This window comes from Rhinolophus sinicus, linkage group LG01 (genome assembly GCF_036562045.2).
Source record: "Rhinolophus sinicus isolate RSC01 linkage group LG01, ASM3656204v1, whole genome shotgun sequence".
Taxonomy (NCBI): domain Eukaryota; kingdom Metazoa; phylum Chordata; class Mammalia; order Chiroptera; family Rhinolophidae; genus Rhinolophus; species Rhinolophus sinicus.
The window spans coordinates 10,028,807-10,100,176 of record NC_133751.1 but is presented as its reverse complement, the minus strand read 5'-3'; the positions used below and the strand labels follow the sequence as shown (position 1 = coordinate 10,100,176).

General features: G+C 43.7%; 2 protein-coding genes and 1 long non-coding RNA gene across 4 annotated transcripts; 2 read left to right on the top strand and 1 right to left on the bottom strand.

Annotated features, from left to right (window-relative positions):
* Positions 1 to 4,548: 4,548 nt before the first annotated feature.
* On the bottom strand, positions 4,549 to 8,258 carry LOC141571615 (uncharacterized). The gene is made up of 3 exons (XR_012496528.1): positions 8,033 to 8,258; positions 7,273 to 7,530; positions 4,549 to 5,919 (listed from the first exon to the last, which is right to left on the bottom strand). It is a non-coding gene; the product is annotated as an uncharacterized LOC141571615 (long non-coding RNA).
* Positions 8,259 to 17,380: 9,122 nt separating this feature from the next.
* Positions 17,381 to 41,942, top strand: IFNAR2 (interferon alpha and beta receptor subunit 2). The gene is made up of 9 exons (XM_019730207.2): positions 17,381 to 17,718; positions 23,833 to 23,921; positions 24,938 to 24,979; positions 26,760 to 26,874; positions 28,200 to 28,378; positions 30,421 to 30,581; positions 34,191 to 34,362; positions 37,498 to 37,628; positions 41,118 to 41,942. Exons 2-9 carry the CDS (start codon positions 23,867 to 23,869, stop codon positions 41,805 to 41,807), a joined length of 1,545 nt encoding a protein of 514 aa, XP_019585766.2. The 5' UTR covers positions 17,381 to 17,718; positions 23,833 to 23,866; the 3' UTR covers positions 41,808 to 41,942.
* A 2,195-nt stretch (positions 41,943 to 44,137) lies between these two features.
* On the top strand, positions 44,138 to 67,895 carry IL10RB (interleukin 10 receptor subunit beta). Of its 2 annotated transcripts, XM_019730208.2 has the most exons (7): positions 44,141 to 44,321; positions 45,710 to 45,833; positions 49,208 to 49,365; positions 52,659 to 52,825; positions 56,250 to 56,397; positions 61,487 to 61,647; positions 67,190 to 67,895. In XM_019730208.2, the coding sequence occupies exons 1-7, from the start codon at positions 44,273 to 44,275 to the stop codon at positions 67,361 to 67,363; spliced, it is 981 nt and encodes a 326-aa protein (XP_019585767.1). In that variant the 5' UTR covers positions 44,141 to 44,272; the 3' UTR covers positions 67,364 to 67,895. The 2 variants fall into 2 exon arrangements, with proteins under 2 accessions (XP_074182036.1, XP_019585767.1); XM_074325935.1 differs by lacking the exons at positions 61,487 to 61,647; positions 67,190 to 67,895 and adding an exon at positions 61,258 to 61,469 and having other exon boundaries at positions 44,138 to 44,321.
* Positions 67,896 to 71,370: the final 3,475 nt, after the last annotated feature.

The window sequence follows — 71,370 nt, the reverse complement described above, 5'->3', positions numbered from 1 at the left end:
CAAGTATAATGAGTAAAAATATAAATAGTTTAAAGAGGACATACATATGGCAAATAGACATGAAAAAATGCTCAAAATCACTAATCATCAGAGAAAAGCAAATAGAAACCACAATGAGATATCACCTGACCCCAGTCAGAATGGCTATCATCAACAAGACAAATAGTAACAAGTGTTGGAGAGGCTGTGGAGAAAAAGGAACCCTCATACAGTGTTGGTGGGAATGCAGACTGGTGCAGCCGCTATGGAAGGCAGTGTGGAGGTTCCTCAAAAAATTACGAATAGAATTACCATATGACCCAGCAATCCCTCTCCTGGGTATCTACCCAAAAAATCTGAAAACATTTATACATAAAGACATGTGTGCTCCAATGTTCATTGCAGCTTTATTTACGGTGGCCAAGAAATGGAAACAACCAAAATGTCCTTCGATAGATGAATGGATAAAGAAGTTGTGGTATATATACACAATGGAATACCATTCGGTGGTAAGAAAAGATGAAATAGGACCATTGGTGACAACATGGATGGATCTTGAGAGTATAATGCTACGCGAAATAAGTCAGACAGAAAAAGCAGAGAACCATATGATTTCACTGATATGTGGTATATAAACCCAAAACAACAAAAGAACAAGACAAACAAATGAGAAACAAAAACTCATAGACACAGACAATAGTTTAGTGGTTACCAGAGGGTAAGGGGGTGGGGGGTCAGAGATGAGGGTAAGGGGGATCAAATATATGGTGATGGAAGGAGAACTGACTCTGGGTGGTGAACACACAATGGGATTTATAGATGATGTAATACAGAATTGTACACCTGAAATCTATGTAATTTTACTAACAATTGTCACCCCAATAAACTTTTAAAAATATATATAAAAATAGTTGAAGTAAGGAACACTTTGATGGGAATAAATAGCAGACTGGATTCAACTTGAGGACAAATGGGTGAATTGGAAATCCAGATTGAGGAAATTCTTTAAAAGGGGGACAAAAAAAATAGAAAATATTAAAGAAAAACAAAGAAATATGAGTGATTTATGTACAAGTGCTAATATCCAGATAATGAGACACAGAAAGACAGAGGAATAAAACGAGGAAATAGTTAAAGACATAACAGAGTTAGATTTCCTAGAACTAAAAAAAAAAAAGGAAAATGAAATACCTCAGAATGAAAGGACCTATAGAATGAGAAAGAGGAAAAATAAGGGGGTGGGGAAATCACACCTAGATACCTTATAAAAAGATATGGAACTATCAAAAACAAAGAACATTCTGAAAGTTTCCAGAGGAAAAGAGTTATTTCATGAGGAATGAAAACCAGATTGATAGCATTTTCCCTCACAGCAATAATGGATGCATGAGGATGCAATTGAAAGGGTGGTTGGGTCAAGCCCCTTTCTTAAGATCCTCTGGTTTGGGACCTGAATGACATCTGCAAAATCCCATCACAGTGCGACCTAGATTAGTGTTTGATTATATAACATGTGTGGATACCAGCGTCCAGGAGTCTCAAGACCATCTCAGCTGGGTGGCCATCATAGAATTGTGCTTTCCACGGTGCTCTAGTCACATGATAAATGTTACATAACAGTCAAATGACATGAATTATAGCCACCTGAAACAATATTGATGAACTTTAGCAATTTAATATCATATGGAAAAATATAGTTCCCAAAGACACTAAATGTTAAACAACTAAAATTTGAAAAGTACTGTTAAGGGATCCATATAGATGTAACAAAATGATATAAAAAAGAAAGCAAGGAGATTATGGACTGGATTCTGGATGCCCCAGTTTGGGGGAGGTAGGGAGATAGGACGCTGTAGAATTAGATATAGGTTATTTTTAGGACCTAGATTTGGGGGAGAGAGGTGCAAAGGGTAAGTAGGCTTATAAATGTTATTATATTATTTAAAACAAGAAATTTATACAGTGTTGTATGTCAATTCTAACTAAATAAAACTGGAAAAATAAATACTAAAAAATAAATAATTTGATGCAGGACAAGTATGGAACAATGCTGAGAGAATGTCATGGAGTAAGGATTATGATTATTCCTTTTCTATGCACCAGAGATCTAATTAAAAATGAAAAAGGAACAAAAAAAATACTTGTTAAATGAAAGAATATATTATGGAATTTAAAAATGTGTTCTCTCTAGGGCAGTGGAGGCACCAAAAAGGCAATGACTTATTTCCTCAGGGCAAACATCACCCTGGAAAGGTTCCACAATGTCAATAGAAATTACCATGTGTTCTTAGAAAAGCCTAGTCTGAAAATATTTGGGAAGATCAGAATCCACTTTCACCCACTGACTTCAGGCTGTCCCTTCCTGTTTTCTGTTTCCTCCACCTTCCCGCTGTCACTGGCTCCTTTGCACCAGGTTTTAAACACACTTAAGCCTTTCCCATTTTGGGGGAGAAAAAAGGCAAGAATGAAGCAGGACCTCTCTTGTCCCCAAACTCCCCTCCGAAAGCAACACCAACTCCCTCCCACACTTCCCCACCAACACTTGCTGCAAATAAGTCCTCTACAATTTCAGTCTCAGTTCACAGGCCCTGGCCACCTGGCTTTCACCACCCCCATTGCATAAAACTTCCGCTCCACCAAAGTCCCCACTGAGGACTGCTCTGCGCTTAATTGATCTGACATTTTGTCACCTTTTGACTCCCATCAACCACTTCCTCCTCAAACTCTTTCTCCTTGGCAGATGCAACAGCCCTCTGGTTTTGCTGTCCTCTCTCTGATCGCTCCTTTCCTGCCTCCTCTGCAGGTTCACCTTCCTTTGCTGTTCCATAACTGTAGAGGTTGCCTGCTGCTCTGTCCTCACATCCTGGGCCTGGCTGTCGTCTCCATGGAGCAGATGACCGGCACTCAGCACATCAGTTGCCATTTATACACTGCTGCTCTCCAAATCCTTTCTTACAGTGGAAATCATCCTTGCTCTGGGCACAGAGAACCAACTGCCTGCTGGAAATTTCTTCACCACCCCCGCACCTCTCTGTGCCCGAAAATGAGCTCATCGTTTTCTCTACCCCCAACATCTGCTCCTTCCTTGGTGTATATATAGGACGTTTGTCAGGGTTCTCCAGAGAAACAGAACCCATGGGATGTGCACATGTACAGAGAGAGAGATTTATTTTAAGGAACTAGTTCGCATGATTATGGAGACTGACAGGCTGGAGATCTAGGAAAGAGATGTGGCAGCTTGAGTCTGAAGGCAGCGTTCAGGCAGAATTCCTTCTTTCTCAAGAGAATGCAGTCTTCTCTCTGCAGGCCTTCAAATGACTGGAAGCCTACCCATAAAAGAGGGTGACCTCCTTTACCCAAAGTCTACTAATTGAAATATTAATCTAAAAAATACCCTCACAGCAACAGCCGGAGTGGGATTTAACCCCAAACTGGATACGATGGCCTAGCCACGTTGACACATGAAATTAACCATCTTAGAAAATGGTACCACCACCTAACAGATGCCAAATACAGGATCCTGGGAGTTTGCCTTGCGTCCTTATGTAACCGTAACTCCACACAGCCAAACTGGCACCAGGTCCTATTTATTCATCTTCCTAAATATCCCTCACCCCCCCACCATGTCCTCACCCCAGGCCTCCACCACATCTGAGTGGTTGCTGCAATCCACACTTCTAGTCTCACCTTCAAATCTTCCCCAGCTGCAGCCAGGAGACGACTGACTCACCTGCTAATGTCCTGCTCTAGACCCACCACGAAAGCCACAAGTATCATGCAGTCTGATACAGACATGGTCTCTCATGAATGAAGTTGTTGACCTGTGATTTTCCAAAATGGAGAAGAATTGGGGGTAAAGTTCTGAACAAAACAAAGTACAATCTTCCTTCAGTGTACACAGTAGATGACATTCCTAGAAAATTCAGTTATATTAAAACCATGCCGTCTAAGCCTGCTCGGGCTGCTATAACTAAACAGCACAGACCAAGTAGCTTAAACAATAGATGTTTATTTCTCTTTGTCCTGGAGATTGGAAGTTCAAGATCAATGTGCTGGCCAGTTCGGTTCCTGGTAAGAGTCTCTTTGTCTTTTAAGGGTACTAATTCCATCATGAGGGGTCCACTGCATTTGTCTTGGGGTTTGTTACAGCTTTCCCTCTGGGCGAGACTGGGGGATCTTTGAGGACTGCTATAGCCAAGGCATTACTGCACCCCAGCAATGCACCAGGACCTAGGATTGTGTCCAGGTGCCTTGATGGTTCCTTGCCAGCCTCATATGAGCTACCTGCTCTCTGCAGCTACTTCCCTAGAAAAGCAGGGTCTCCTGGGAAGCCACCCGCTCCCCTTGTGCATAGTTCTCTCAGCAGATGGCCACAGCCATTGGGAGACTCAAGGTACATAAGAAAACAGCGAGGTTTGAGGATTTTTAAAAATAAATCTACATTTCCATAGTAACTTACTAGATGGGAGTCAATAATATATGTGGAAAATTAATTCCTTGACATACTTTAAAGTCTCGAGAGAATTTAGGAATCATTTGGTCTGTCATCGTAAGAAACATCCAAACCTATAGAGAATTTTTATGAGTTTATTTGAGCCAAAACTGAGGACGTATGCTGGGGAGCAAGATCTGAAATGCTCCGGAGAATAACGGTTTCGCGGTTTCTTTTATGCATTTGAAATTAAGGAGGGAATGTAGGGAAGACGACAGGAAGGTGGGAGAAAGCAAGGCAGGGGTCGGATTACAGGATAGTTAGGAGTGCGTTCTCTCACGCTTTCGAAGCAGGGGTCTGAAAGGGCTGTTGTGTATTATTAGAAGGCGACGCCTGCAAGGGGGCGTTACAAAGATGTGTTAACCTAGAAACAGTGGCCAGGACTCACTTAAGGCAAAGGTAAGCCTTTTAGCATAGAAGTTGTATGCCCGGGGCGTGACTCCCCATCATGACCTGCCCCGTTAGGAATTTATATCAGATCACCCTGTGAGGTTTCTTTCCGTAGAACCCTTTATCATCCACAGGGCTTGCTCTAGATGAGGAAGCTGGTTCAAATCCCTCACTTCCTTTTCTCTTTCCCTTCAAGCCCTGGTTGCTTCCATTTCTTAAGCAAGCTTGGGGGACGATCTGGGCTGGTAAGTAGACTTCCCCATAAGAAGTCTGCTAGGATGAAGGTATAGGTAGAGCTACTCCCTAGAGGATAATGCTGGCTTTAGAAGAGCGGGTAAAAGGAAGGAAATGAGCAATTTGAGAGTCAGGTGAGAAAAGAGGTCATGTGCATGTGGCTTAGGCCCCGATTTGTGGTTGATGGCAACTGCCTCTTTAGCATACAGGACCAGAAGGTACCAAAGAAGACATGCCTTGAACTGTTAGTACAAATACCCCGCAGCTGAGCTGGCAGAAGCAGCCCCCTGCTACCCCATTTCCTCTTTCTGCAGCTGCAGAAAGAAAGAGGCTAAATGTGGTCAAACTATGGTTGAGCGTTCCTTAGTCAGAGACTCAGAGGAGGAAGAGGGCCCCACTGTCCTCTCACATGCAAGTTTGAGGGAGAACTCGTGGCTTCTCGTGGGCACAGCCATCTAGAACCTCAGTCAGGACCTGCCAAGAGGAAGCTAACGCTGAGCATTAGGCCTCCGAGGTCAGCTTGACCGATGAGATGTTCAAGCCAGAGTGGAGACCACATCCAGTTCTCCAGACTCCTCATCTGGCTTTCTTTCCACTGACCCTTCAGAAGAGTAGAATGGTGGAGGGGTACAGATGTTATCGAGGGAACGATCATACTGGCACCAGTACTCTCCAGCCCAGAGAATGCCATCACTGGGTCACCTCCTGTGATGAAGTCTTTGATACACAAGGGTTTTCCATATCCGGTTGTTCTTCCTCCACAGAACTCCCTCATGACCCTTCTGCTCACCTTATTCTCGATAGATGTGTTTGCCACATACTTCCTGCAAAAAGTAGAAGCTGTCAGACATTCGCTTACCTTCCGCCTTCAAATCTACCCACTTTTTCTGCCTTCCTTTCTCCTATTACGGAGAACAAAAGGTCCCTGCTCCCACAGACCAGCCCCTCCTGTGTTCCTGGATCCCCTCTCCCATCTCAATGACTTCCTTCATGCCTTTATCTCCTCTCTTTCCCACTATCAATTTGTCACTATGGGATCACTGTCACTAGACTAAAAGCAGGCATGATAATCTCCCATCTTAAAAAATACCCACCCTTTAAAACAACGCGATACCGCCACACATCTATTAGAACAGCTAAAATCCAAAACACTGACAACACCAAATGCTGGTGAGAATATGCAGCAGTAGGAACGCTCATTCATTGCTGGTGGGAAAGCAGAATGGTCCAGCCACTGTGGAAGACAGCTTGGCAGCTTCTTACAAAACGAAAACACTCTTACAATATGACCCAGTGATTGCACTCCTTGATATTTACCCAAATGATCTGAAACCACGTCCACACAAAAACCTGTACACAAATGTCAATAACAGCATTATTAATAACTGCCAAAATTTGGAAGTAACCAAGATGTCCTTCAGTAGGTGATGGGTAAACAAACTGTGGTGCCTCCACGCAATGTCCAGCACTAAAAAGAAAGGAGCCATGAAAAGACGCGGAAGAAACTTTAAATGAATATTGCAAGTGAAAGAAGCCAATCTGGAAAGGCTACATACTGCATGACTTCAACAGTATGTCATGCTGGGAAAGAGCAAAACCATGGAGACAGTGAAAAGGTCAGTGGTTGCCAGGGGTTGAGGGGAAGAAGGAAAGATGAATAGGCCAGCACAGAGGACTTTTAGGGCAGTGAAACTATTCTGTATGATACTGTAACGGCGAATACATATCATGATACATTTGTTAAAACTCATAGAATGTACAACACAAAGAGTGAACCCCAATGTGAAGTAGGGACTTGAGTTAATAACGTATCACTATTGGCTCATTAATTGTAATGTACCTCACTAATGAAAGATGTTAATAAGGGAAACTGGGGGAAAGAAGTAATATGGGAACTCTGTACTTTCCACTCAATTTTCCTGTAAATCTAAAACTGCTTTAAAAATAAAATCTATTCATTAAAAAAAATAAAAATATCCATTCTTGTCCCACGTAGCCCCCCCTGGCTCCCACCCCATTTCTCTGCTCACTTCCACAACCAAACTTCTCCAAAGTTGCTTTCTCTCCTTTCTAACCTCCTATCTTTTGTACCTAACCTCTCTGTAGTAGTTTCCCATTACTGCTAAGAAATTATCACAATCATAGTGGCTTCAAACAGCACAAATTTATTTTCTTACAGTCTTGGAGGTCAGGAGTCCTAAAATCAGGGTGAGGGCAGGGTTGCATTCCTCTGGAGACTGTAGGGAAAATCCATTTCCTTGCCTTTCCTAGCTTCTGAAGACCACTTGCATTCACTGGGTCATCATGGCTCCTATCCCCATCTTCAAGGACAGCAGTGTAGCATCTTCCAATGTCTGGCTTCTCCTTCTGTCCAATCTTCTGTCTCTCTTGACTCTGACCTTCCTTCCTCCCTCTTATATGGGCCTTGGGATTACCTTGGAGAAAAATCCAGGGTAATCTGTCCATTTTAAGATTCTTAATCACATCTGCAAAGTCCCTTTTACCATCTAAGGTAACCAGGCCCCTCAGAGGACAGAGCTAGGGGGAAAATACACACACACACACACACACACACACACACACACATATGCATGTATATCTGTATTTAATTCTATCTCTCCTTCTACTCGTATGTATCTAACTATCCTTGCTATATGTAGAAAACCATGCGTTCACTTCAACACTTTCAATTCCAATCCAATACCACAGCATTGGTTCCAATTTTCCAATTTCTTCCTTTCAAAACTGATAACTTCCTTCTCCAACAAGGAGAACCCTAGCTCCCATTATCCTTAATGATTGATATTATGATTCTTCCTCCTGTGTGTAACAAGCCTCCCATCTCCCCTGCTACCCTCATCCCAGCATGGATGTTCTCCTCACCCCACCTGGCGCCCAACCCCACACTCCAGGCAGTCCTGAGAATCCCTTCCTTACCCGTCTCAGGCCTTGGTGCCTCACACTGCCCCAGCCCCAAGTGTAGCTATAAGCCTCCCTTCCTGACCTGCTCTGACCCCCCTCAGACCAGGTTGCTCCCATGATGTTCCCTTCATCCTGTTCAGATTCTGACACCCTTAATGGGTTTCCACGGCTCCCTCATCCCCCACTGGCATGGCCCCTGTCTTGCTGTCCTCTACCTAGCAGCTTTAGGACTCTCTCTCTGCCTGAGCTCAACAGGCCTCTCAAGCATAGCACTACAAAACAGAATGTTGGGTTTCCGTCCTCCACCCCTTAGACCGTTTTTCTCTTTCGGTCTTTCTCATGTTGTTTCCTGATACCACCAGCTCAAGCATGACTTTCAGTGCTTCCCACAAATTTTAATAAGTTGTATTTTCATTCAGTTGGAATGTTTTTTTAATTCCTCCTGTGACTTCTTCTTTGATCCGTGCATTATTTAAAAGTGTGTTGTTTAATCTCCAAATATTTGGGGAAATTTTTCTAGCTATCTTTCTATTATCGATTTCTAGTTTAATTCGACTGTGACTTGACAGCATACTTTGTGTGATTGCTATTCTTTCGAATTTGTTAAGGTGTGTTTGTTAAGGTACAGAATGTGGTCTATTTTGGTGAATGTTCCCTGTGAGAGAACAATGTGTGTTCTGCTGTTGTTGGATGAAGTGTTCTACAAATACCATTTACATCCAGTTGATTGATGGTGTTGGTCAGCTTGACTACATCTTACTGTTTTCTGCCTGCTGGGTCTGTCAATTACTGATACAGCCTCCAGCTATAATGATGGATTTGTCTATTTCTCCTTGTAGTTCTATCAATTTTTACCTCACATATTTTGACACTTTCTCGTTGGGCACATACACATTAAGGATTGTTATGTTTTCTTGGGGAATTGACCCCTTTATCATCATGTGATATTATCACTGATAATTTTCTTTGTTCTGAAATCTGCTTGACTGATACTAGTACTGCTACTCCAGCTTTCTTTTGATTAATGTTAGCATACCATATAGTTTTCCACCTCTTCACATTTAATCTGTGTCTTATATAGAGTGGGTTTCTTGTCCACAACATATAGTTGGGTCCATTTCTTTAATCCACTCTGTCAGTCTCTGGCTTTTAATTGGCATATTTAGACCATTCACACTTAAATTGACCACTGATATAGTTGGATTAATAGCTAATAGATTTATAACTGTTTTCCAGTTATTGCATTTTTTTCTTTTTTCTTTTTCTTAATCATCTCTTTCTGCCTTTTCTGGTTTTAATTGAGCATTTTGCATTTTCTCTCCTCTGTTAGTATATCAATTATACTTCTTTATAACACATCTTTAGTGATTACCCTAGAGCTTTTGTTAACCTAAAAATAAAAGACCTTTCAAAGCAAGAGGGAAAAAGTGTTTATTTGAGATAAAAAAACAACACCAAAAAAAAAACAAAAAACAAAGCTTTTCAGGAAATACTGGCAGAAATGCAAATATTGTTTCTAAGATTAGGAGACAAAAGCAAGGGGTATTTATGAGAAAGGGAAGGGGAACAATTACATCAAAACAAGGAAGGAACTTCTATTGGTGCAGATAACTAACATAATGACACTGATTCTAAACAATGTTTTTCATTTTCAGTTTGGTAGTCATAATATCTGCTTTTTTTTTGTTATCCTTAGGAACAGTTCTTTGGGACATAATGTTGCTTTTGGCCCAGTCCAAAGGTTATTTTGCCCTGTTCTAACATCCCAAAGGTTTGAGGCATAAGATGGGCAAGGCAGTTCCGCTGGGATTGCAACTCCAACTCCATTTCCCATTTATATTATTGTTTACATTTTCAGTATGCATTTACAACTAATCTAAATCCATTTTCAAGTAACACTATACCAATTCATGAGTAGTGCATGTACCTTGTAACAGAGAATGTCAATTCCTCCCTCCCATTGCTTATAAAATTACTATTATGTATTTCATTTATCGCAAGCTATCATCACCTCAAACAATGCTGCTATTATTATTTTGAACAGTAATCAATTAGACCAATTTAAAATAAAGAAATAAAAGATTTTATTTTACCTTCATTTTTTCCTTCTCTAACATTCTTCCTTTATGTAGATCCACGTTTCTGACCTATATTATTTTTTCTTTCTGAGGAACTTCTCTTAACATGTTTTCTTTCTGAAGAACTTCTTTTTAGCATTCCTTGCAAGAAAGGTCTACTGGTGACAAATTCCTTCAGATTTTGTTTGCCTGAGAAAGTCTTTATTTCTCCTTTACTTTTGAAGAATAATTTTACTGGATATAGAATTCTAGGTGCTGGGGTTTTATTATTTCACTCCACTCTCTTCTTGCTTGCATGGTTTCTGAGGAGAAGTCAAATGTAATTCTTATCCTTGTTCCTCTTCAGGTGAAATGTTTCTTTCTTCTGGATTCTTTTGTTTTTAATTTTTCAATTACAGTTGGCATTCAACTTTTTTGACATTTATTAGTTTCAGGTTTACATCACAGTGGTTAGACATTTTATAACTTACAAGGTGATGCCCCCAATAAGCCTAGTACCCACCTGATACCATAAAAGTTATTACAATACTATTGACTGTATTCCCTATGCCGTACTTTACATCCCCATGACTCTTTTGTAACTGCCAATCTGTACTTCTTAATCTCTTCACTTTTTTCACCCAGCCCACCAACCCCCCTTCCTTCTGGCAAACATCAATTTGTGTTATGTTTCTATGAGTTTGTTTCTGTTTTGTTCATTCATTTATTTTGTTTCATAAATTCCACATATAGGCGAAATCATATGGTGTTTGTCTCTCTCTGTCTGACTTATTTCATTTAGCATAATACCCTTTAGGTCCATTCATGTTGTCACAAATGGCAAGATTTCATTCTTTTTTATGGCCAAGTAATATTCCATTGCATATACTCGTATGTACCACATCTTCTTTTTGCATTTGTCTATCGGTGGACACTTAGGTTGCTTCCATGTCTTGGCTATTGTAAATAATGTTGTTTCTGATGGTAGAGCAAAGGTGTAATGACCACCATAATGAGAAGATATTTTCAGACCAAAAGAACAAAGTAGGCAACTCTGTAGAATACAACAGAATTTGTTATCGGGTAATTTATTTATGGGAAGATTGAGTTGGAATGGAAGCAATGACCCAGCAGTCTGCACAGATTATTCTTCACCAACAGACCCCTGTTCCAGTACTTTTTAAACTAGTATAACTCATGTACTAATGATTGACAAGACAAAGGGACAAAGAATACAGTAGTGTAAGGGCCCACTTGTGATCGATGATTGTTTATAATCGACACTGTCACCAGTTCGATATTGATCTCAGTTGTCATACCATTCCAACTATTACTAACAAAATTATTTATGATGACATATTAAGGAACACAGTTAATCACCAACTGGAAAGCTTTGATGTGCTTGCTAAGGACAGTAAGGTTGGTCAAAGGTCACAGCACAAAATTTAAAAATGAGATGAAATTCAAGACACAGAGATGAAGTGGGTTTTTTCCACATCTACATCTATACATGCTGCAATGAACATAGGGATGCATATATCTTTTTGAATTAGTGTTTTGGATTTCTTCAGATAAATATCCAGAAGTAGGATTGCAGGATAATATGATAGTTCTATTTTTGATTTTTTGAGGAACTTCCATACTGTTTTCCATAGTGGCTGCACCAATTTGCAATCCTACTAACAATGCAAAAGGGTTCCCTTTTTTCCACAACCTCGCCAACACTTGTTTGTTGATATATTCATGATGGCCATTCTGACAGGTGTGAGGTGATATCTCATTGTGGTTTTAATTGCATCTCTCTGATGATTAGTGACATTGAACATCTTTTCATATATCTACGGTCATCTGTATCTCCTCTTTGGAAAAATGTCTATTCAGGTCCTCTGCCCATTTTTAATCAGATGTGTGTGCGTGTGTGTGTGTGTGTGTGCGTGTGCATGTGTGTGTGTGTGTGTGTGTGTGTGCGTGTTTATCTCCTCTTTGGAAAAATGCCTGTTCAGGTCCTCTGCCCATTTTTAATCAGGTGTGTGTGTGTGTGCGTGTGTGCGTGTGTGTGCGTGTGCGTGCGTGTCTGCGCGCATGTGTGTTAAGTTGTATGAGTTCTTTATATATTTTGGATATTAACCCCTTATCAGATGTACCATTGACGAATATCTTTTCCCATTCACTAGGTTGTCTTTTTGTTTTGTTGATGATATCCTTTGCAGCGCAAAGACTTTTTGGTTCAATGTAGTCCCATTTGTTTTTTCTTTTGTTTCCCTTGCCTGAGGAGACATACGCAAAAAAATATTACTAAGAGCAATGTCAAAGAGTTTACTGCCTATGTTTCTTCCAGGAGTTTTATAGTTTTGGGTCTCATATTTAAGTCTTTAATCCATTTTTAGTTTATTCTTGTATATGGAGTAAGAAGATGGTCAAGTTTCATTTTTTTGCATGTATCTGTCCTATTTTCCCAACACCATTTATTGAAGAGACTGTCTTTGCCCCATTGTATATTCTTGCCTCCTTTGTCATAGATTAATTGACCATATATGTGTGGGTTTATTGCTGGGCTCTCTATTTTGTTCCATTTATGTGTCTGTTTTTATGCCAGTACCATGCTGTCTTAAGTACTATAACCTCGTAGTATAGTTTGATATCAGGTAGCGTGATACCTCCAACTTTGTTCTTCTTTCTCAGGATCATTTTGGCTAGTCAAGGTTCTTTTATGGTTCCATATAAATTTAAGGATTATTTGTTCTAGTTCTGTGGAAAAAGCCATTGGTATTTAGATAGGGATTGTATTGAATCTATAGTTGCTTTAGGTGGTGTGGACATTTTAACAAAACTTATCCTTCCTATCCATGAGCACAGCATATGCTTCCACTTATTTATATCTTCTTCAATTTCTTTCTTTAATATCTTATAATTTTCTGAGCACTGGTGTCTTACCTTCTTGGTTAAATTTATTCCTAGGTATTTTTTAAATGCAATTTTAAATGGGATAGTTTTCTTAATTTCTCTTTCTGATACTTTGTTCTTTGAGATTCTTTCCAGGTTTTTTGGGCTTTGGTTTTCTGTAGTTTGAATATGAAATCCAAGCTGTAGATTTTTGGTATTTATTCTTCTTAGTATTCCTTAAGCTTCCTGGATCCGTGTGTGGTGTCTGTCATTAATTTTAGAAAATTCTCAGCCGTTCTTACTTCAAATATTTCTTCTGCTTTTTTCTCTTTCTTATCATTCTAATATTCTTATTTGTATATGTTATACCTTTTTTTAGTTGTCCCACAGTTCTTGGATATTCTGTTTCTTTTTTCTCCCCACATTATTTTTTCTCTTTGTTTTTTACTCTGGAAATTTTCTATTGATATATCTTCACACTCACTGATTCTTTCCTTGGCTGTGTCCAGTCTACTAATGAGCCCATCAAAAGTATTCTTCATTTCTGTTATAATGTGTTTTCTTCTAACATTTCTTTTTAACTATTTCTTAGAATGTTCATCTCTCTGCTTACATTACTCATCTGTTCTTTCTTGTTGTCCACTATTCCGTTAGACTTGAGAAATGATTTTTCCTCCTGACACCAGTCAATTCTCACACCAAGTTGATGTCCTAGAATTCAATTCAATTCTGATACTACCAAGAATTAGCATCAGACTTCATAGGTTTAGTGGTTTAGTTCAACAAGACTACCCCCACTTCAGACACTCAGTCTCAAGTACTGGCTCCCATGCTTTACCACAGGTTACCCACACTTCTCTAGGAGTTGGCTACAAAGTCAAGGGTACCCATGACCTCCCCTTCAGGTTTGATCATTTGTTAGGATGAGGAAAGTGTTTTACTATCACTGGTTTATTATAAAGGACACAACTCAAGAACAGCCAAACGGAAGAGATGTGTGGATGAAAGAACATCTAAACAGGTATTTTTATAAAAATTTATTTGAACCAAACAGAGGAAATGCCTGGAAGCAAGAGCTGAACAAACTGAGAAAAATGCTTCTCAGAATGACAGTTTGCTGCTTCTTTTATGCATTTGAAATTAAGAAGGGAATTTTAAAAATTACATGAAGGTGGGAGAAAGCAAGGCAGGGATTGGGTTACAGGATAATTAATAAGATTAGGTGCTCTCTTGAGGGTGGTATGATTATTTCAAAGGTGTGTTAATCTAGTTGCATAAGAACAATGGACAGGACTTGCTTAAGGCAAAGATAAACCTTTCACTAAAGAAGTTGTATGCCAGGGTGGCGGGTTTGCTCAGTGATTAGAGTGCAGTGCTCATAAGGTTGCCTGTTCAATTCCCACATGGGCCAGTGAGCTGTGTCCCGCCCCCACCCTCCTCAGCCACACCTGGATTGAAAACAACTTGACATGGAGCTCATGGGTCCTGGAAAAACACATTGTTCCCCAATATTCCACAATAAAAATTTAAAAAAAAAAAGAGAGAGAGAAGTTGTATTTCTTGGGCATAACTACCCACCATGACCTGACTAATTAGGAATTTATGATGAGATCATCCTGTGAGGTTACTTTTCCCTGCCCACAGATACATCGGCCCAGAAGCTCTCCAAACCTTGTCATTTAGAGATTTCTATGGAGGTTTCATCACAAAGGCATGGTTGATTATTAACTCAATCTCCAGCCCAGTTTTCATCCCCAGAGGTTGAAGGTAGTGATGTTGCGGGGGGAGGGGGGGGGGGAGCTGAAAATTCCAGACTTCCTTGATTACAAGACTTGGTCTTTCTGGTGACCTCTCCCTATCCTGAAGCTACCTAGGTGCCTACCAAGTGTCACCTCTTTAGAACAACAAATGCTCCTATCACTCCCTATGATTCATGACATTACGAGGGATTTGGCACCTCATGTGTCAGGAACTGTGGACAAAGACCAAATATCTTTCTATGATATTACAGAAGCCTTACCATGTTAATCATAGTGATTTCAAATTCCTGGTTTGATAATTCCAAATTCTCTGCCACATCTTAGACTTGTTCTCAAGCTTACCCTGTTTCTTCAGATTTTGTCTTTTCCTGCCTTTTAGGACACCTTGTATTTTTTGTTGAAAGCCAGACATGATATATGAAGTACAATGCTTATTTGGCTAAGGGTTAGGCTGTGTTTAATGTTTGCTGTTCCTATATGTGTCAGAGGCTTTGATTTCATCTAGTGTCCTCATTTTCCTCTCTCTGTTATCTTCGCATTTTCCTAGAGACTCCCTCTTAAATAGAATGATTATCTGTTATTATACTGGAGTCCTGTGGATGTCCTGGTAAGGAATAGTGGAGAGGAAACATTCTATAATGTGATGATGAAATCTCAGGATTTGTTTTTCTTTTAATGGGCCTGAGACTCTGAGCTGTGACCTTTGGAGAAGTTTCTTAGCCACACACACACCCTTTGTTTTCCTCCTCTCACAACAGACAGGGAGGCTACAGGGACTGAATTATCTATTAATACTTTCTGTGGAGCTAAATCAGATAAGGCTCAGGCAGAATAATTCTCCTTGAAGGCGGGCTTTTGTTACAGAACACTCTGCGGTGTACTTCAAAATACTTATTTTTTCCTTTCTCTTGGACAAACATGAGGCGAATTTTCCATGGTGGGGCACTTGGGAGTAATGCTCAAGGAGGATCCCACTAAAACTGGGCTTCCAGATTTTTAACTCTCAAGCTAGTCCATGCTCAGCCTCCAACAATTAGTCAAGTAGTTTAAATCTTCCTAGGATTTCAGAAACTTCTATTCCGCATACACTGATTCTCTGCATTTGTCTGTCTCTCTGGTTTTCGGGACTGCAATTTACCCTGCGACTTCAATTCATGGATGAATCTAAGAAGAGTTGTTGATTTTCAGTTGGTTCAGCTTTTCTCCTGTTGTGAGTGACAACTTCTAAATTCTTTACTGCTTAAAGCAGCAGACTGCATTTGTTTTTAAACATCTTTTTCTTGATTATATAAGTAAAACTATTTGCTTAGAAAATTTGGAAAGTAAAACAATAAAAATCACCTATAGCAGCCTAGTTTGCAATTAACCATAGTTGACATTTTGATGTATTTCCGTTTGTTATCTATATATGCTTATATAAAAGAAGTACATGGAATTTTGTTTTGGCTTTCCCCCAAAGTCAGAGACTATTTCTGCAGCTTCTCAACACTGCTACCGAACATATTTTCAACCTTGAATGTCTTTTGTGAGGACCAGGACCCTGGGATGGGTTCCCTCAAAGTCTTAAGGGGCTGGTGGGAATTCTGCTCCTCTTGCAGTCTGAGGGTAACATGGTAAGCAGACTGACCTCCGCTTATTTCACCTCTGTGCCTATAATACAGAGGGAGATCAGCAAATGGCAGTGGACTTGGATGTAACTGTTTGTTTGTTTTTTCATCTACAAAAAGTATGAAACATCTTCCTGCTCCCTTTCCTCAGAGGCCACAAAGCTGAACGTGAAACTGAATAATCTAGGTGGTTCCTGTGTTTTTTTCCTTCTCCTTCAAAAGGACTTTAACGTTTCCATTTTAGTAGCTTTAATGTTGAAAATACACATACATTTTGGGGCGGTGGGATGGCTCAGTTGGTTCGAGCGTGAGCTCTGCCAGTTGGATTCCCACATGGGCCAGTGAGCCGCTCTCCACAACTGGATTGAAGACAAGGAGCCCCCGCGCTGAGCTGCCCGACAAGGTTGAGGGTTCAATTCCAGCCCTCCACAACTAGATTGAAGGAAAAGTTGGAGCTGATGGGCCCTAGAAAAACACACTGTTTCCCAATATTCCCCAATAAAAAAAAATTTTTTTAAAAGTTTTTAAATAATAAAAGAATAAGCAATCTCACTTCAGGGAAATGTCAAAAACTGTTAATAAGGAGAAACTAATTAAAAAACATACGCATACATTTTACTGAAAGCTACCTCATATTCTATTTTGGAAACTGACAGATTATAAACAATAGGTAAACAAAATAATGAGGGACTAATCTGTCTTTCCCGTCCACCTACCCCAAACACGTTAATGAGTGGGGATCCGGGCAGTAGGAACATGGAGGCAAGACGCGAAGAGGAGGAGGGAACCAATACTTACCGTATTTACAAAGGCCTGCTTGAGCCTGGAACTAAACCAAGCCTTTACAACTCAAGGGCAGCTATTTTTATTCCTGTTTTATTGATTGGAAAACTATGATCGGAGCGGTTTATATAACTACCAAGTGGGAAAGCCAGGAAACAATCCATTCATTTCATTCATTCAACGCATTTTTATTGAGTGGAGGTGGGGGTTGGTAAGGGGCGGACTCAATAAACGTCAGTAAATTACAAGATCCGCTATCCCCGCCCCCAGCCCGCCCCGGCCCTCGCGCAGGTCCCGGAGAGCGGAGGGAAGCCTGCACTCGGGGCGCCCTTCCGCGCTGGGGACTTTCCCCGCCACGACCGGAGGACTACTGCGGGTCGACCCCGTAAGCCCTCCGGAGCGGCGCCTGCAGGCCACCCTCTGGCCGCTCCTCCCACTTTCGCTCCGTGCGGACTTCGGCCGGTTCCCGCCCGAGGTGGTCGCCGCCAGCAGCGCGTATCCTGGCCGCGAGCGCCGAACCGGCTTACGAAAGGGTGACGGTGGAGCCTGACTCCAGAGGCGGGGACCGAGGCTAGCGCCCCGGAGCGGAGGGGCAACGCGAAGCTGCCAAGGTAACCCGGGGAAGGCGGGGATGGGGCTGGGAGCGGGGATCGCTAGGGCGGCTGACTGCCGGGCAAACGCCGCGTCCCTGCAGCTGCTTCCCGGAATCCGGCTCCAGCCTCCTGAGCCTCCCGGGGACTCCTTCCTCTCCCGCCTGGCTTTGCAGCCCCGCCCCCCTTAAGAATCCTCCCTCCACGGCCTCTTCCATTCATAGTCCCACCTGGGAGCCCCTTTCTTCGCACCCAGCCCTGCACATGGTCTCCCCCATTCCCCGCCTCCCCCCACCAGCAAGGATGCCCGGGACACCCGGGCATCTGCCGCTGCAGAATGTGAACCGTTGTGAGTTCGAGCGTTAAATTCCTGGTGTCCCACTCCGCCTGCAAAAATGGGTTGCCCGCTCGGGCCTCTGGTTGGGACTTGGGCCGGTCCTCCAAGAGAACACCCGGAATTAACCATCCTTTCCCGTGCGGGAGAGGGTCACAGGGGCACCCGGGGCTGGAGTGTCCTACGTCCTTCCAGATCCATCGCTTGGAAGCTGGAGTGGGTAACGGGGCATCAACACCGAGACAGAGGAGTGGACCCCACTCCGGGGTCGCGAGGTAGTGAGAAACGTGCGAATCGACATTTGCGTTGCGACCCGGAGCAAATTAACCATTTAAAGTCGAGTCTGTCCATCAAACGACTTATGTGTCTAGCGATGGCTGTACTGGGAAACTCTAGATACCTGGCCTCCTTTTTTTCTTTTAATATTTCTTTGGTTTCCTCGTTTTTGTTTGGCAAGAGGTCTTAGAAACCGGTCTGACATGCCTGACGGTCAGATCTGAGCGGGACGAGGTGGGAGGGACAGAGGCAGGTGCTGGGAAGTCCTGAAGTTCGTCCTCCCTCCCCCCTGGTGTCATGCTACACAGGCCGACAGCTGTCCCACACCTTGGCAAGGTGTCTAAGTACCACCCACCTACCCACACATACACATTTGCTGTTTAGGTTTAGGGAGTAAAAGGACAGAGCGAGGCCTTATGAAAATCTGCTCTAAAGAAAACATCTGGTAAACTTTCATAGCAATATGCAGTATACTTGATGAGATTTGACCTGTTAGTCCCAGGAAATGACTTGAATTATTTTTTTATAGATTTTATTGGGGAATATTGGGGAACAGTGTTTCTCCAAGGCCCATCAGCTCCAAGTTGTCCTTCAATCTAGTTGTGGAGGGCGCAGCTCACATGTTGGAATCAAACAGGCAACCCCGCTGCCCAAAGCTGGGGCTCTAACCGACTGAGCCATCCGGCCCCCCCAAACTTTGAAGTTCACAAGTTGTTCACAAGTTGTTTTTCAATTTTAAATGATCAAAAATCTACACGGCTCTTTTATTCTTACCCATTTTCCCTCTAAAGTTTCTAATGTATTTATTTAAAAGCTAATCTGCCCAAAATTTGGTTCCTATAATTTGACAAATGGTAATTTGTCTAAAAAAAAAAAAAAATTGGGAGAACCATGGCACCAGAGTTACTGTCTTGAAAGTGAAACTTTTATTAAAATATATATCCCATCCCTCCCACTTGCACACCCACAGCCATACTGGACTCATTTTCCTATTAAATTTATAAACCTTCAAACTATGAAGAGTCAACAGCATATCTGTATTCTTTAACTATCAGCCATTATATTCTGCCAAAACTAAAATGCTATTGAGTATAAGATGTACTTTTATTTTATGTCACCAAGTAAGAAAAAACACTGTCAGTTAACACTATGTTGTGCAACTATAGGAAGCATTCTGATTGCAAAATGGAACAATGATCTGTGGGCCAAAAGAAAATGCCATTTTCCAGGCAAAAGTACCACTAAAGGTACTAAAACATAAAGCTTTTTCTTTTCTTCCTTAGTCTGTCTCAACTTGCTGTTTTTAAATGTGCTATTTAATGTCATTCTAAGTTTTAAAAAAACTGTTTTTAATTATTTGCATGAATTTGACTAATCTATATTTTACAAAGTCAGATCTAACTGCAAATATAAGAACAATTAATTCGCATGGAGAGTCATCAAATGACACATCTTGGGAAGGTGCCTCCAACCAGCCAGAAGAAGCAAAGTGAAGGCAGGCTCAGGAAGGTAGCCAGGAGGAAGAGAGGGTCCCCTCCCCCACACCCCCCTACACACACACACACACACACACACACACACACACACTCAAGGAGCACTCACACACAGGGAAACTCAGGGCCAGGGCAGCTCCTACACATACCTGGGGCCCCTTGCACTGGTGACTCTAGGCACGCATGCACTCAGGCCTGAAGGGTGCTGGGAGCTACCTCCTGCTAGCTGCCCCACACCCCAGCCTGGGATGGGCTCTGGGGAAGTCAAGTCTCCCCTTCCCGAGGACCTACGATCCCAAGCCACAGCATACTGACAAAGTCCCAGGGTCTTTAAACTCTGCTCCTGGATCAAAGCTGACCTAGATACGCACCCCCAGCAGACTGGCATTTCCTGGCTGAAGCGGGACACTGCCGGCCCTGGGCAAGGATGGCTTCCATCCTGCCAGGCTCCCACCCTCCCTGCACACCCACCAGGAAGGCATCAGTGCATCATGGGACTCTCCAACAATGATCCAGCTGCCACCCCACTCAAAGAACATTGACAGTCATGGATCTAGAAGGAGGCCAGGTAGGGCCTGGGACCCTCACACTGCAGGGGAGAGGGTAGCAAGAGCAAGCTTGAGCTGAGGCTCCAAGCCCAGTGCATCAGTCTTCCCAAACAAATGACCAGTTTGGAGATAAAGTTGTTAAGAATTTCTCAACAGCCACAGAAGAGCAGTAAACCAAATGAGGGACCCTTCTGTGGGCAGGGCTCTGGGAACTAAAGCTGGCCCTGGCTACAGAGATGACAGTAACAAGAGCGAGGCTTTAGGAAGGCTGATCTATTTGTAGTCAGGGAGAGTTGTAAAGAGCTTCATTAAAATTCCAAGCAGGATGCCAAGACAAGAAGATAGATTTTCTGAGCAAGCTGGAGTCTAGTTAGTTCCCAGATACCTGGTTGAAAGCGGAGTGTGAGTCACCAGCCACTAAAAAGGGGAGGAGTGTTCCCTGGCCCTGAGCCAGAGAGCGGACTTCTAATTGTGAGCTTTTGTGTGTGTGTGTGTCTGTGTGTCTGTGTGTCTGTGTGTGTGTCTCGGCTGCTGAAGGGACTGCGTGTTCTGCAGATGCAGAAGGAAGATATACCACTATCAAACAAAAACAGACCGGAGGGCACAGAACAGACGTTCAAGTGTAAGGGAGTCACCCCCAATGTGGCAGCCTGCAATCTAGGGGTGCCCAGCCTCTAAGGAATATCTCCAACCATGCAAGCCCTCTGCTGAGTAGTGACGGGAAATGACTTCACATATCACAGACACATCTCTAGGTATTCTAAATGGGTGCAGTGTTGTGGGCTAAGTTGTGGGCACAGATACCCTGATCTCTCATGGTCCATGAAGTCTGCAGCTGGAATGGCAGTGTTGACTTGGAATCTCTTGTATTTCTCTAGGAGAACACCCTGTGTGGGACCTGTTACCGTGATAGTCAAGAGGACTTCTAAATTTGTTTTTAGCTTGAACTCAAGTGTGCTATGTTGTGGTCATTTTTCATTTTGACTTGGGGCTTGATGCTGCCCCAGTGTTTGGGGACAGGAACACCCAGAATCTATAGAGCCCCGTTGCTTAGATGGAAATAAAAGTTCTGAGTCAGGAAAGGAACAAGAGTGACTGGGGGGGCTCCTTAAAATTCTTGAATTTCTCTCTCACTTTGGAGTGAGGAAGGCTTTCTAACTGTGACTCAAAATGCAGACACTAAGAAAAGAAGTACTTTCTTTTTCTAAAATTAAAGTTTATTGGGGTGACAATTGTTAGTAAAGTTACATAGATTTCAGGTGTACAATTCTGTATTACATCATCTATAAATCCCATTATGTGTTCACCACCCAGAGTCAGTTCTCCTTCCATCACCATATATTTGATTCCCTTTACCCTCATTACCACCCTCCTCCCCCCAAAAGAAATACTTTCAATCTGAAAACAAAACTCAGAAACTGCTGTAAAACTCAGGAACTGCTGTGTGGTTAAAAAAAAAAAAAAGCAGCACAAGCAAATCAAAGGGCAACTGCCAAGAGGAGGGGAAAAAAGAGGTGACCTGTTGCAAAGGGTCCGTTTTCCTCCTACTTAAAAAGCTCCTGCAAACCAGTAAGAAGAAAAAGCAACAACTCCATAGAAAAATGGGCAAAGATACAGAGTTAACAAGAAAAGAAATACAAACAGCTCTTACAGATATGAAAAGATGCTCCATCTCAGAATGAGAGAAATACAACTGAATATTAGTCTGAAAACAATTTTTCATTGATGAGTTTATTTCCTAAAAATCCAAGAGCCTGATGATAACCTCTCTGAAGAGACTGTGGGAAGGCAAAAAGTTCTCACACCTTGCAGGGGATTGTGTAAATTGGTACAGCCACAAGGGCGGGACTGTGGCCTTTTCTATCAAAGTTACAAATGCATAGCCCCTTTGTCCTGGGTCTCTTATGTCTCCCCCTCCAGACACAGCCTCCTCCTTCCCCACCCTTTACTTTGCCCTGGGATCCTGTCTTCTGTAGGTACAACCACCAGCATCTTTGTTCTCTGACTTCTGGTTGGGTTTAACCAACGTGGAGCCCCTAGAGAAGGGAGGAAAGATAGTGATGGATGAGTTGTTTATCCCTCAGCCCCCACTCTGCACAGTCACCTTGGGCTGGCTGTGTCTGGCTTACATCTTAGATCCTCACACAGGAGTCTCTCCTTCCAAAGAGAGAAGGTTTCTCTTCCTTCTCTCCCGTTTTGGCACCTTCCGTTTGCGCCTCAAGCCCAAGGAGGTAACAGCTCCCTCTGTTGGTAGCTCCAGGTACTACACTCTTCCTTATGCCTACGGATATCCTGCTCTCACGTTGGATTAAAAACTTTCTCAGGGCGGATGGGTGGCTCAGTTGGTTAGAGCACAAACTCTGGGTAACGGGGCTGCCGGTTCGATTCCCACATGGGTCAGCGAGCTGTGCCCTCCGAAACTAGAATAAAGTCAATGAGCTGCCACTGAGCTCCCAGATGGCCAGTTGGTTGGAGCGTGGGCTCTCAACCACAAGGTTGCTGATTCCACTCCTCAACTCCCTCAAGGGATGGTGAGCTGCACCCCCTGCAACTGGCAACTGGACCTGGAGCTGAGCTGCGCCCTCCACAACTAAGATTGAAAGGACAACAACTTGACTTGGAAAAGTTCTGGAAGTACACACTGTTCCCCAATAAAGTCCTGTTAAGGAAAAAAAGATTTTTTAAAGAGAAAAACATCCTACTTGAATGAGCTGTTTCCTGCTGGGACCCTGACTGATATGCCCTTTTGCCTAGCAGTCCTACTTCTGGAAATCTCCCCTTCATTTAGACTTGCCCATGTGTGGCGTGATGCATGTCCAAGATAATTAATTGCAGAAAAAAATTGAGAACAACTCAAATAGCCATTATAGGGACTGATTATATAAATGATGCATGTCTGTAGAATAGACAACACAACTAATTATCTTTGGTACTGATGTAGAAAGAGCTCCTAAATATATTTTTAAGTGGAAAAAGCAGGGGGGAAATGACATAGATTTGTTTTTGCTTATGCATAAAGATAGTCTGAAGAACTTACCAAAAAAAATAAATAAATAAAAGTAGTTTTCTAAAGGAAGCAACACTCTTCACTATTTACTTTTTTGTATTTTCTCTCTTTTTTCTTTCTTTTTATTTTTACTTTTCTGTATGTTTAAAATTTTGGAACCAAAGGACTATGTTACCTGTTCAAGAGTTAGATTTTAAATTTCTTCCTGTCCGTGTAGGGAATTGTTCCCAGAAGCTGAGATCAGGCTGCTCTTGTACATGCAAGTAAATGGTCTAGTTCCCAGAAGGGCAGGGGAAGCCTGGGAGCAGGAGTTTCCTGCTAGTCTTTCATTGTCTTGTGTACAATCGTTCTTTTTTTTTTTTTTTTTTTAATTTATTGGGGTGTCAATTGTTAGTAAAATTACATAGATTTCAGGTTACAATCGTTCTTAATTAGACACTGCAGCATTTTGATCACCTAATATTGATTTCCTTTCAGATGTGAAAGTAAAGAAAGGACTTATCAAACAAAGATGCTTTTGAGCCAGAATGCCTCTGCAATGAGACCACTTAATGTGTATCTCGTGGGTAAGTGCTGCTTTTTATCACAGCTCTTGTGGAAGCAAGGCTGTGAAGTCATCACCATCAGGAGCCCTGTTGAGGACTGAGGCTCAGGCTGCTCCAGGTTACGGGCCAGATAAGTAGTCTGTGCTTATGGGTTTCTGCCCTATTGTTATTTTTAAGGAAACAAACAATAAACAAGAATGACTTAAGGCTCAATAATGATGGGGAATATCCTTGTATGTAATTTGAAGAGTAATTTCTCTTAATACCCTCCTTCTAATCCAGGATGGAATTGATCGGTCTACTCCTATATTTGGAAAGAGGCCAAACCCTTTATCTCCTACCGGTGTCACTAGACTGAAAAGTCATCCCTGAACTTTGGTTTCCACACTTTCATTTGTTATCAACTTTTCCCTGTGGCCCTATTCATGCCTTTTCTCTACCTTTCTATTGATTTCTATTTCAGTATCATTGTGTCATTTGTCTCATAGTTTATGAGTATGGGATCCCTGAATGGGACACTTCTCCCCTGAGCATGACGCCCCACGCATTGCAGTGTGTAAATAATGTCATTGGCCTCCACCCATGAAAAATGCCAGTAACCCCTCCTCCCAACTCATTGTGACATCCAAAAAAACAAATGAGAAGCCCAATTCCCATCACCAACACCTTTCACAACACCCTTGATAAATATCTTTACCTTTAAAGTGTATTAACTAGCAACACGCTTATTCATATTCTGATTACTTTTCCAGACAGATAATTGCTCCCTAGGACCCGCCTTCAGCCAACCCTTGTTATTAGGTCAGTTCCCAGGCAGATCTTGTTTTGGATCCACTCAGGACTAAATCCTTGTGTCACGTGACCAATGTCACCTCTCTAAGAACCACTAAGTTCAGCTTTTTTTTTTGTTTGCCCAAGAGCGTCTCAATCCAACATTAATAGATGTGTGTAAAAGAATGCCAGAGCCAGAGCAACAATTCTAAATTGAGCCCAGAGGAAGCGTTAGTGTTTTTCTAACATGTTTTTCTTCTTCCTAGCCTACATCAGCCTCGTGTTTGGTGCGTTACAGGCTTTTCCTGGTAAGAGGTTTTTCTTAGCTTGACTACATTTTGTGTAAGGGTCAGAGTGTTGGGGTGACCGTTCAGAAGCCTAAAATGTGGGAAATTTGATTTCTGATCCCAGGTCTGTTACTATAGGCAGGAAGAATAGGGCTGCGAGGGAGGGGGAAGAAAAGGAAGGAAGAGGCGAGGATAGCAGTTAAGGAAAAAGCCCACACAGTCTGGCCAGAACTGGATTTTTGCGGTGTGGGGTGGGCTGGAGGGAGAATCTGCCATCATCTTGCCCTTTGGCATGAACTTTAGATGATTGTATAGATTATAAAGCTATTAACATGGCAGCCAAGAAAAATCTCCACCCCCTGGGTTGCCATGACAGTTCTGAGAGAGCCACATAAGGACAAAAATGCCCCCTCCTGAATGGAGGGAGGGGTCAGCAAGGACCCACCTAAAAACATCTACCTCGCCGCCCTTAAGTCCTAAATATTCCACCCTTTTATTTTTTATGTAATAAATCGCCAGACCTCTCTTTTCTTTGGTGTGGCTGCTCTTCTCTGAGCCTGCCCTTTCTCCCGCCATCCTGAGAGCAGTACGGTCCTTTTCTAATAAATCTACTGCTCGCTTGACTTACTCGGTGTGTCCTGGAATTCTTTCCTGTGACCAACACCAAGAGCCCATTTTCTGCTGCAGATCCATTGCCCATTTTGTTTAAATCCTTTTTCTCAAATACTTTCTTTGTAAAAGGAGCCAAAATTAGCCAATTCTGGTTTTCACATTTGTCTCACAAAACTATTATAAGAACAATAGAGATCATTGTAAAACCCCTTAAAAGAATGTTCAGTTTAAAACCTCTTAATAGAAGAATGAGGAGACATAGAATATGCCAAACAAAAATGACCCAGAAATAATTTCCCTATAATTTGCACTCTTCTACTGTTATCCAATATCTGGTACCAGATAAAGGAAAATAATTTTTTAACTAAACGTCTTGCCCATATACCTAAATCTGTCCACAGAACTTCACTATGCATTAAATATGTGTCCTTCCTTGTGATGAGCTGGGGAATGAAGAGTTGGCAACCAGGAAGCAGAGGCCCAGGCCGTAACCTATTATGGTTAGGAAACTTAGATGATCTTAAAAACTTGAACCATGTAAGGCGGGATTTGACAAACGGAGCTTTAGAGCCTCATTCACTGCAGCCACTTCCCAGCGTTAGCATTGTATAACTCAACTTCTCAATTTCATGGTCTGTAGAATGGGTCTGACAATAGCAACTACGTTAGCACTGCTGTGGACGGTTCGTGCCTGAAAAGGTATGGCCACTTTATCTCTCCCTCCCCTCTGCAATGGGGAGTGACTTGAGTGGGGAATTTGCAGGCGGAAAGGCTTGCTGTGGGCTGAGCTTAGGAAGGATTGTAGGGGGAGTTGGAAGTTGAGTGGAGAGAATGGGTTGGCGCAGAATATCCTGGATCATTTTGATCCCATGAGCTACTGAGAGTCACTGATAATTGCATGAGTTCAAATTCCGTTTACACAGTACTGACTTCCTGTTTCCCATCGTGGCCTGCCCTACGTTGTATTGCTCATTGATTAATTGTACAGTTATATTAGTTCATTTCTCATGTCTAGTAGAAGCGTTTGCTTCCTGTGTTTCCAAGAACCCCGACCTCTGCAGAGGGCTTTGCTGGAAGTGTGGGCTCCAGATCCCTGAGGGCGGTCTGGAGTGTGGCCAAGATACAACCATGGATTCTGGATTTCAGTGTTTCCTTTTTTTTTTCCTCCTGTTTTCTTTATATTTTTCAGAGGACTTCTGCATTTTCAGGATGACATTAAGAAATTTCCGGGTAATTTTATCATGGGAATTAGAAAATCATTCCATTGTACCAACTCACTATACACTGTGGTACACAATCATGAGGTTAGTTTGATGGTTCATTTTTCTCTTGCTATATATATTTCTATTATGTGGGAGTGGGGTAGAGGTGATTTTACTTGTGACAGTCAGTCTTTCTCTGTCTCTCTCGCTCTCGCTCTCCCTGCCCCCCCATTCAGAGCTTTAAAAGTCCAAAGACAACACACAAATCCACTTTTAATTAAATTGAATAACAATCCAAAACTATTTTTGATAAAGCTTATATTTATAACCAAAGTCAATTTCTAAGGTCCAAGCCTCAGAAGCAAAATTGTTATTGTGTCTGGTTTTCACAATTATTTCTCTGATTTAGTAAGTCTGAATGTGTAAAACCAGTATGTTTTCTGAGGACGGGAGTCTGAGGTCTGGTGACCATATGGATGGTTTATGTTCACTTTTCTTTGCTCAGGGAGGCATGTGCACATCAGAAAGTGGCCTGGCCCAGACGAGGGAAGGCTCAGGTCCAAAGTCTGACTTGGTCACTAACCTGCTGTGACTCTGGGCACAGAGTTCAGTCTTTTCTGAGCTAATCCTTCTACTTAGGGGTTGCCACAAGGATGAATGACACAACCGATGAAGCCTTTTGTGGCTCTCTTCTTCCCGTGTGCGACAGTCCCCTTCATAAGTCATTGCTTTGATCCAGTAGCCCCTCAGAGTGTCTTGTTGTTCATTGTTAATTTGGCTTACAGCTGTTCCTATTGCTGACTGACCCAGTAGAGGGCCTTTGGTGAGTTTCTCCTTGGTCCCTGCTGAGACTTAAGTTTCTCTCTGCACTAGGCAGTCACATGGATCGCCCACCTACCTTTCTGAAGCCCATGTTGTCCCTGTGTCGCACAGGCTGACTTAGGACTGGGCCGTGTGGTCCTCAGCAGGAGACAGAGGGGCCCTCAGGGAGGGCAATTATGATTGTCCTGCAGGGGAGAGGAGATCTGGGGCCTCTACCATGAAAGCCTGAGGTTTGCACATTCATGCATCCAGCAAATATTTACCGAGCACCGACTGCATGCCAGGAGGTCCAACTGTGAACCCAAGGGCCTGCCCCACTGGTGCAGACATTCTGAAAGTTGGCGCAGATGTCAATAAACAATGATAACATAATGAGGCAGGTTGTTGTAAATGGTATATATAGACAGGGAAAGGGGTGGGGGGAAAAGGGGGTGTGCGGGGCAGGATAGGAGTTCCATTTTGTAGGAGGTGCTTAGGCCAAACGACTGGATACATTGTTATTTGAGCAGAATCAGGAAGGACTGAGAACGTGGGACATGGAGTTAACAGATTCTTATCCCATAAGTGCTCATGTTTTCCTTTTACCATTTCTTTTCCTTTTGAAGTAGGCCAGAGGATATGAAGGTTGTGAAGGACTGTACAGAGGTCACGGGATCATTTTGTGACCTAACCGATGTGTGGGAAAGCATGCCTGAGACGTATGTCCCCAGAGTTGTCGCATTCCGGGGGAACACAACCCTGGTCAGTTGTACGAGCAGGGAGAGCATCTTCCCAGCAATAAAGAGTGAGTGGATCTCTGCTTATCACCTTCAGTCTTGCCATCGAGATCATCATTATTTTCTTTGCCGTGAAATAGGCAGGCCTGCAGAGGTGTTTTGGACTCTGGGCTAGGTTCACTTCCTGGCCCTCTGGCTTCCTAGCTCTGTAACCATAGTTACTTTGTTTCTCTGAACCTCAGTTTTCTTGTCCAGAAAGTGGAATGATGGTTAGTTAATGCCTGCAGAAGGCAGTCAGTAGTAGCTGCTACTTACTGGTTTGTTTTACAGTGTAACAGAAAGTGGGGAGCAGGCCAAAGGTTTCCTTAACACTACAACCCCTCCCCCAGATCATAACCCAGTAGCTGTTTTACATGTGAAGGCCCAGGTGTGCATGCACGTGGGGCCCAGACTTAGAGAAGACTGGAGCCCAAATGGGTTTGCCCTTTTTCTCTATGACTGGGGTCAGCTTCCTATGGCACTTGGGTTAACCACTCCAGGGCAGTTGTCACTGGCCCTCAGCCAGACTCCGTCATTTTTTCAGTGTCCTAATATGCATCTGGTTTCCAAGAGAAAGATTCGGTTTCAGCGTCCTGTGAAAGGCTGTGTGGGTGTGTACTGCCACCTACAAAGTGATAATGACAGCTAATCCCAATTTAGCAAACACCTAGATACTTATGAGATTCACTGGAATTGTTTGTGTGTTTCTGAGTGCGTATAAATAGACATATCTGTGTGTGTCCACATAGAAAAGAAAGAAAAGCACAATATATATAGATCATGGTATTCAGACCTTTAAAGAAAGTATATTAAAATAATGAGATACCATTTTTCAAGACTCAAAATGGCAGATATTAAAAATATGCAAATACCCAGGTTTAGAGGAAATCTAGGGAGTGTACTTTGGCACAGTCTTTCTGAAGGTAATTGGCAGCATGTATTAAAAACCTTAACACGTGTCTGTTCTAATCCAGAATTTCTCTTTACTGATTTGTCCTAAAGAAATTAAGGACAAATACAAAGATTTAGCTCCAAGAACACTCAAGAATACACAGATTCTACTCAGAAAAATTAGAGTCAATCTAAAAGTTCAAAACAGTGAGTCAGTTAAATCATGGTACCTCCATCAGCAGAATAGAATTAGCCATGAAAACTTATGATGAAGCTCAGGGACCAGCTGACTTCCTGTAAAGGGGCCAGAGGGAAACAACCCCTTATGCTTTATGGGCCACCGATGGTCTCTGTCACATAGTCTTCATTTGTTTACAACCCCTTCAAAAATAAAAACCATTCTGAACTTGGAGGCCATTCAAAATCTCCAGCTGTAGTTTGCCAGCCCTTGATGTAGATAAATATGTATTAATGTGTTTATGAAATAAGTGAAAATATATTCTATGCAAAGCAATATGGGTAAGAATGATTTAATTTTAGTTTAGGTATATGTGTGTGTGTGTGTGTGTATACATTTATATGTATATATACATATGTGTGTGTGTGTATATATGTACATTTATATGTATATATACATATGTGTGTATACATTTATATGTATATATACATATGTGTGTGTGTACGTACATTTATATGTATATATACATATGTGTGTGTGTATATACGTACATATATATACATATATACATATACACACACACACTAGTTCAAGTTATATATGTCTAAATATATCTTCACACATACAGCATGGACAAAACATGATTAACTACATTCAGGAACAATTGCCTATCTGTTTTCTGATATTTCTACAATGGTTATGTACTATTATAATATGGACAGAAGTCATTTTTTGTGTTTAGAATACAGCCTGAAAATTGGGAAAGTAAGTACTGACTTCCATCCCAAAATCTATCCTCCATTTCTTGTGGTAATATTAAGCAAATGACTTCATTTTTATTGTTCCCAGTTTTTCACAGGTAAAACCATAGCCCATGCCTCAGCTCGGGCCGTAGGCAGATTGAAAGAAAGATAGCTGGAAAGAAGTGAGGTGGTATCATGACAGTGGGAACAGTACAATTATTGACGCTGGACTTTGTTTCTGACTTTGTTTTCTGAACAGTGTCGTTGGAACCACCAAACTTTGAGATTGTTGGTTTTACTGACCACATTAAAGTGATAGTGAAATTTCCACCTGTCATACCCAAGATACTTCGTGGAGAAGGATTACATGTTTACTTATCACTTGTCATCGAAGAAGTGTCAGGAGGGATTATTAAGAAGGTAAGTGGTCAAAACAGTTTTGAGTTGGCAGTGAAGATATTTGACTATCTTCTTTTAAAGAAAAGACATTTGTAATGATTTGAACAATTAAAACTAAAGGGTCTGGATCAGTGTGGTCTGGTTTCAGGAGAGAAGTGTCCATTGTTCATTCACTTTGGAAATACATTGCCTGAGCCCACCAGCACGGCCTTCTTTCAAAGAATGAGTCACATGCACAACATCAAGGGACACACAGGAGAGGGAGAGGTGTGTGGTGTAGATGGGGAGAACAGGCAAATTTCAACACGTCAGGGTGAGATTTTGTTTCAAAGGGATGGTTCAGCCGCATGTAAAAAGCATCTCTCTCTACCAGTCCGGCCCTCGTGCACAGTAAGGGAAATGGCTCTTTCTGGCAATTCTGTTCCCTCCTCATTTCCCAGAAAGACCTAACTGAATGTCAGTTACCTCGGGGTGATCCTGGTATTAGACAGACCTGGATCTTATATTATTTGTTCGCTTAGAAAGCTGGAATGAGTGAAAAATGGACAAATTGTGCTTGCGGTGGGCCTTGGTGAAATAGCAGCTTATGTTTGCATGGCCCTTTGCCAATTATAAAAGCTTTGCAGGTAATGCCAGCCCACCAGGTATCGGGGCATTTCAGGCAGAGGACACAGGAAGTCAGAAGTCCTGAGGCTGGAGTGGTCCCAGTGGGTTTGAGAAGCGGGGAGCTGGAATGGAGTGACCAAAACAAGACAATTGAAGGAGATGAGATCAGGGAGGGAAGGGGGCCGGATCTTGTCGGGCTTTGTGGGTCTGAGTCTTTGGAATGTGACGGAAGCCACTGGAGAAGCCCAGGCTTTAACTGGGCATCCTGGCTGGTGTGTTAAGAGTAGACCACAGGGGCCAAAGGCAGAAGTTGGGAGACCAGTTAAGAGGCTGGTAATTTCTTAGGAATTAGCAATTTATATAGGAATTATAGGAATTAGCAAATCATATAATTATTACAATTTTTTCTTTAATATCCACCTGAATTATAATCAACACCCTAATCCTTTGATTAGGAAGAGGGAGCAGAAATAAGCTTATGTAGCTTAGAGACCGTATCAAGTTTCATTCACTATCCTATTCCAGTCACATCTAATTTATATTCCATCCATGAGCTACTAACTCTCTGTTTTAGATTGTTTCTAAAATAAGACACCTATGCTTATTAGGACATTGACAACACTGTAAGAGGAAAGTCATCATTGATAAACATCTTCATGAAAGAAAATTCGTCTTTAAATTACATTAGATAAAAAAAAAAAAAATAAGCCAGTGTTATCCAGGTGACAGATGGTGGTGGCTTAGACCACTTGGCAGTAATGACAAACGGTCAAATTCTGCATGTATTTTGTGAGTGACACCAACAATTTTCAGATGGATTAGATGTGCACTGTGGTAAAGAAAGAGAGAAGTTAGAACGCCAACACTTTCAGCACGAGCACCTGGATAGACAGAGCTGCTATTCATTAAAATGGTGAAGACTACGGACAGAGCTGGTGGATAGGTTGCATATCGGTAGTTCATTCTTGGACATGCTAAATTTGAGGTACCTAGAGGGCATCCGGGGGAATAGTGAGCAGGAATCGAATGTACTAGGTCTGGAGTTCAGGGGAGAGGTCCTAGCCCGAGAGATATTCTGGGGAGCGTTGGCTTCTTGGTATGGACTGAATGTCTTGAGACCAGGTGAGATCACCTGGGGGCCGTCATGCATAGAGAAGACATCCCAGGACAGAGCCCTGGAGGACTCCAAAAATGGAGAGAGATAACAAATGAGGAGGACACAGCCAGAGACTGAGCAGGAACACAACATGGCAGGAGGAGAACTAGGTGACAGTGATGTCCTGGTAGCTGAGAGAAGAAAGTTCCAGAAGGAGAGAGTGATCTACTGAGTCAAGTGCTATAAATGGAACAAGTTAGAAGAGGGCTATGAAATGGGTATTAGATTTAGGCACATGGAAGTCACGGTGACATTGATAAGAGTGGTTTTGATGGAGTGATGGGGTAAAGACCTGGTGGGAGAAGATTCAAGCAAGAGAAGGAAGAGAGAAATTGGAGACAGTGAGGAGAGCTAATTTCTCTAAGGAGTTTTTCTACAGGGGGAAGGAGAGATATGACGTGGTAGCTGGAGGGGAAAGTGGGGTCAAGGGAAGGAATTTTTAAGATGGGAGAGTGTCCTAGTGGGGGTTGTTGGAGCAGTGTCCTAGAGGAGATGACAGTGGATGGAGTATCATGAGCATGAGAGGGGTTGGCCTTGGCTGAGAGCAGGGACTGTGGATCCCAGTCACGGGGGAGGCAAATTGAAGCACACAGGATTACCATGTTTCCCCGAAAATAAGACCTAGCTGGACAATCAGCTCTAATGTGTCTTTTGGAGCAAAAGTTAATATAAGACCCGGTCTTATTTTACTATAATATAAGACGTTTTATTTTACTATAAGAGTATTATTTTACTATAATATAAGACCCAGTCTTTAATATAAAATATAATATAATAATATAATACCGGGTCTTACATTCATTTTTGCTCCAAAATACACATTAGAGCTAATTTTCCTGCTAGGTCTTATTTTCAGGAAAACACGGTAGGAGGGAGCAGCATTGCAGACTTAATCAAGATCCCACGATGGCAACACCAGGTGTAGAGCCCAGACATTGTGACACTCAGCTACCCCTAAACTGTTCCACTACAAAGCAAGAGCCCCCTTGCCATGGTGCTGTTTGTAGCTCTGTCCCCTTTTTCTTCTTCATTGCTTATTTGCTATGCATGAGCTTTCAGTGTGTTGGTTTGTTTTTAAATAATTCTCCCTCCTTTCATATAGAAACTTGAAGAAAAACATTATTACAGAAGGCTGTATTTGAACTGCCAGAAATCCTAATTTATAGAACTACTAGTAAGAATGTACTTTGAAAGCTGTAAGGCATTATACAAAAGTTATTTTTCATGAAGGAGCCTTCATATCAGCTCTTTAATTCCAAAATGGAACAGAAATACCTGGGAAAGAAGAGGCAAGGTGTTTTAAGGGAGGAGACAGGGAACCTAGACATCAGCCTCACTTCTGCCACAGACAAGCTGTGTGGCTTTGGGGAAGTTACTTAACCACTCTGAGCTGCAGTTCCCATGTCTGGATCACGGGAATAATACCTACTCTGCAGACTGTTTTGATAGTCTAATGAGTTAATATGTGTGAAAGCACGTTCTGAAATGTAAAGTAGACACGTTATCATTAATAAAGTAAGATAATCTTATTTTCCTATTTTGCAGGCTTATCTAGTTGTAAGATAAGCCTGCAAAAATGACTTCATGGAGATCTTTAGTTTTCATTGGGACTTTTTCTCCTCATTTCTAAAATGAAGTTGCTAGATGAGATTTCATGTTTAAAATGTATGTGTTTGTGTACACATATGTGTAGTTTTGTGATAAATCGCTTGCTCCAAGTGACTTATAAAAACTTTTTCTTGCCAAGCCTATGATATTTCTATCCCTATTTAAGATTTGAAGACAAATCCCCAAAGATATTCTTAGGGCCTGCCTCTAAACAAAATTCTACTCAAAGTCTTACTGATTTGTTTTGCTTATTTTTACAGCATAAACCGAAAATAAATGCAAAAACCATCACTGGAAATTTCACTTATGTCATCGACAACTTAATTCCAAACACAAACCACTGTGTATCTGTTTATTTTGAGCCTAGCGATCCGGGAAAAATAATTGAATCTCCCACAAAATGTACTCTGCTTAAACCTGGACAGGAATCAGGTATGAGAGTTTTAGAAAATTCATGTTTTGCTTTTACTCTGAGGGAAACCCTATTTAAAGAAGACTCTGAAAGTCGGGGACTACGAACGGGATTTCTTCTGCTAAAGGCGATCGCAGAGATGTTTTCTGTGGGTCTTTCTCCACTAAGTGGCGGAGTCACTTGTATGTTACCATACCATAGGGACAAGCAGATCCCTACCGTTATATGGTCAGAAATCCTCCTGAAGTGGAAACACTTTCATTTCAGGGAGTTATTGAATGCAGTTGTGTGTGCCCTTCCGTTGGGCATTATTTAAGCCAAGCATTGGAGGAGGCAGGGGTGCTGCGTGACGAACATCTGCCCGAGTTCTGTGTCTAGTAGCACAAGGCTTGGAATCCAATTTCAGTTTTACAAGACTGCCCTGCCATCACCACCACTTTAAATACCAGTCACACGTCCAAGTTGTCACCTGGGCTTCTAACTGACCAGCTGTAAATTGGAGATTCCCATAACCCTCTCTGGGTTTCATAATTTGGTAGAATGGCTTGCAGAACTCAGGAAAACAATTTACTTACTAGATTCTTAGTTTATTATGAAAAGGTACAACTCAGGAACAGCCAGATAGTAGAGGTGCATGAGGCAAGATATGGGGAAGGGCTCCGAGCTTCCTTGCTATGTCCAGGTGAACCATCCTCCCTGCATTTCCATGTGTTCACCAGCCCGGAAGCTCGCCAAACCCAATCATGTAGGATTTTTATAGAAGCTTCATCACAGAGTCATGACTGATTAAATAATCATTGGTCATTGGTGATTAACTTCCAGTCCTTCTCCCCACCCAGGAAGTTGTGGGGTGGGGCTGGAAGTTCCAACCCTTTAATAACACGGTTGGTTCCCCTGGCAATTGGCCCCCATACTTAGGAGCTTTCCAAAAGACACTCATTAATAAAAACTCAAGTGTGGTTGAAAGGGACTTGTTATGAAATGAAAGACACTCCTTTCACCTTTGTTCTTATCACTTAGGATAGTCTACAGAGCTCTATGCCAGGAATTGGGTCAAAGCTCAAATATGCATTTCTTGGGGTGGCCAGTTAGCTCAGTTGGTTAGAGTGTGGTGCTAATAACACCAAGGTTGCCGGTTCGATCCCCGCATGGGCCACTGTGAGCTGTGCCCTCCTTAAAAAAAAAAAAAAAGTATTTCTTAGTATAAATCACAATATTACACTAATAAAAACTCAAAGTAATAATGTTAAAGGACAAAATTTAACTGAATAAATTTGGAGATCTAATTGGCTTTATGAAGCAATTCATGAATTGGGCAGCATCCTATCTACCCTGTTTCCCCGAAAATAAGACCAAGCTGGACAATCAGCTCTAATGCATCTTTTGGAGCAAAAATTAATGTAAGACCCAGCAGCTACGTAGAAGAGCACTCCGATGAGTTGTACTAAATGAAGGGTTTTTATAGGCGGAAAGAAGATGGGACTCCCTTCCGGGAAGGCAGAGGCATCGTATCAGGCAGATCACTTCACTAGTGTTAACCTGGAAATTACAGACTGATTGGTTTAAAATTCCACTCCTGAGAGAGGCTAAAACTGCGTTTAGGTTCGTTTTTAAGTTTTGGTTTGGTGACAGCGGCTTAGTAAAAGGGACTCCCATTTTTGCTGGGTTTTTTTGCTTTGTTTTGTTTTTTAATCTTCACAACCACCTTACGACGGTAGGGGTTCATCCCACCTTACATATGAGGACCCCAGGAAGAGAAACCAGAGGTTACAGTTAGTGACAGGTGTTGCTGGACGAGAGCCGCTGGAATCCATGGTGGCCCATTGCACTAGCCACACCGCGCTTACTGCCCTTTTCTCATTCCTATTCTGTGAGGCCCACCACCCTTGGCTCTTAGGAGGGCTGACCTTTCCTTTTTTCTGCTTTGTACCTGTGTTGCCTGAGGCTGTGGTTACAAGATTAATATGAATAAAAGTCTTTCTGGAAATTTAAGAGCCTTAGTTACTGTTGTAATAAAACCTTCACGGTCAAAAGCTGTTTTGAAAGAAAGGGTTTATTGAGCCATATGCAAGCCAGAAAAGAACCAGGTCCTGGGACATACATTCTGAACCACCAGCAACATAGCTGGGTGGAGAAGACAACATGCCCGCCACCCTGGGGCTGACAATGAGTCTGGGGAAGAAAGATGTAAGTTGTTTTGAAAGAATTTACCTTGGCTATAGATACGGGGGTGGGGAAAGGATGATGCAGGGCCAGTTCTGTGATAGGTGTAGAGTCTGTAAGGGAGAAATATTTACTACTTCTTGATTGGTTATAGGCAATCAAGTTCACATGTGTAACATATAAGCATGAAATGGTGGTGGGACGTGTGTGTGTGTGTGTGTGTGTGTGTGTGTGTGTGTTTTAGATAGCCACCTAGAAGTTGATTCAAAGTTTCAACAAACATTCAGGAATATAAACAGTCTTGATGTCTCTCCCAAGACTCTCTCCCACGGCTGGCTGTCTCTGTCACTCAGATTTGCTGGAATTTAATTTAGAACAGCTCAGAATTTTTCTATTGTCATTACATAACTACTGATGTCTTCTCGGTCCAATTGGATTTATGGGAAAAAGCTGTTTTCAGTCAGAATGTTAAAATTTTCCAAATGGAATTTTGACAAGACTCTAAGGCAGAACTCATAATAGGACAAAGCAAGGTCAGCAGAGTCCAGATTTGGGGTCATAGCGTGGCCAAAGTCCAGCCTCAGAATGACCCCACTGTTTTCAGGCGCACTCCCATTTTTCACTTCCTGCAGTGCATACAGACATGTGGCTATTGAGCATTTGACATGTGGCCAGTGTGACTCAGAAACTGAGTGCTGTTTTTCAATTTTGGTCATTTAAATTTAAGTAGTCATAATTGGCTGATGACTACTGTATTAGAGTGCAGTCACAGAACATAATTATAAACTGAAAGAAATTTTACTGTCATTTCTATTATTTAAAAAAAATGTATACTTGGATTACTTTGCATTTTTTTTGTGTTTAACAATAGTTGTTCCAACTTTTGTTCCCTTGCTATGTCCTTCAACCACCAGACCAACGTGCATTTATTCCCACTTGAGATCGTCTATTGGATTTATTTTGAAATAAAGTTATTTATTTTTCATCCACAGAGTCATCAGAATCTGCCAAAATAGGAGGATTGATTACTATGTTTTTGATAGTCGTTGTCTTCATAAGCACCATAGTAATACTGCAACACACTGGTTATATATGCTTAAGAAATGAGTTCCCCAAAGTGCTGGTATGTAATTTTTTTTTAATTTCTGTCTTTATTTTTTATTTTAACTTAAGAATTTTTATTATATTCTTAAATATTCTCACAGAAGAAAAATCCCATTTTCTAAAATCACCATGAAGTTTCAACACTCTGGGTTCTTTTCCGTCCCTATAAACATATTTTGCATTTTATATTTTCTTTTTCTACTTTATCCACATTTTATATGTAACGACCATATACTGTTCCATTGTTATGAATGTATCGTTTTTCCTTTAATCATGTCCGAACTGTGAAGCATTTGGATTGATTTCTTTTTCATTTCTTTTCCTTTCTTTTCTTTCTTTTTTGGCCATTAAGAATAATGCGACGAACATTTTTATACAGATTACCTTTATATTTTGAATTACTTCAGGGAAACAAATACACAAAGTGGATTTATCTTATAAAAAAGAAAAGAAGTAACTCACAATGCCAGTAGTGACGTGTAGGTGTGCACATTTCTCCAAAGCTCTGATGACATTGATTCATCATGTTTACCACTGTTGTTCATTATTGTGTGTCTAACAGTCCCACATGGTTGCTCTCATTTTTGTGACTTTAATTATTAGCGAAACCAGCCACTTCGCTTTGTCTTCGTTTCTTCTCTGTGCTTCCCAAGACACATACTTTCTGTTCAGAGCCTATAACCACTTGGCCAAGTCTGGGTGTTGATCTTACATGTTTCTAAAGCCTCCTCGTGTCTTTTTGGCTCAAGTACGTTTGTCCATCGTTTATCATTTTCCCTATTCCATTGCTTTCTTTCTATATTAGTTTTATAATTTTTCATCCAGAAGTATCTTCTTTTTCTGTTTGAACTCATTCACCTTCTTCTTATTTTTTAATAGCCGCATATTTAAATATTCTCCTGTAGTTGATAAAATTGTTCTCTTCTTTTTCTTGCTATTTTTACTGGTCCGGGTGGTTTAGGTGAGGGATTGTTTATTGGGGTGGTATATGTACTCCTGGAGATTTTAATTACATTTAGTCTTTGAACTTAGTTGGCATTTGGCTATGCCTGATGGGATGTAAGTGGCTCTGTGTTGGGTGTCATCCACATTGTGATCCATGTTTTGCAAGAATTGATGTTTTTTATCCGTCAGTGTAGCATATTTCCTTCATTCCAACTCTTTCTATCTGCCATGCATTGCTTTGACCTTGCGGTCTTCTGTAAATACTGTTCCAACAGGCCTTGAAATATAAAGGCCGGTAGCACCACCCATACCCTCCTAAATAAATCTTGTGCCTGAATTACCTAAACTCATGACTAAACCTCCTCCCAGGTCCTCCTGGGGTTCCTCCCCTCCTTAAGATGCCTCAGAATTCTATGCCAATTATATATATGCCTGTCATTGTGTTAACCCCAAATAATTATAGGAGGTGTTGTTATCTCATGTCTGTCTAGTATTTCTCCATTAAAAATTGTTGCTCTGTGTTTAAGTAAAACTCTAGGAACAATAAAACAGAACCCTCTAGATCTAGTGTGTTTGCATATGTCAAGAATAGATGTTAGAAATTTTTTAATGTATCTATTTTTTTCTTCTTTGTTTTTGCATTTAACAAATATTTATTGAGTATTACTTTGTGTCCACATGTTCTAGGTACTGGGGATATAGAAGTGAACAAAACAAACACAAAACCCTGCCCTTATGGAGTTTAAGTCTGAGGAGTGAGAGTAGAGACAATGATTTATAGATGATATGACTGACATTTCTAGCAATAAGTCATTAGGATTAATAAGTTTAGCAAAGTTGTTACATACAAAATAATCAATACAAAGATGCTTGCATTTTTATACACTAGCAACAATCACTCAGAAAATAAACATGAAGCTGTTTGCAACATCCAAGAACTTAAGTACACAAATTATAGAGTAAAGCTCTTTGAATTTTCACGAATTCAACGCACCCATGTAACGAATGCCCAGATCAAGAAGGAGAACATGACCAGCCTCCCCAGATCTGTCTCTCTCCTGCCACCTTCTCCTCACTACCCTCCACCAGCAGTAACCGCTATCCACATTACTAGCAGCATAGATTAGTTTTACCTGATTTTGAACTTGGAATCATACAATTTTAAAAAAGGAATACCATTATAATAGTAATAAAATATTTTTAAAATGTTGAAGAAATCTAACAGAAGTCGTTAGAAGCCCTTTGTAGAGAACATTATCAAACCTTATTGAAAGGCATTCCCAAAGATCTAGTCAAATGGGGAGCTCAGAAACAGACCTACACGTAAGGAAATAAGACTGAATATGAGTAGAACTGAAGTGGGGAAAGGATTGGCTGGTCAATACATGTCTATATGGCAGGAAATGGAATTTGATCTCTACCTTACACCATACACAAACATCAGTTCCAGGTATATTGTCTTTCACTTTAATGTGAAAGGCAAAACTCCTAATATTTGTAGAAGGCACTATAGGAGATTCTATATGACTTTGGGGTAAGGAAGATTCTCTCAGAAACAAAAAGCATAAAGGAACAACATTGATACATTTTCTTACATTAACATTAAGAATTTCTTTTTCTCAACTGTTATCATAAAGAGAATAAAATGACAAACCACAGACTGGAGGGAAATAATATGTAACATAAATAATCGACACATAATTAGCATTCAGATTATGGAAAGAACTCCTGTGAATCAATAAGGAAAAGGATGAATAACCCAATAAAAAAACATTCACCCCAAGCTGGGTCTGGGTAGAGCAGGGAAAAAGCAGGCATGGGAGACTAGAGAGGAGGGCAATGCTAAGGATAATTGAAAGGAATCATGACCACCCTCCTCACCATTGGCCCCCATTGTAGTCGAACTGGAGACAGGGTGAACCTCAGCCTGTCTGTATTCGCCTTAGCTCACCCCACCCTGCGTGTCCTGGAGGTATTTTCTTTCAAGGGCTGGAATAGAGTGGGCTCCAGTCTTATCCCTCACCTGTTAGGGGTCGTCTGCACCTTTAAGGTCCTCTCGTCCAGGATGCTTTGACCTCATGGAATCAGCTCCATAGAGTCTCTCCTCACCCACTTAAGAATGTCTTGGCAATCCAGAGTTGAAATCTCTTCAGCCTAAATGGATAGATTCTCCTGACATGCAAAAAGCAGTGAGGGGAGAGAAGTAGGAAGAAGCCGGCTAGCACGTAGCTGGGTGCTGCAGGCAGCCTGCCTAGCTTAACATCCAGGCTCCGCCCCTGACTATTATGAACCTTAACCTCTCTGACTCATTTTCTCATCTGTAAAGTGGGGATAAGAATAGTAAGCTTACATCATAGAGCAGTTGTGAGGGTGAATTGAATTATAATGTGTAAAGTACTAAGCAGTGCCCGGCAAATAGTAAATACTATGTAACTGTTAGGTATTACTGTGGTTATCATCACCATCCTCATCACTGTGCAGTGAATCTCATTAAGTTTTATTATGTCAAAAAATAAGGAACAAACACTTAGAATTGATAGACTCTCTCTTTTTCCTTTTAAAGAATTTTTATAACTTTTCAGCCTGGGTATTTGCTGAGCTGCCGCCATTGGAAGCAGTGGCTCTGTTGGAGGTCATTCACGTCAAAAGAAAGAAGAAAGTGTGGGATTACAATTATGATGATGAAAGTGACAGCGATAATGAAGCAGCCCCCCAAAAAAATGCGGGGGGCTACACCATGCATGGACTAACTGGCAGGCCTCTGTGTCCGGCCTCTGGCTCCTCGGCCACCATGGAGGACTGCTGTGACCCAGACGCTGAGGAAGCTGACCTGCCCACGCCTGAGGCTGAATGTGAGTCTCTGATGGCACCAGGGTCCGGCCCCTGGCAGCCGGAATGCACTAGTGAGGCGGACGAGGGGAGAGGGACTCGGCTGGAGGACCACTTTTCTGAGGAGGATGGCAGCTCCGTGGAGGGGTCTGGGGACAGAATTATCTTCAATGTGGATTTAAACTCTGTGTTGGTGAGGGTCCTCGATGACAACTCAGAAGTCCCTCCAGAGTTATCTCTTCCAGAAGATAGCACCGAACTACAGGATCCCAGCGAAATGGAAACAAACCTTCTGGTGGCCAGTGGAGGAGGGACACAGCCATCCTTTCCCATGGAGTGTCTATGGCCTGAAGATTCTCCTTCTGAAACAAGTGACACTTCCGAGTCAGATGCTGACATCAGGGACGGTTATATAACGCGATGATGAATCCCAAAATAGTGAATTAACTTGGACTGACAGATACCTCCAGGGTTCTCTCTCCTGCACCCTCACTTGCTCCTGTGGTCTGCAAGTGTTCTCTGGGGGAAGGAGTTAGAGACTGCAGAGTGGCGCCCCCCCCCCTTCCTGGTGACATCATCTATGCAAATTCCCAATATAGGGAAGAGGGGAGGTGGGACAACTGGTATCACAGTATCACTCTGTGCATTGTTTACATGTTCAAAGTGACAGCTCTGAAGGGAATGCCCCTACACCCATGCATTTATAATGTTTCTGCTTCATGGTTTCCAGAGTAAGGAGCAAGGTTCCCTGTGGTTTTCAGGGCTGTTCCGGGGCCCTGGGAACTAATTTGGGCCAGTGTGGGAGTGGGAAGGGAAAAGGAAGACACTCAGCAGGGTTCATAGCAGGAGCAGTCTGCAGTGTTTTCCACAGGCTCAAGGCAAAAGCAGGAAAACAGGCAGAAAAAGTGGCGGGAGGAGCGTGGACCACGGGAGGAAGACGAGGGGGACTCCCAAAAAATAGAAGCACATGTTCCTTTTGGAAGTAGGAGAGGTCCAGCCAAGTCTTGGGCAGCTCCCAGGTGTCATTCTGTGGCCTACATTCTGAGAAGTTGACTTGGCTCCTCGTCCAGGCCCTCCTCAATCTGAGTGAGGAAGACAGACTCGCACACGTTAATTCTAGTGTCAGGCAGGTACCTAATAGAGGAAACAAACATTTGCATGAGGGAGAGGGATAGAAGCTCAGTCCATATTTTAAGATGTTTTAAAAAGCAAGTGAGACAAATGCAAAAGTATTTCAAGGTCTTCGGAAGAAATAACCTCCTAGAGGTCATCTTTAACAAGTCAAGAAGTGCTATGTATGCTGATTCCAAATGTCCTACATGTGACTACAGTTCCTGTGAATGGGTGGGGGTGGGAGGGAGAATTCTAGAATATCAATAGCAAAAAACAAGGACCGGGATTCAGAATGACTGCCTCCATTTCACTGTGTGACTCTGAGCACTTTGCTTAGCCTCTCTGAGCCTCAGTTTCTTCACTTGTGAAATGAGATTAGACTCGGTAATCTCCAAGCTCATATGATGGTAGGAGAAATATTAGAAAATACAGGAATAACGACGCTGGTGGAGGAGCTGCCACCCTGAGGGGCTTCTGGGGTGAATGAAAGGTATCCCTCCCCCCCACCCCACCCCAAGGGCAGGGTTCTCAGACCTTCCTTCTGGATCCATTCAAAAGGGGAAAAACAAAAATGAGTCCTAGCTCAAGGACTTTGAACAGATTATTTTTATAATTGCCCTAAAGTATCTCAAAGGAGAGGGCTGTGAGAGGGGTAGTGTTATTTAATGAAATTCCTTAGGCAAGGGACTTGATCATATACATAGTCCATTTCTCTGCCTGTGACTGCATCTACCATATTTTGAAAGATCTCCACAGTGATCTTTTGGGATAACCTTTTATGGCAGCGTGGGGCTGGAGATTGTTAAAGGGTAATAAAGACATGCTTTTTAATACAAACCTGGTAGTGTCTTCAGAGTTGTTTCTCATCAGAGTACACACGCAGCAGATTTGTGGTTCTGCTGGAATCTCTAAGATTGCACAAAACTTCCTCTATTTCTGTGCGGTGGGCTGCAGAGGCCAAAGGAACCTTCCGCCCGCGGTGCTCGCGTGCACGTGGAGCGTTGGAGCGTCAGACATCAGGCAGCCCCAGTACTTACCCTGCGTTGGGTTTTCCGTCCTCACCACTGCTCAAGTTTAAAAAGAGGAAATTAAACCTCTCCGGGCAGCCTGGTGAGAGAAACGAGTTATTGCCAAATAAATGACTTGGTTTCATGTGTATCCCTGGGGGCGGGGTAAAGAAGACCCTATCAAACTGGATGGAGTGCTTTAAAATTAGCTTATTTGCGGGGTGGGGATTTTGGAGGCTGTGCTGGTTCGTTGGAGAAAACGGGCAACACAGTATTGACGGGTGTAGAGAAAAACTGCCACCACCCATAATTCCACCATCCAGCTAGAACCCCTGGGATGGTGTTGTAGTGTATTTAACTTAAGGGAAACTTTCAAAGCATACATTTAATGTTGGCGGGGGTGGCCCCCAAATCGGGACACTGTACCAACAGTTTCGAAACCTGTTTTACCATTGGTGTTGTCCACGCACGCGGGGGGAGGAGCAAGCTCTCCTTCCTCCTCCGCGTCACCCCCTGCCAAGCCCGTGACACCGGCCTCTCTCGCTGGGCTCGCGGGGACGCGGGAGGACCGGGGAACCAGCGCAAGCGAAGGAGCGGGTGGGGCACAGGATAGCCACGCCCTCCGCCCCCTCCCCCCCCGCCGGCTCCCGGAAGCGTCCTCGGGGCTGGGCAAGCCTGTTTCGTGGCGCGAAGCGGGGCAAACGGGGGTGTGCCCGGCGCCCGCCGGCGACCCCCTCCCCGAGCGCCCTCCCGGGTTCCCGGCGCGGTCATGGCGCGCAGCCTCCAGAGCTTGCTGGGCAGTTGCCTCTTGATGTCAGGTGAGGGGTCTGCGGGGAGTGGGCGCCGGGTTGTCTCCGGGCCCGCGCCGTGCGCCGCAGGCCTGCCTGGGCCAGGCTGCCTGCACGGGGACCTGGACCCCAATCCGCGCCGCGTCCCGGCGGGAGGTGCGCTTGGGAACCAGGAGGCTCGGCTGCGACGCGGGACAGCAGTGGGACAGGGTGACCCCTGAGCGGACCCCGTAGGCACACTGGAAGCGACTAAGTGCCCGGTCGGCCTCCAGGGCCTCCCATTCAGTCCTTAGCACCCCAACATCTGAATTCTGCCCCCTCAACTCCACAGCTCTGTTGTGGCTTCTGAGTTCTAAGTCCAGTGAAACCTTTTCTGCTCGCCTCTAAATTACCTGCCCAGATTCAAACACTGATGGCTCACCCCTCCCGCCACTTCTACCGGATCTCTGCACAGCCAAGTTCACGCCGAGCCCTCATCGCTCCTTCCCCGACACCATCCCTTTGGGTGGGATCAGCAGAACCCCGGCATTAAATACCAGCCATAGGCCCGCGACGCAAATTTCTGTTTCTCTTGGCACTCGCTGGGTGATGGACAGTGGTGGTTTTGATACTAGTCTCTCTGCCTTTGTGTATGTCTGACATATTCTATTAAAAGGTTTTAAAACGGTGTTTCCCCGAAAATAAGACGTAGCCGCACCATCAGCGCTAATGTGTCTTTTGGAGCAAAAATTAATATAAGACCTGGTCATATCATATATAATAATATAATACTGGGTCTAATATAATATAATACAATATAATACCGGGTCTTATATTAATTTTTGTTCCAAAAGACACAGTAGAGCTGATGGTCCGGCTAGGTCTTATTTTCAGGGAAACACGGACTTATTTATGTCTCTAGCTCAGATCTGATCCCTGTGCCTCAGGCTCATTGTCAGCTGTCCAAATGTCCTTGACGTTTCTTGCATACCTCTCCATCATCTCAAATCTAATACAAATAAAGTGGGATTCTTGCTTTCCCTGCTCCCAGCCACAGTCTAAGGCATCAGGTGCTTAAGCCAGGAATGGAGATTAAGTTCTAATTCTCAACACCAAATGTGACAGAAATTTCTACCTCTGGAAATGTATCTAAACTCCATCTACACCGCCCCCCACACACACACACCCAAATGGTCCACCACCCAAATCCACTTCGCTCTTGCTCTCCATCCCCACATCCCGCAACAATTTCTTCTCCTTGCTCTTAAAGCAAAATCCAGGCTCACAACTAACACAACTGTGTGACTGTCTCTCCCTCACCCGTGTACCCATTTGAAGACATGGAGCCTTAGGGGAGACCCAAGTATTGGATATGGTCATTTTCTTGGACCACCTTTCTGAGGAAAAAAGTTGCAAAGTTTTTCCCTTTATTTTTACAGCGTTAGGAATGGTGCCTCCTCCTGAAAACGTCAGAATGAATTCAGTTAATTTCCGGAACATTCTACAATGGGAGTCGCCTGCTTCTCCCAACGGGAATCTGACTTTCACAGCTCAGCACCTAAGGTGAGGCTAGGGTGCTCTTGGTAGGAAGGTGCCTGAGGATGGTGGCCCTGGGCTGGGCCACAGGAGAAAATCTGACTGCTGTTACCCACGTGACCAGGACAGCCCACGGGGAGCCTCCTTGCTAGCCCTTTTCTTTCTGTCCGGGGAATTCCTGTGAAAACTCTGTTCTCTGAAAACACACAAATCAAATTCTTTTTACTTTTTCTTGCTATGATGGTTCATGGTTTGATGATCGTAGGGACAGTGGTAGATGCAGACATTTAATCACCTGGACGTGGATGTCATTGCCCACACTGGTAGCCTACTGCAAAGCGAACATACCGGGTTTGTCACAATTGTTTAAGAGAAAACTGTCACTGAAACTGACAGAGAAAACTATCATTTCCAGTGATTACAGTACTGTTGATAGAAGTCAGCAGTATACAAACAGGTGGAAGCCACTGAGGAAAACTGAGGTATGCCGAGTCAGGAAGGCCCTTGCCGTTTTACCATCCACCCCCTCCAATAAATTGTAACAGCAGGCCCCAGTGCTGTGGGGTACAGGTAATTTGTATAGTGGGTGCTCAGTGATTGTGTCTATGTCCTGATATTGAAGGTAAGACAGTTACTGCTATTAAACGCTCTGTTCTCTGAAAACATCAGAGGCTTACGAAGGAAGGATGTGTGACACCCAACACGATTATCTAAGTGTTGCTCTGACCTCCCCGTACCTGTCCTGCCTATCAGTTTTTCTCTGTGCCAACCCTCCCTTAGCAATCTGACGTCATAGGCCATAGGCTAGACTGCAGGTGACACATTTTTATGCCAGGTGCAAACAGCAGTGGGAGGTCACCTGCTTCCAATGTGACTCAGAAACATACATACATAGGTAATTCCTTCAGTGGAGCAGGAGAAAACGTGGGTCCTGGATTCCATTAATCCCACACTCCTTTTCATCCAGCTTTCATTTTTTTAAGCATATTTAAGGCCTGCTAAGTCAAAGAAGAAGTAGAAAGATGAATAAAATAGTCCTTGTTTCCTTTTTTTAAAAAAACTTTTTAGTTCAGAATAATTCCAAGCTAGCAGAACTTTTCAAAATTTCAAGTACAATACAAAGAACTTCCTAACAGCTTATATCCAAATTCACCAATTTTTAAGGGTCACCACATTTTCTCCTTCTCTCATACATCATGCCCTTTGTCCCTTAACATTTCATTGTGTATTTCATAAGAGCAAGGATAATCTTTTACATCACCAGTCATCAAAACTGGCAGCTTAACATTGATACAATACTTTTATCTTATCAATAGTCCATATTCCACTTTTGTCAGTTTTCCCGAGGACTTAAGAGTCATTCTACAACTTATTTCTTTCCTGTGGTGTGTTTTCTAGCACTGATTGGTTTTATAATTTCACCTCTGTTTTCTCCACTTAGTCTTGATAGCTCTAGAGATTTCACTGTGGAAAATGAACTTCCTTCTCTCTCTATCTCTTCTCCCCCCTGTAGTTTATTTTTATTGTTCAGTTTTTTGCACTTATAGTAGAGCTCTTTGGTTCGGGGCGTCCATCTCTTTAGATGAGAGTTCCCAGTGATTTCCCAATAACCCAGAATCAGTGCCTGGGTTCCAGGTCTCCTCAGCAAAGAAGTACAGACCAAGAATGGCATGTACTGGGGAGAGCAAAATACATGCTGGATGTGTCCTTGGGGAAGAAATTTGATCCTGAAAAATCTGATTACTCTTTCATGGCTCTGTAAAACATTTGTTTAGAATTTAGCCTGGGGGGAAAAAAGGAAACAAAGGATTTTTAAAAAAATACTTTAAAAAATAAAATAAAAAGTAAAAATAAAACAGACGAAAAAAAGAAGACTTTAGCCTGAGCTGTGGCATCGCACAAACTCTGTTAAGTATTCGCTTTAAGTAGGGGTGACCAGAGAAGGATCATTTCAGAGGATGTGTTGGTGATTTTATATGGAAACATCTAAAACAAATTAGGTGTGAATATAGGGAATGGGTCATCGTACCTATTTCATAGGAAGAAAAATATTTTTAAATGCGATAAAGCTGATCTAGTGAAAGAGTAGTTATTGCAAAACTTTTGAAATACTCTGTCCTCCAGCCAATCGCTGCATTAGTTTAAATGAAGTAACTGGCCACATGTGAGAAAATCGCCTTCATGAAATGACCCCTGGATTTTCCAAATGGCGGGATGTTAGGCAGCCATGAAGAGGTGACTAATTGGCGAAATATTTGTGGTGCATTAAGTGAAAAAAGCAGATTTTAAAATCGTATGAGCCTAATCATCTCTACCTCCTTTTTGCAAGAGATTGTTCTGGGCTTCGCTAAGAAGGTGCCCAGGTGTGGTGTGGTGCCGAAGACCATGAGCTCCAGAGTCAAAAAGACCTGAGTTCAGTTGGGCAAGTTTCTTAGGTTCTCCATACCTGTGCCTCATCTATAAAATAGAAGTGATTTCAGTTCTACCCTCCCGGGGTTGTGAAAATTCAGTGAGATGATACTGATAAAACACTTAGCACCAACTCGGACACCTATTACTCAGAAGTGTTAGCTGTTAATCTTTTTATCACCATCACTTTTATTGTAAACTCTAAGGACAGCCCTATTGGCTTTGACACCAAGACAGAAAGTGTACTGAGAAACCAGTCAAAGTCCTCACTTTTTGCAAGACAAGAGCCTGAGTTTTCTTATGTCAGGTTGGAGCTAATCAGACCTCTTCAGGCTGTGGTGAGGTTAATGTACCTGTCTGGATTCCCAAACATCGCTTTTCTTCTTCCACTTTACGTTTCTGCCACCCTTCCTTCCGTGGTTGGTGTTGGGACTAGAGATCTGAGGTCAACAAATTGTTTTATAATTTTTCCTGGGTGATTGCAACATCGTCATTTATAGGACATTATTTGAAATCATTGTAATATACTTATTTCGGCTAATCTGTGTGTATCAGTTATTGCACAAAACATGTCCCACTGCCCTCAGACATACATAATCAAGAGAGGAAGCTTTCTTGGTCAAATATGTTGAACACTCAACCCCTTTTTGGAGTGGCACGTGCTCATGAGGACATGAACGTTTCTGAGAAGTTCTGTTGTGAAGAAGACAGATACCTGTTTATGTTTAACCCAGTTTTTGCCCCAAATTGTTTGACCATGGAACAGATTATTTTTGAAATGTCTTACGATATCTCAAGGATCATCAACGTCCCGTGGGGCACAGTTTAGAAAATGCTCATAGATGATGCATCAAAAGTGATGATTAAGAATTTGCTTTATTTTTCTCTTGTTATCATCCATTATCCTTTGGTAGCAGGGGGAATAAAGCTCCAGTCAGCCTTAGAGAGACTGGAGTTAGAGCTCTCATGATTTTCTTTTTCTGATTATATAGTTATAGGAACTTCCAGGATACGTGCACAAGTACTGCCTTGATGGAATGTGACTTCTCCAATCTTTCCAAGTATGGTGACCACACCTTGCGAGTCAGGGCTGAACTTGCAGATGAATATTCAGACTGGGTATACATCACCTTCTGTCCTGTGGATGACAGTAAGTCACTTTGTTATAATGTCATCATCATGCCTCGGGTTTTATCCCCTTGGTTTTCCCATCAGCAACAGTTCTTTGAATGCCCATAAAGTGGGTGGCGTGGTACAAGGAGCATAGGGAATATATGATAAAGAGGGCCGTGGCCTTAAGTTCATGGGAGAGACAGGAAAGGATACGCATTAAGTCAATAAGATAATTAAATATATGATTTAATAACTTTAGTGTCTTGAGGGTGAGAATGAATTGGGGCCAGTGTTAATGAGAAGAACTGGAATGATTAATGTACAGTCATGTGCTGCTTAACGACGGGGATACGTTCTGAGAAATGCATCATTCGGTGATTTCATTGTTGTGCGAACGTCATCAAGTTCACTTACGCAAACCTAGATGGCATAGCCGACTGCACACCTAGACTGTGTGGATAGCTTATTGCTCCCAGGGTACAGGCCTGTTACCGTACTGAATACTGTAGGCAATTGTAATACAGTGGTATTTGTGTATCTAAACATAGAGAAGGTAAAGTAATACAGTATAAAAGGTAAAAATGGTTCACCTGCACGGGGCTCATAGCACGAATGGAGCTTGCAGGACTGGAAGTTCTGCTCTGGGTGAGTCAGTGAGTGAGTGGTGAGTGAATGTGAAGGCCTAGGCCGTTTCTGTACTCAACTGTAGACTTTGTAAACACTACACAGGCTACACTAAGTCTACAAAATAACACGAGATCAAATCAAGCACAAGAGAAAATGATGCAGTCGAGACGTGCGGTAAAGAGGAGATGTGCAGTGTGAAGCTGCTGCTGGAGCAACACGCTGTTTTATAGCAAACTCTTTTATAGGTAGCAACAATACACTCTAAAGTAACGGTCAAATGTATAGCACAGTAGGTACATACACCAGTAACATAGTCATTTATTATCATTATCACGTATTAGGCACTGTACGTGGTTGTACGTGCTGTACTTTATACGACTGGCAGCTCAGCAGGTGTGTTTACACCAGCATCACTACCACCACATGCGTCATGCGCTGCTCTGTGCCAGGCGGTTAGGATGTGAGGTGAAAGGGGTTTTTAGGCTCCATTACAATCTTATGGGGCCACCATCATGCATGTGGCCCATCGCTGACGGACGTGCGGTTGTGCGGTACATGACTGTAGTACATTTTCCGGGGGGAAGGCAGTTTGGAATTATAACTTAAGGAAATGTGACGTGATAGGCAGAAGAATAAAGGTATTCTGGGCAGGTGTGGAGACAGGAAGCCCAGGTGCAGACAGCCAGCTTGCTCAGAATGAAGGACAGAGGGACGGATACAGCTAATGGCAGATGTGTTGGGGCAGGCTGGCTGGTAAGCATCAAACGAAAATGTTCCCAGGTTAGATCTGGAGGGTCCTGGGGACCCACCAGAGGTCATGGAATGAACATAATTAGAATATCAGGAATTGAAAAGTAATTAAACCCCTACATAGCAGTAGAGAAAATAAGAGGATAAGGCGTCAAAAGAACCTTATTAACAAAACTCAAGGGCAAGTGTCTAAGGCAGGGGTGTCAAAACTGCGGCCTGCGGGCCCACTGCGGTCCGCAATCCATTGTTAATTGGCCCGCAGCAAATTCCAAAAATATATTTAGTTTACTTAAATGAACCAGGTGACGCAATACGTACTTCACCTCCAGTGAGTGGCCCGGCTGTTTGTGTATTTTACCGCATATGACCCTTGGTAAAAATCGTTGAAAAAAAGTTTTGACACCCCTGTTCTAAGGAGTAGATAGAGAGAAGCATTAGATTGTCTCTGTGTGGGGAGCGGCCTTTGTATCTTTCCCCTGCTCTTGACCCCGGTGGCTCCTACAGTTTTGCCCACCCTGGTAGGGAACGTAGCTAGGATGCCCTTCTGCCCTTTCTCAGTTCTGTCCCAGGCTTGGGCAAACAACTCTTATTTCTGGAGTGAGAAATTATCAAAGTTACATTATCTTTTCTAAAGGTATCTTTATTAAAACGAAGAAAAAGTGACCATGAAAAAGTACAAACAGCTTAACACTAGTCAAGTCTCCAAAACATAGTACAGGTTTCTGCTCCTGTGATTGCTCACTAACAGGTCTTGACTAGTTCCGAATCCTATTTTAGAGAATCCTATTTTGGAAGTTCCCTTTACAAACTGAAATAAAATAGATAAGCAGCTTGCCCAAGGTCACACAGGTAAAGAGTGTCCGAGCAGGATTCAAATGAGGCTCATGCATCCGTGCTCTTAGCAACAACTACCCCATGTTGGATATTTGCCTCTCGAAGTTTATATGATAGGAAAATGCTTCAAGATATCATGTGGAACCTATTTATATTTGCTTTGGAGAAATAGCTAATAATTTTTTTTATCTGGTTTTCAGCTACCCGCAGATTAGAAACAGGGTAGAATGCAAAAAGCAGGCCCATTAGCAGCCCCACAAAAAGTCACAGCAGCTAGAGAAGAATACAGGAAAGAACTCAAACGGCACCATTGCCCAGAGCCATCTATTATTCATTCTGCAGTTATTATTGAGTACTTGCTGTGTACGAAGCCCATTCTTAGTGCTGAAGCTACAGCAATGAACAAGGCCAAAATCCCTCCCCTCGTGGACCATACATTCTAGTGGGGAAGACAGATAATAAACAGATACATGTTTTATGACAGATAGTGACTATGACTCTGAAGAAAATAAAGCAAGTTACCAGGGCAGGAAGTGATGGGAGCTGCTCTTTACATCCGGTGGTAAGAGACAGTCGCTCCGAGGAGGTGGCATTTGAGCTGAGATCCAGATGAAGTGAAGGGGCCACCCACATGAATATCTAGTAAAAGAGCATTTGGAAGGGAACAGCTTCAGACTTTGTTGGAAAATGTGTGTGGTTAATTGTATATGCTAAACATTAAAAATAATAGAAATACCATCTTTAGTTTCCAGCCCAGCAAAGGAAATAAAGAAAATTCAAACTAATGGAAAGAAAAGAGAAGAGAGGAAATAGCCAAAAAGAAAGAAAAAAAAAGTCTTTATAGAAAACACAAAATAATGTACTTGGAATAATTTCAAATATATCAAAAATCACAATAAACATAAATGGACAAAAATGATTAATAAAGGCAAAGGTTATCAGATTATTATTTTTTTAAATAGCAAAATCCTCATTAGCCATGTCAACCAACATCATAGCAATGGTATATCAAATAGAGTACTTCTGTAGACCAATTGGTCTGCACAGTTACGAAAAATAAATGTTGACGTTTTTAAAATGTGATATTTGATTGTCATTTTGCTTTGTTCTCATACTTAGCCATTATTGGACCTCCTGGAATGCAAGTAGAAGCACTTGCTAATTCTTTACATATACGTTTCTTAGCCCCTAAAATTGCGAAGGAACATGAAACATGGACCATGAGGAATATTTATAACTCATGGGTTTATAATGTGCAATATTGGAAGAATGGCTCTGATGAAAAGGTAAGCTTGGCAAATCATACGTATTTCAAATATAGGCTCCCTTTTCTTTGCTCACTATTGGTCTGAAGCCAGGACAATGGAGAGAGGAGGCCAGGAAGCCATCTAGTCAGGGTCTTGCAAGGTGGCAGCACCTTAAGGTCCAGAGGATCTAAGACCTGGTCATCTGAGCGCCAGAGTTTCCCAATCTGACAGATGACCAGCATCTCTGGCTCATGCTTCCCAGACCCAGGGAAATGTGCAGAGCTGACTTCCAAAATGCTGGTGCCCTGAGAACAGGCCTTTCTTTCCCCGAAGGGAAGTTGCAGGAGAAGGCAGAGCTGACTCAGCAGTTGGCTGGGGAACTTGGAGTCAGCCAAATGTGGTGATCAGCTGACTGACTCCTGTTCCATGGCCTGTACCCTATGTCCACATCCACCGCAGAATAGTCAAATTCGTGGTCAGGGAGCCCTACCCCTGGATACTGGATGAACAGTGTCACATTTTACCTGTTTGACCCCACTTTTCCCCATTACTCTCCTCCTTTTCAGGGAATAATTCCTTTGAAAACATGGCTGGGAGTGGAAAGACGTAGTTTGAATGTTGCCCCTGCCACTGTGTGACTCTGGTCACATGCTTGGCCACAGCTTCGTCATCTCTGCAGAATGAGCATAATAACCCACTTCGTTAATGAAGTGGGGATAACAATGTATTTCATAGGATTACTGGAGAGTTCAATGATATAATGAAAAATATAAACTTGTCTCATTGCCTGGCCAATGTATGTGGTCAGTACACGAGGTCCTTTCCCCTTACGGAGACACGTTAAGGTTATTTTCATTCATCCTTGATCAAATTTCATTTTTATACTTAGTGCTTCTGAGCTGAATGCCTTCTGTGGTCCTAAACTGACTTACGTATATGTTTTATCAGCCAACTTACATATGTGCTATCTCTTCTACATTAAATTTTGAAATTATCACTTAATTCTCAAGAGTTTGGAGGAAAGGGTCACTCATGTGTATTGTCTTAGGAATGTAATTAAACTTATATGTACATATTGCATAGCCCAAAAGAATCTCAGGTTAACATTTTCCCTCAGAAAATGCTACATTAAATGGCGTAAGATATCTGCCTTCTTCACAGAATAGATGATTTTGCTTATGGTCAAGACCCCAGGAAATGTAAGCCTAGAAAGCAATATAGAATAATGTGCTTTATGGGTACGTATCACATGCAGCTGTCTGCTAAGCTCTGGGAGGCAAAACTAAAGACAGATGGACCCACTCAAGGAGTTATCAATGCACTCTAAGGATTTGATTCCACAGTTACTATGTCTGAGTGCCCCCTGCACCAAGCATGAAACACAAAACGCAGCTTATCTTTAGCTGCTTATCTAGAGCATGCCCACAGAACAGTCATCTGGTTGCACATTTGTCCAGTCCCTCAGCCCGTGTGTGGCAGCCTTTGGTGTGACATGCTGAGTGTTGGAAAGGCTGTCTGCTCCCCAGCTCCTTACCGGTGCCTGCATTACTGGTTTGTAAGTGCTATAGACTGAATGTTTGTGTCCCCCACCCCAAAGTCCTGTGTTGAAACCTAATCCCTAATGTGATGGTATTAGGAGGTGGGGCCTTTGGGAGCTGATTAGGTCATGAGGGTAGAGCCCTCATAGATGAGATTCCTGCCTTTACAAAAGAGACCCCAGGAAGCTCCCTCGCCACTTCTTCCATGTGAGAACACAGCGAGAGGACTGCAGCTATGGGCCGGAAAGTAGGCCCTCAGGAGACACCAGATCTGCTGGTACCTTGATTGTGGACTTCCAGCCCCCAGTACTGTGCGAAATAAATGATTATAAGACAGCCAGTCTGTGGTCTTCCGCCATAGCAGTCCAAAAGGAATGACAGTATGGTTCTCTTTTAGAATGCAAATGTTTCTGAGAGGGTGTCATACTAGATCCTGAAACTGATAGCATAAAAGACTTTTGCAAATTCTATTGCTTCCTGATGGGAGAAGTGGATAAGATAAAACCAGAAGGGGGTGGGGATGGGTTGGGGGAGCAATTAGAGGGGACTGGAGCAGGTCCCATCACATCTGTGCTGCTTTCTTCCCTGCCTGCCCCTTATGGGTCAGCCTCTGAGTTTAGTCTTTGAAAACAGAGCATTGTAAGGTTTTAGAGGTATTGGATTTCTAGAAACGAAAGCCTGGACTTTGGGGTTTTATTTTGTTTTTAATTATTGGAAGTTATACCATACTCTTCATGTGGTCAGTTGGTATAATCCAATTCTTAACCTCAATGAATTTAGCTTCTCATACAATGAAGGAATATAGACAAGATGTCAACAAACCCAGCCCCAAAAGGAAAGTAATCGATTACAAGAGTAAAAAAAGTGTGTGCTCACTTTCTATTGAAGTTCCTGTTCCTAAAGCAAACTTTGCATAGGACCCTTCTATAAGAAAATTACAACCCTGATGGAAATACAAGTAGTATATACTCCTGATTCCCTTCATTTCCCTGGAAACTATTTTGGTTTCTCAAATTCAGAAACAGATCATCAATGATGGTATTTGATACTTAGGTTAAACTAAGATGAGGCAGGGATGCTCTCATCAGAGGCAGGCTGTGGTGTGCACCCTCGAGGTGAGGTGGCCACTGGAGGAAGGCAACCCAGGTACACAGGTGCAGAAGTGAGTCAGACGAGAACCCCAGACAGCCAGAGTCAGGAACGTGCTCTTGACTTAGAAAAATCTCATTGAGTCTTACTGTAGATGACCAATGTATTAGCTCAGGCTGCTGTAACAAAATGCCACGAGCTGGGCGACTGTATTGCCTCAGGGTTCTGGAAGCTAGGGATCCGAGATAAGGTGTTAGCAGGGCTGGCCTTTCTCCTGGCTTCCGGTGGCTGCTGGAACTCTGGTTCCTGGGCAGCACGCTGATCTCTGCCTGCATCTCTGCCTACATCTTCACACAGAATCCTCCCTGTATGTGTGCCTTTGTCCAAATTTCCTCTTCTTATAAGGACATCAGTCATGCTGGATTAGGTCCCCTAAGGACCTCATTTTAACTTGATCACCTCTATAAAGACCCTATCTCCAACTGAATCACTCTCTAAGGTCCTACAGGGTTAGGATTTCAACATAGGAATTTTGGGGGGAGGGGTACAATTCAACCCATGCAACTAGTTTATCTGTTTTTCAAAAAGAAGTGGGGTGGTTTGTATGTCATTTAAATGAGAGAATTCAAGAAATAAGATGGTTTGTCAGGACCACAGTCCTTGCCCCATCCCTTAAAATGGGACCCCTGAAATGACCAGGGAGTCATGCCTCGTTCTTTCATCTTCCTATTTTGAGCCTGAAGTAAAGATTATAACCGATGGGGGGGGGGGGGGGATGAGGGTGAGAGTGTCCCTTCACTCCTGAGACATGTTCTTATTTTTGTCTTCGTTACTAGCATCCAGTCACTACTCAGTATGACTTTGAGGTCCTCAGAAATCTTGAGCCATGGACAACTTACTGTGTTCAAGTTCAAGGGTTTCTTACTGATCGAAACAAAACCGGGGAATGGAGTGAGCCTGTCTGTGAGCAGACCGTCAATGACGGTGAGTGTTGAGATGCAGCGTCTGTAATTTTCCTCCTCTGAGCATGTTAAGTAGCTTTATAAACGCCCGGGTGTGGGGGTTGCAAGGCTCCTCAGAAATCACCACTTCGAGCAAACTCCCACCCAGTTCAGCCCTGACTGATGGGCTTGTGAGGCGGCAAGTTCACTCAGACCAGAGGGCTGGAGGGACACGTCTTACGTCCGCGGAGCTGAGGTCTGTCTCTGTGCGCCCACCTCTGCTGTGCTCATTCTGTCCCTGAAGCAAGTCTCATCCGCCCTACGGAGAGCACCCAGCAGAGGTCGGGCTCCGTCACTGCCCCCACCCCCACCCCCCAGAAGCCTTTCCTTCCCAGGCTGCACATCTCCACTTCCTTCAGACACATGACAGGAAGGAGGCATTTAGAAACCCTGTCACTCCTCAGCAAGCGCTGCTTGTTTCAGAGTCCATCGTCAAATACAGTCCTGGGACCTCAGCACTCCTTCACATATGACGTGGGCCACCGCATCTGGCAGGCTGCCTCCATACTTGGTGTTTCTTAAGAGAAAACAAAGGAGGAAAAGAGAAAGACGGAAGGGTACCAGTTAGCCTGGAGACTGTGATTATTTACATGCAGACGCATTGCAGTTGCATCCAAGGTGACAAAATCTCATGGCCTGGATGTCTGCACACAAATGAGAGGCCTTTTTATTCATTAACGATGTTGAGAGGCTCAGCCAGCTCAGACTATGGGAGGATGAATGCAAGTGGGGCCACTCCTGGCCATTTTAATTCACCAAGGCGCTTCTGGGTGCAAGGCATTCAGCTGGGGGCCACAGAAATCCGAGGAAAGAAAAGAATTCCCTCTGAATGAAAGCAGTGTTTTCATATTCGGTGTCACTGTGCAGGTCTGTGAAAATTGCAACGCTGCGTGTGCATTGATTCGCCATTGTGGTTTATCAAGTGCTTCTTGCATGTTGGTTTTTGTCATCGAACACATTTCTCGCCCAGTTTTGCTCTGTCTCATCTCCGGATTTGCTAGGAAGAGCTTCAGGATCCTTAGCAGCCTGTTGTTTACACCGTCGGAGTGTTCCAGCACACACCTTCCTTTAGACTGCTTAACCACTTGCTTACTGGCCACCAGTCCATCTGAATGTGGCGTCCTGTTATGTAAGCTGTTTCGTTCTATTGAACACAAAGTCCTTGTGAGAGACTTTGGCAAATGCCAGCTGAAATCGACACCCAGGGCCAGGCGCAGCGTTGCCCCCGCTGTGTTCTCTGAGTAGCTCGTGTCTCAGAGTAAGAGCCCTGTAGACAGGTATGCTTGGAAATGACGGTGCACTGTATTTCCCTCTCAGAAAAGTCACCCTGTATATTAGCATTTTTAGCATATTTGATCTTTCAGGACCTTGGAGGATTAGCCTTCTAAGGAACACGGCTTGGGAAATACCAGCCCATAATATGTCGTAATTTACCAACAAGTAATCCAGTCCGAAAAAGGAAAGGCAGCAACTTTGAGCTAATTTCTTCCTGGTGCCCTAATGTTATCGTGTTTATTTTATTTATTTATTTTTAAGGAGGGCACAGCTCACAGTGGCCCATGCAGGGATCGAACCGGCAACCTTGGTGCTACCAGCACTGTGCTCTAACCAACTGAGCCAACAGGCCACCCCCCTAATGTTATCATGTTTAGTTATCATTCTGATCTTTCTTAAGGGTATGTAATTAACCACTTCATTATCCATTCTGGAATGTTCATATGTTTTCCGGAGGTCAGCATCAAGCTTCCTGGCCTGTAGTTTCCTGAATCTTCTTGGGGTTTTTTTCCTCTTCTTTTGTAAAGGCACAAATTGTTTGCCTGAATCCAGGATTCTTTTACCTCTCCCAGGCACATGCTCTCTGCAGTGTCATCCGAGCTGTTCTGCAAGTGTATTAGCCAGTTTTCTCAGGACTGCAAAGCCACAGAGAAGCTGAGAAGTCTTGCTGTGTCTCTGGAGGGAATTCACTTAGCACACTCCTTTCTTTGTCTGTAGCCCCATTTCCGTGGCTTGCCTCTGGAGGGGTCTGTGGCTGAGGGGACCTACGTGAGTGCCTTCCTCCATGCCTGAGCTGGCTGAGCCTCTCAACAACACCTTTAAAGAAAAAAAAAACACCCTGTATTATATGTGCCACAAGTTATCTTCACAGGCCTTCTCTACGTTTTTTTCTCATTTTATTCCTTTCTTGAGTCACTTGTACTTAACTCAGAATTCTGTCCCCTGGAGCCCCCCTTTCATTTGAATCACTGGACTCCCTGGCCTTGGAACCACGCCTTCCTCTAAACATTTGCTGTCTGCTGTCCCAAAGCCTGGAGAGCATGCCCAAGTATCCCCGTATCCTGTCCTTCCCCACTGTGAATGCCAACCTAACATGTGGCACGGGGCAAGTCCTGAACCACCCTGAGCCTCAGCTGCCTCATTTGCAAAATGGGTGGAATAAAATGTTGCCGCCGTATGTAGGGGTTGGGAGGACTCAGAACAATATCCGACACAGAGAAAGCCCTTAGTACAAGTTATATGTCTTTACTGTTATTAATAACGATACCATTAGAATCACATCGTTTAGTATTTCTAAAGGTTTATATCACGACACACAATATGAGGCATACAATTGGACCAAAAAGAAAATTTTTTTTTAATATTTTGTGGCTATAAATGATCACCCACTACGTGATAAAAATCTACGTGAAATGGGTTATGAAAGTATGACCCATTGAAAAATGGCTTTCAGCAAACATCATTTTAGGTTTGCTTAAACAGAATAATCTCATCTCAACCTCACAACACGTTTTCAGTGAGAGCCTTCTAAGGATCTTCTCCCTTTTTACAGACTAGAAAATGAAGGTTCAGAGAGGTGAAAGTTGCTCAGCTAGTAAATGACAGAACACAGGCTGGTCGAAGCCCAGGTTATCTTCCCTGTAATTAACTCCCTGCAGATTAATTCCATAGGTGAGCAAAGGCATGATGTCTGTGGGTAAAACAGAGGAAGGTGGTCTGCCTGACAGCATGGAACTGACACAAGCTAGAAAGCTTTACGCAGAGGGTATCGATTAATAGAGTGTCTGACAGTTCGCAGCCTGTCTAAAGGACACTTCCTCTCTCCTTCCTCTCTTCTCCCTTGGGCTGAGTCACAAAAGCATCTTTTGAATTTTGTCAGCATCAACCAGGTATGCTTATGGACTGTCCTTGTCTAAGATGCTATGATGGCCTGGCTGGAGATGCAAGGAGACCCCAGTGCTGGCCTCCAGGGGCTCGTCACAATGTCACCAGCAGTGCCAGGGTGGGCCCAGCCATCAGCATTTAACAAGCGATTCTGATGCATTGCCACTTAGAGACTATTGAAATATTAAAAAGGACAGATGGATGTGGATGCTGGAACTTCCTCAAGAGCTGGGATGTCAGATCCCAGGTCAACTTCCTCTTGTCTGCTAGGGCATAGCCTGGGGCCACTCCAGCCAGCTCACTGCACGTGACCCTGCATTCACCAAGAAAGCACATGTGTGCTTTGCACATGTTGCAAGCGTGGATTAGAAGGCACCACCCTTTAATTCTAATAAATGAAACAAGAACTCATAGAGGAACTTGGAAAAGGAGGTCCTCTGAAATCACAAGCTGGAAAGACTAGGAGGTCACTGCCAGAGTGAATTAAAGCATGACGTGGGAGGAAGGGAGGCAGAGAGGAGATGCGGCAGGCCCCTCCCAGCCTCCGCCCCGCCTTACAGACGCACCTCCATTACCAGATATTTAAGGAATGTCTGTGAGCCCTTTGCTAAGTGCTGGGAGAGGCCAGCAGTGGCTGCAGCTAATGTAGATCTAGGAGCATTTGCTGTTTCAGGTATTGATCTGCCCTGTGTATGTAGAAATTGACATTGCCCCCACAAACGGTCCCCTGGAAATGACGTGTTCTGAAAGGGCAGGGTTTGTTCTCCTGGCCTCTCTCAGCACCAAATGCTTTGGGTTTTGATCTGGAGGATGGTGCTGGTTGCCAGGGGTTGGGCATAGGCAAGTTAGGTGACCAGGGCACTGGAAAAGGGACCTAGTATTGAACCAGAGGAGCTAGGACCACAAAGGACCTGGGTGACATCCTGGATACTGTCAAAGATACAGCGGGACATTAGTTAAAGTGGGAGAACAGATTTCACTTAGTAAGGGCTTCAGGAAGGGAAAGAGCTAACTGAGCATTTTACAGGAAGAATGGGGAGGGTAAAGGAAAAGCACAGTCAGGGAAGTAAAAAAGCCAGTGAGAACGTGGGTCAAGGTCAGTGCGAGTAGACCATCTGTGTCTAATGCTAACTGGCATTTATCAAGGTAGGCTGTGCCCTCCCACAGAGACTGGGAGACAGGCCACTCCTACCTTATTACATTTTACAGGATGGCTTTTGGGTCCTTGAGAAAGACAGTCCTGGGTTGTAGGAGATTCATACACATCTCAGGGACAGAGGAAGGACTCACTCATTTTATAGTAAATGTTCTAAGAAAGGAAGGTCAGATGTTGGTGGGACAAATAGAAAGTTCTTTTGGCAGCCCTTGAGTTTTTCCAGACAGGCTCTTAAGAGGACGCTGCGTCGCCCAGCAGCGTGGCCTCCAGCTGCTGGAAGCCATGCTAGAGTTTGGGTGTCTGAGTGCAGGTGTTTCTGTGGAATTATCTGTGCCGAGAGCTTTAGCAGTTCTCAGCACAAAGCGCTATAGTGCTTGTGTTTAACTGGGGCTCTGGGGCCCAGAGGAGTCCCGTTTTCTGCTTCTAGGTAGAAGAGATTTATCCAGAACGGGAGACCCCTCACTGCCTACCCTGCGAGTAGGGAAAGTGGATCAGAGTTCATGCTATTGTTCTTTCTGTGCGTATCAGCCATCATGCCAGAAACCAAACTTGGAAGAAGCCAGGAAAGGGGTGAAACTTGTTGGAAATCTCTGAATCCTCAGACAGCTGCTGTGTTTCCTCACACCTTCTGAGAGGAACGTATGGGCCCTGTTTTCGGGGATTGCCATTGGATCGTGATGGTGGAAACAGTGTTAAGGTCACCGTGACCCAGTCTGTGTGCGACAAGAGTGTGACCCCTCCCCCGTCCTCCCTGCAGACTCATCCCCGTCCTGGATCATCATCGCCATGGTCCTCACAGCCTTGGTGTGTGCGGCCTGCCTGCTTCTCCTTGGCTGTTTCGCCCTGCTCTGGTACGTCTACAAGAAGACCAAGTACACCTTCTGCCCTAGGAACTCGCTTCCCCAGCACCTAAAAGAGGTAGGTGGTGGGGGAGCCTGTGTGGGTTGGAAACCCTGATTGGAAGGAGTTCTCCCTTTAAGTCCAGGCCGCTAATCCAGGCCAGCGTGTTTTCCCAGAGAATGACCCGTGTCTTGCATGCTGGTCCGTTTCCTGGTGCCCGATGCAGGCACCTCTGTGGTCATGGGACAGCCCTAAAAGAGGAGGCAAAGGTTTGTTCCAGAAGCTCTCCCTCCAACTGGGACATCATTCCCTCTCTGACCTTCCCTGCCTAACGCCCCAGGTCATCAGGGAGCCAAGGTGATGATGGTTCTGGGACAAGAAGAGAAAAAGCAGAGCTCAGAGTAAGAGAGAAAATGCTAAGCTAAGTGCCAGCGAACAGCCAGAGGAGAGATGGGAGGCAGGACAGGTGTGTTTTCAGTTTGGGGTTAGCTGAGAGTGACTGAAATTATGGGATGTATGTCATAGAATTTAGGAAAGCTGTTTTCAAAAGGTTAAGAAAGAACAAAGGACGTGCCTGGGTAGCGACTGCAGAGGCCCTGGGAGTGAAATTCTGAATGTCCACCAACACTTCAAAACGAAAACATGCCACGCCCAGCCCCCAAAGAACCTATCTGGAGTCTCATTTGCCGGGAAACAGACTCTAAGATGGAGATGTGTATTCAGAAGGCTAAGTGGGGAGTAATACCTCTACGAGTGGGAGGGCAGCAGGGTGGTGAGGGGACAGAGAGGTTGAGCTGCGAGGCAGTCACAACAGAGGCCTCAGCCAATCCCAGGGGGGCTCTGGAGCCAGGATGGCCCTTTCAGGGTGTGCCAAGCTGAGGCAAGAGGGCCTGTGCACCCTGCATTAACCCTGGGCCAGATGTGGGCTACCCCCAGGAAGGGGGCAAAACCAAACGATCGTCCTGGGGAGACATTCCACTGCGAGACTCTAGCAAACAGTGCTCCCAGCACCTAGGGAGTGGGTGTCTCCTCCCTGAGGAGGACTGGGGGCCTCATCACAGCACCCACTACAGTCCACCCCTTGTCCCACTGGACCCGCTAGAGCGGCTCCTCCCGGGTGGCAGCCCATCTCTTCTCCCTGGGAAGTTACAAGAGAAGGGTGAGTGGAACAAGTGCCAGCCCCACCGCTGCTGTGGGTCTCAGGAGCACAGGTCACACACACTCAGGGTCCAGCTGCTCTGCTGTCCCTTGTACAGACCTCTCTGCCACCAGTAGCCTCTGCTGACCTGATTGGGTGACCCAGCCCCTCCGCTCTGCCAGGCCTGCGCCTTCGCGGCCCGTGGCTACTGCACTTCACCACTCGCGTCAGAACTGGGCTGGGGACACCATGGGACGCCCGATGACTCAAGTGCCCCCCGTTACGGAACAGCAGCCTTTTCTCCCTTTGATGACCAGGGTGGTGGCTCTGTTCTTTGCCGGCTAGTTTCTTGGCATGAGGAGGCTGTCATGAGGAGGTGGCAGCCATCATTTCAAGTCGAACAGGATTCCTACTGTGTGCCCTGGTGAAACTCTCTCCCTCTGGGAACCCTCTGGACCCGATATCAGCAAACTGGTTTTAAAAGAGCCAGACAGCAAATATTTTAGGCTTTGCAGCTAAGAGGCAGAATTGTGATACTATGTAGATATTACATAACCACTTAAGCGTAATGATTTAAAATTCTAAATCCATTCTTAACTCATGGGCCATGGATTTGAGCCTGCTTTAGATGGACAGAGCCTAAGATTACACGACCCGGGAGCGCCCGTTCCCCAGGTGGGTCACTCGTCCCGCCACCTGTCTGCCAGTGGAAGGCTGTCTCCTCACCACTCCGCCCTTCAGGCCCCCTGGTTGGGACTCCAGTGCTGCAGCAGGCCGTTTTGGTTGCGCCCGTATGCCACTTCCACCTCTCTGTGAACCACACTTGTTCTTTTCCTCCTTGTTCAGCTGGTCGTAGGACCCATCCCCCTGCATGGTCATGGTGTGAGCAGAGGCGACCTCCTGGTACAGCAGGGGTAGATGGCATGGGAGGCCAGGCCACCTGCCTCTGGGCCCTGTGACCCCCTTTGGTGGGTCTGACAGGCCTCACGATGGTCACTGCGGGTGGTGTCACCTGGGGTCCCGTGACCACAGGCCCTGTCTCTGCCAGGTCCCCATAGCACTCCAGGACCTGATTTTCACAGAGGGTCCCATTGTCTAGAGCAGATGTCACTGCCTGCCCTGGGACTATGTGATGTGCATTGTGACTCTCCTCTCGGATCTGCCATCAACTCCACACAGCGTCTTTCTCCACCATAGACCTGTCAAGGATCTGCCAGGTCCTAGGGGTTCAAGTACCGTGTTGTCATGGTAACTAAGGCCAGGCCTTGTACCCCTGCATCAGCCAGCGTACCATGTAGCCAGGGCAGCTTGCTCCATAGCCGGTCCTTTCTGCAGGGCCCTTTCCTGCTCGGCGGGGGGGGCCCTCAGGGGGGCAGCCTTCTGTGTCACTCTGTCCGCACAGTGGAGTCGTGTTCCTTGGGGTGGAACATGCTGCCTCTAGAACCCAAAGACACCGTCTAGCGTATTGCTGCCTTCATAGCAGTGGCAGGGGTGAGACACGATAATCGGTCCTTACTTTGGAGAGGATGTCCTGCCATGCCCTACTCCACGGGACCCCTAAAACTTCGCTGATGTGGCAGGTCCCTGACTCTTCACAGGGTGAGTTACCCACCCTCCACAGTGCATGTATCTTACCAAGGCCTTGTCACTTCTTGCTCTTCTGGTCCTGTTCACCTATGCTCTTGAGAGCTGATGTCACACCTTGTCCCCACACCAGTCAATCGGCTGATACATACCCCTGGGAAGGACACGTACCCCTGGCCGAGGCAGCTTCCTCCCAAGGAGGACAATTTCTGGAGAGGGACCTCTCTGTGAGTGTTCCAGCTCCAGTGCTCCTGGGAGCTAGGGAGCCAGCACCTTCACCATGAAGGGAGAGCTGGGACACATGGCTCAAGGCATATGTTTCCAAGTGGCAAGGACCTTCTGACAAGAGTGCCAGCAACAGTGCAGCCCCAGGACGAGCCAAGAATCTTCCAAACGTGAAATTTGAGAAACCACATTTGCAGCAGGAAAAACAAAGAGAGGCGGCCCTTTGCTCTCAGTAGGAAGTGTTTTGCTCTTGGAGCACCAAGAGGAACTACACCTATTTGCCTGCTATTTTTGCTTCTGGCTTCACCATCAAAGAGACCGGTAGACAGGAAAGGACAGATGGGGCGACATGCAAATCAAAGCATAGTATGAAGGGACCATGGGCGTGAGCTCTCACCTCCAAGGCTCGGAGACTGCAGAGCCAGCCCCAAAATATCAGACGAGTACGGGCGAGGCTGCTGGAGGGAGAACGGGCCAGAGGAGGGAGGACGAAGGAACTATGAGCAGATCAGGGTCCTCACGTGAAATTCTCCAGTTTGACTCATAATGTAGAAAATCCATGAACCATGGCCCAGAGAAAAATTATGAGTTGGGGAGATTTGCTGCGGATGGGAAAAAGCAACAGTGAGATTTATCCAACACGGGTATATTGAGCCGTCCACCAGTTTCTGTGTGTGTGTCCAGCTGGGAGACCAGCCTGACACTTGCTTTCTTGAGGTTTAGCGTATCTTCTTGTGTTCTTCTCTCCTCTCCCCATTTCCCAGGAGAAGCAAGGGTAGCTTCTAGTCTGTTCTTATGAATCCACTGGATCTGAGGATTTGGAGAGGTTCTCCCTCCCCGCCCCCAACCACCGCCTCATCCTTTGCCCAACAGGGATATGGACATAATTCCTCTTTGCCCCTCCCCCTCCCTTCCATCAGCTGGTCAGAACCCAGGGGAGACAGCCTGCAAGTCCACGCCAGGAGATTAAATCGTAGCAAAGGGTGGAGTGTAGAGGTTATATTAAAAATTAGGGAGTAGAGGGATGAATTTGAGATGGAACTAGGAATAAAAGGCTGGAAAGGACAGGTTAAAAATTCAACTCTTTGGGGTGGCCGGTTAGCTCAGTTGGTGAGAGCGTGGTGCTAATAACACTAAGGTTGCCGGTTCGATCCCCGCATGGGCCACTGTGAGCTGTGCCCTCCTTAAAAAAAAAAAAACATTTCAACACTTTAAGAGCATTGTTGGCCTACAGGGATAAAAAATGGAGAACGTGAAATCAGATATTTCAGGAAACATAAGTTCATCTTCATTGTTCAAAGAGTTGGAGAGACAAGGATGGTTAGATGGTGGTCCCTGCCTGACTAGCCCCAACGACTGGGAGAGACAAACCGTGAGGAGTCAGTGTCCATAAAACGTGAGAGACAGAAACCCCGCGTGAGCCATGTATGTTTTCAATTGGCTAATAGCCACATTTTTTAAGAAAAAGGAACAGGTGGAATTAATTTTAATATATTTTCTATAACCCAATATATCCAAAATGTTTCAACATGTCATCAGTCTTTTAAGAAATGATGGAAATATTTACATTCTTTTTTCACACAAAGTCTTCAGACTCTGGTATGTATTTTGCACTTAGCGCACAGGTTGATTCGGACTCGCTACATTTCTAGTGGTCTGTAGCCGCAGGTGACCCGTGGCTACCATACCGGACAGTGCAGGACGGAGGGCTGAAACTGAGGGACACATAGGATGCTGGGAGCACCCAAGAGGGCCCCCTAACTCAGCCTGAGGATGCATGGGAGATTCTGTTGGTTATTTCAAGACACATTTATCCCATGCCTGCGACATCCCTGCTTCCTAAAAATGACAGCCAGGCTGTGTCAGTGCCACAGCAGCACGACCGGCCTAAACATTTCCCTCCCAGTTGACCCACAGTCACTTAGAAAATGAGCTGCAGATTTGTTGTTGCTTTTTTTAGAATTGTGGTAAAATACACATAACATAAAATGTGCTGTCTTAACCATTTTGACATTTACAGGCCAGTGGCATTAAGTATAGTCAGATTGTTGTGCAACCATCACCACCACCCATCTCCAGAAATTGCTCATCACCCCAGACAGAAACTCTGCACTCATTAAATAGTCAATCCCCATCCCCAACTTCCCCCAGCCCCTGGAAACCACCGTTCTACTTTCTGTCTATGACTTTGACTATTTTAGGTCCCTCATCTACGTGGAATATACACTATTTGACCTTTTGTGTCTGGCTTAGTTCACTGAGCATGTGCTCAGTGTTCATGCATGTGACATGTATCAGAATCTCCTCCCTTTTTAAGGCTGAATAATTAATTGTGTGCACAGACCATACTTTGGTTATCCATCCATCCATCGATGGACACTTGGGCTGTTTCCACCCTTCGGCTGTTGGGAATAAGGCTGCTGTGAACATGAGTGCACAGTATCTCTTTGAGACCCTGCTTTCATTTCTGCTGGGGATCTACCATGAAATGGAATTGTTGGATCAGATGGTAATTCTACTTTTAATTTTTTGAGGAACTCTCATATTATTATTGTCACTTTTTTTTTTTAACAGCGTTTTCCAGCCATGAATTCTGTATAAAATCTTTGTAGCCCAAAGGTAAAAATTTCAGGGAAAATTTGATAATTGACTTTCTTTTTTTTCCTCCTGCAGTTTTTGGGCCACCCTCATCACAGTAAGCTTCTGTTTTTCTCCTTCCCGCTCTCTGATGAGAGTGAAGTTTTTGACAAACTGAGTGTCATCACAGAAGTCTCTGAAAGCAGCCAGCAGCCTGTGGACAGCTGCAGCCTCCGGGCCCCTGCTGGGCAGGACTTGCCCTCGTGCTAGTCTCTGAGGAGGGAGCCCACTCTGCTGGACTCAGCGACCCCCTACTTCTCACGGCTGCCTCTAGGGTGATCAGAGCAACAAGTGAGGACCGAGACCACCTGAGCAAGCCCCAGTAAGACTCGCAGATGCTGGGACCATGTCTAAACAACCGAAGAGCTAAATTTTAAAGGCTCACTTGGCAAAAATACTCCATCTTGGGAACTTGCTACTTTATAAAGACCTTAATGATTACAAAATAGTTGACCACTGACGGCATAATTTTCAGCCTCTTATGCTCACTAATATAAGGCAGATTTTAATTGTGAGAAATAAAAATATTTCAAAGGAGGAGTAAAAATGGAGCTGTAAAATCCCACCAGACTGCCAATAGACTGATCCAAAAAATAACCTCCCCTCAACGGTGGTCAGAAAAACGCTGTACAGACTGCAAGCTGTCTGGATCCTCAGGGATGTTTCGATTGGGTTTTGTTTCTCTACCTGTACCTGTTTCATATCGTGCTGGTGCTCTACTAAAACTTTATTCTCTATTTAATCTGCGTGTGTTCATGATACTCCATTTGCAGAATTGTCAGATGCGGAATGAGCCTCTTGGGTGCCATTTTTGAAACCATAAAGCACACACACACAAAATGTTTCCTAGCAAGGAAGGAAGGAATATTCAGAGGCCAGAACCTAGAGAAGCTGGTTAAATGCCACCTTTCCTTTTGAGGGCATTTGACAAACCCTGTAGATTGCAGCCGCACACAAGGGCTCAGGGTACAAAAGACAAAGTTTAGGGCTCACACAAGGTGGGGTCTAAAGCAGACCTCCCCATGAATCTGAAATCCCAAAAAGCCATCCGCTTTGTGTGAGGGTGAACCAGGAAGAAATTAATCCTAACCCACCCCTATATTAGTTTCTTGTAGCTGCCATAACAACGTGCCACGAACTGGGTGACATAAAACAACAGAAATTTATTCTCTCATGGTACTAGAAGTCCAAAATCAGTATCAATTGGCTGAAGTCAAGGTGCCAAAGAAGTCTTCAGAAGTTCTAGGAGACGATCCTTTCCGTGTCTCTTCCAAATGCCTCATTCCTTGGCTTGTAGCATCAGTCCAGTGTCTGCCTCTGTAGTCACATCACCCTCTCCTCTTCCACATGTGTGTCTCCCTCTGCCTCTCTCTTATAAGGACACTTGTGGTGCATTTAATGGCTGCCCAGATAATCCAGGATAATTTCCCCATCTCAAAATCCTTAATTTCATCTGCAAATAGCCTTTTTTCAAATAAGGTCATATTCACAGGTGCCAGGGAGCAGGGTCTGGTGTCTTTGGGGTAGTTATTCAGCCTACTACACACCCCCACCAAGGACTACAAATAAACCTTTTTGGTTTTGATTTTGTTTTCTGAGTGAAGGGGCAAAATATGTCTTTCCTGAGAAGTAATAATATAATCTCAAACAGTAGGTTTGCAGCCCCAAATCACATTATCTGGGTAGTCAAGTAAAACTTCAGGGTTAGCTGTGAGAAATCACAAAACCCAAAAGGAAAACATCAGAGCAAGAACTAGCTAGCAAAAACAAGCAGTGAAGCCAGACCCGCAAAGACTTTAGATCCTGATACAAACAGACATGCAGCTTGCTTCATACAGTTAAATAAATGTGAGGGGGGTGGTAGAAGAGGGTAAACGGGGTCAAGTACATGGTAATGGAAGGAGAACTGACTCTGGGTGGTGAACACAATGTGAGATATAGATGATGTAATACAGAATTGCACACTTGAAAGCTATGTAATTTTACTAACTATTGTCATCCCAATAAATTTTAATTTAAATAAAGAAGTAAATGTAAGAAGGCATTGATAATATCGGGAAAGCACAAGAGGCTGAATCATTCAGCTTTGTGGTAGTAACACATGAACCCCAAATCTCAGTGGCTTTTAAAAACCAAGACTTATTTCTCGCTCTTTTTATGTGTGGCTGGAGGTCAAATGTGGGTCTGTTCTAAAATGACTTTTTCATTCTAGGATCTAGGCTGAAGGACATGCCAAATGGGGAAAGAAATACAAGCCCCACAATTGTTCTTGAAGTTTCTGCTTGGACGTGGAGTGAGTCACTTCTGTTCACATTCCTTTGGCCAAAGACATGGATTCTCTGGGATGTTTCAGGCAACGTCTAATGTGAACAGAGTGGGGAAGTGTACTACTCCCCAGGGAAGAACTGAAAGTTGCATAGCAACAGGCGGGAATGTATAATTCTCTCACAAGGCAGGGAGAGAATAATTAGGAGCAATAATTACAATCTACTACACACCAAGAAATGACTAAACATTTTGTGGGGCGAGGGCAAATAGACGTCTAGAAATGAAAACATATAATCATTGGAATTTAAAAGTCCGAGAATGTGCTTAACGGCAGGTTAGGCACAGCTGAAGAGAGAATAAGTACACTGGACAGAAGGAGAAGTGTATTAGTCAGCGTTCCCCAGAGAAAGAGAACCAATAAGATGTGTGTGTATATATGTAGAGAGAGAAAGAAAAATTTATTTTAAGGAACAGGCTTAAAGTATGATTTTCATATGATTGTGAAAGCTGCCAAATTGGAAAGATGTAGGGCAGACTGAGAGACTGGAGACCCAGGTAGAGTTGATAATTCAGTTGAATCCAAAGGCAGTCTCAAGGCAAAATCACCTCTTTCTCGGCAAACCTGTCTTTTTTCTCTTAAGGCATTGAACTGATTGGATGAGATCTACCCACATTATGGAGGGTAATCTGCTTTACTCGAAGTCTACTGATTTAAATGTTAACCTTATCTAAAACAATACTTTTACAGCAACATTCAGACTGGTGTTCATTGTTGATTGATCAAATATCTGCACTATGCCCTGGCCAAGGTGATGCATAAAATTAACCAGCAGTGGGAGAGTAAATCTGAAGTAATTATCAAGGGTACAGTACAGAGAAACATTAGGATGGAAAATCTGCGAGGTTAAGCTATAAGCTGTATGAATGATGGAGTGAGATGATCTATTACATGTCTAATCAGAGTTTCCAAAGGAGAGGTGAGAAAGGATGAGGCAAATGCAATACAGGCACACCTCATTTTATTACACTTCACTTTACTTGCTTCACGCTTCACAGATACTCCGTTTTTACAAATTGAAGGTAAGATCCTCCATCAGCAAAAAGATTACGTCTCGCTGAAGGCTAGGATGATGGTTAGCATTAACCATAAAATATTTTTAATGAAGGTATGTCCATTGTTTTATTATATATAATACTATTACACACCTAACAGACTACAGTATAGTATAAATATAACATATATGTGCACTAGGAAAGCAAAGACTCCATGTGACTCGATTGAGATATTTGCTTTATTGCGGCGGTCCAGAACCAAACCCACAATATTGATGAGGTGAGCCTGCATTGGAATATTTGAAAAGATAACAACTGAGGAAAGATACTAGTTTACAAATTCAGGGATCCCAACAAATCCCAAGCTGAACAAATCAGAAGATCTCACATTAGAGTGAAACTGGGGGACATCAAAAGCAGAGAAGACAGGTTACCTTCAAAGGAAAAGCAATTAAATTCATGGATGATTTCTCAGCAGTAATAGAAGCCAAGAATCAAAGTGCATTAAAAATCTTTGTCGGGCCGGCCCCGTGGCTCAGGCTGTGGGAGCTCCGTGCTCCTAACTCCAAAGGCTGCTGGTTCGATTCCCACATGGGCCAGTGGGCTCTCGGCCACAGGGTTGCCGGTTCGATTCCTCGACTCCCGCAAGGGATGGTGGGCTCTGCCCCCAGTAACTGGGATTGAACATGGCACCTTGAGCTGAGCTGCCACTGAGCTCCCAGATGGCTCAGTTGGTTGGAGCGTGTCCTCTCAACCACAAGGTTGCCGGTTCAACTCCCACAAGGGATGGTGGGCTGCGCCCCCTGCAACTAGCAACGGCAACTGGACCTGGAGCTGAGCTGCACCCTCTACAACTAAGACTGAAAGAACAACAACTTGAAGCTGAATGGCACCCT

Excerpts from the sequence above, each read along its gene's own strand:
- IL10RB (XM_019730208.2), top strand. The coding sequence starts at position 44,273 with ATGGCGCGCAGCCTCCAGAGCTTGCTGGGCAGTTGCCTCTTGATGTCA. Across the intron at positions 49,366-52,658 it reads CTTCTGTCCTGTGGATGACA|CCATTATTGGACCTCCTGGA; the intron begins GTAAGTCACTTT and ends TCTCATACTTAG. Across the intron at positions 61,648-67,189 it reads TTCCCCAGCACCTAAAAGAG|TTTTTGGGCCACCCTCATCA; the intron begins GTAGGTGGTGGG and ends TTCCTCCTGCAG.
- IFNAR2 (XM_019730207.2), top strand. The coding sequence starts at position 23,867 with ATGCTTTTGAGCCAGAATGCCTCTGCAATGAGACCACTTAATGTGTAT. Across the intron at positions 28,379-30,420 it reads CATCTTCCCAGCAATAAAGA|TGTCGTTGGAACCACCAAAC; the intron begins GTGAGTGGATCT and ends TTTTCTGAACAG. Across the intron at positions 34,363-37,497 it reads TAAACCTGGACAGGAATCAG|AGTCATCAGAATCTGCCAAA; the intron begins GTATGAGAGTTT and ends TTTCATCCACAG.